Genomic DNA, 72089 nt, shown 5'->3' on the forward strand with positions numbered 1-72089 from the left:
ATGCTGTGGTGTACCGAGAGGTTGTAACAATGGAAAATTGTATTGAAATGCAGGAGGATCTGCAGCGAATTGACGCATGGTGCAGGGAATGGCAATTGAATCTCAATGTAGACAAGTGTAATTTGCTGCGAATATACAGAAAGATAGATCCTTTATCATTTAGCTACAAAATAGCAGGTCAGCAACTGGAAGCAGTTAATACCATAAATTATCTGGGAGTACGCATTAGGAGTGATTTAAAATGGAATGATCATATAATGTTGATCGTCGGTAAAGCAGATGCCAGACTGAGATTCATTGGAAGAATCCTAAGGAAATGCAATCCGAAAACAAAGGAAGTAGGTTACAGTACGCTTGTTCGCCCACTGCTTGAATACTGCTCAGCAGTGTGGGATCCGTACCAGATAGGGTTGATAGAAGAGATAGAGAAGATCCAACGGAGAGCAGCGCGCTTCGTTACAGGATCATTTAGTAATCGCGAAAGCGTTACGGAGATGATAGATAAACTCCAGTGGAAGACTCTGCAGGAGAGACGCTCAGTAGCTCTGTACGGGCTTTTATTGAAGTTTCGAGAACATACCTTCACCGAAGAGTCAAGCAGTATATTGCTCCCTCCTACGTATATCTCGCGAAGAGACCATGAGGATAAAACCAGAGAGATTAGAGCCCACACAGAGGCATACCGACAGTCCTTCTTTCCACGAACAATACGAGACTGGAATAGAAGGGAGAACCGATAGAGGTACTGAAGGTACCCTCCGCCACACACCGTCAGGTGGCTTGCGGAGTATGGACGTAGATGTAGATGTAGATGTAGAAGGCCATAGAAAGCATAGCAGCAAGCAAGCATGCCATCTTTTGTACACCAGTTCAGAGAGTCAGAGAGAGCTTTTGATTTAAGATGTTTTGGCTCGTGGCTCTCATGAATTGGTAAATAGTGAACTAATACCAAGTTTGAGGTGTGTTGCCTTTGGGACCATGTGTGTCACATTTATGCTCTGCGGGAATTTGAGAAGATTCAAAACAATGAGTGTTTTTGCTGGGAGTATTGACAGTGTTCAAACTCCTACAACTCAGATCCTCCTGGGGTAAGGTGTCATCAGCCACGGGCTGGCCTTTCACTGGCTGACATATTCTTTCGTGGCTGCGGACATTGGCCACATTTATGGTGGCAATTTTCTCCGTCGGCGCTGCATTGCAGCACAGTGAGTATGTTGGATGTATTTGATGATTTGTTGGCCATTTTTGCGGAGTTTAACTGTCAGTGCAGTATGGCGATCTGTACAAAATAGTTTTGGTGCTGAAAGTCTCGTCTGCAGAAAGGAAAAGCTGGATAGGGCTTCCACACTGGCAGCATCAGTAATTTGGCGGGTAAATTCAGTAAGAGCCAATCAGAATGTTCCATTCGTTCGCAAGACATCCTTTGTGCTGGGACGTAGGAGCATCTACATAACAGCGGGAACATTCACCATTTCGGCGATGTATGTTGAAAGCCAGACGTCGCGATTTCCAGGAAGGGTAACATGTGACGCACGGGGTGCCTAGTTAGGGGTATCAGGAAGAATGCAGCCGGTGTTATTTTGGGATATTTTCGTAAACAGGTGCTGTTAGGACACGAATTTCCATGTAGACAAGCTGGGACACCACGAAAGATCCTACAAAAGCGACAGTTAACTATTTCTGCAGCACTTTACGAATTCTGTGACGGGACTGATATGTAATGGGTGGGCTGTCCCGTTAGGATCGCTAGGAACAATGCACCCTATGCTAGTCTGGGAAGCATTGGACCAGATTTCTATAGCGCGACCTGTGACGTCAGTATACACAGGTAGAGGGGTGTTGCAACAGCAACGGTACCTAGATGAACATGTATTTCGACAGGTATGTCTCAGGTGTCATGGGGGAGCCGAAATGACACCTGCACATGGTTCGCCAACTGACGCCCGTGTCTTCAGTCCACGAGGGGCGCTGCTGCATCCCGACTCCTGGGAGTGTGTGCAGTAGTGCCCTGTGTGGTCCAGTGTACAGGGGGTGGTGGGTGGTGCGTGCTTCACGATCGAAAGATTTTTAACTGTGTGTAATTACGTGTGATGTGTGTTTCATGACGGTATTCCTTGCGCAATCGGAAAAAAAGAAATGTGATAAATATAATTACTTCTCATAAGACCTGCATCTTTCCAAATGGAGAGAATGATGAGAAAGAGAAATCCAAGCCTCAAAAAACTAATTTTTTATTAAAGAACAATATACCCTGAATTTCCCCTTTGTGAGACACTTCCTCTCCACCTCAGAGCCGCCAATTTCCAGGTAAAGGTCAGGGGGCAGGGGGGGGCGGGGAGCAGGCAGGGGCGAGGGGGCGGAGATGGGGTGGCAGTGGTAGTGATGGATTTCCTGAAAAGTTCTTTAAATAAATAAATAAACTATATTTCATACACTGCCTTGAATCCCCTAAATTGTTTAAATAAACGATATTCCACACATAGTTTAAACAATATTCCATAGCAGCAATCGATTTCTGGACAAATTCTTTAAGTAAATAGATAAGCTATATTCTATACACTACCATAAATAACTAAACAATATTCTATACATTGTCTAAATTGTTTAAGCAATATTCCATACACTACAGTCGAATTCCCTTAATATGACCGATCAACTGAGTCTTTTTCCCGCCAATATCAAGGAGGGAGAGTGTGAGGGGAGGGGGTTTACCAGAGGGGAAGAGGTTAATTAATTGATGAATTTAATTCAGTGATCAATCAAAGTGATAAGAGTGAGAGGGGCTATCCAATAACTCAGACCTTATAGTGTACCTGTAGCAGCGAGAGGGGTGGTTTCCTGAGGGGGAAGGGGAGTGTGGGGGTTGGGGTGACAATAGGTTAAGTGCCTGTCAATCAAAAGGAAGGATCCTTTTAGCAGAACAATAAGTTAAGGTCTTGTCAATCAAAGGAGAACAATAGGGTAAGTACCTGTCAATCAAAGGAGAATAATAGGTTAAGTAGCTGTCAACGAAAGGAAAACAAAACGTCTGCCTCTGAGTGCATACCTGCCCCTAATGTAGGCAATCTGTACTAACAAAATGCACCAGAACATAGCTTCACGTTTGCTGTGAACCAATTACAAGCCTATTCCACTATCCTTCTAGCTGTAGGTGGTATAGATGTGTTTGGGCCATTTATCCATGTACTTGCACTCGTATTATCAGCAAGTATCGCAGTTCTCAAGAGTGTCCCTGTACCTTTGGTACGTGTTTGCTGTATGTGGAGAAGAGGAGCAACTAGACTCCATGTCCCACAGTTTGGACAAAGTTGTAGCAATCTGGGGAAGATCAGTGCAGAACGTTAGTGTGTTAATCAACCCTCTATCAGGGCAATGTTGACTTATAGCACTACACCACTCATGCGTATCTCTGCACATCCCTCTGCTAAAAATTAGGCATTGCGGACTTGATTTGTCACAACCTAATTGCACAATCGAATTCGCCATCCCAAAACGCCTAGCCCTGCTGTCCCAAAGAACACCACATCTAGTGGTCCTTTGCTTCTCTGCTTCGCGAACATCTCTTTGTCACCTCCCCTCCCATACTCCTGCTGGTTATGTGATAACAAGTGCCCAGTAAATAGTCGATAGTGTGAGGCCCCTAATCATGCACTTCTGTCACTAATAAAATAGTTCACACCACTCTTGCACACTACAAAATTTTAGTATCGATATATTGCATGTTCAGTACCTTACGTCATGACTCACACGCGATATGGCAGCACCCAGTTTCATAAAAGGATTTGAAGTTCTTTACTGGTTTTGGGGAATTGGTGCCGTTCTTCAGAAGGTTACAGTTGTCCCATTACTGGTAAAGAAATTGAATGTCTTTTATGCAACTGGTTGCTTATTATTTCGTTATGTACAGCTACAGTTGCTGAGTGTGGATATAATACTAAACTTTGTTTTTTATGGCAGTATATATGCGTAAGCTCACTGCTTCGCCCATAGGCGAGTCTTGTAAAAGGACTCATTCAGGACGTAGGTCTGCCGGCACCCGCCAGAGCGCTGGAGAGCCGTACAGCGTGCTGTTGTGCCGACAACTCATGCGGCGTAAGCGTACACTGGGCAACCAGAACATTATGACCATCGACCTACTAACGATACAAACCGGGATAGGCTTGGCGGGGAATGACTGCTAGTCAGACACACGCACGGTGCATGTAGAATCACTGAGTGTGCTGTCCGTGTGTAGAGTGGGGAAGACGCACGATCTGTCTGAGTTTCACCGAGGGTAGAATGTGATGACATGGAGGCTAGGTACGAACATTTCGGAAACTACAAGACTTGAGCAAGTTCGAGAAGTGCCGTGATGAGTGTTTTGACCACGTGGCGAAACTAAGTTGAAACCACGTCGAGATGTCATGGGTTTGAGAAGCCACCTCTCATTACAGATCTCGGTTGTCGTAGGTTGGGGAGAGTGATAAAAGAGGACTGGTAGGGAACTGTAGCGGAATTAACATTAGACTTTAAAGCTGGGCTGAGTACAAGTGTGTCTGAACAGACAGTGCAATGAACATTCCTATCAATGGGCCTCAGCAACCAACGATCCACGTGTGTGCCAACGTTAGCACCACGACATCAGCAACTACAATTGAATTGGGCACGTGACTATCGGCACTAGACGTTGTCCCAGTAGCAGAGCGTTTCGTGATTTGATGAGTCTCGATACCTTCTTCATCGTACCGATGGGAGGGAGAGAATCTCCTTGACACCTTTTTCCCTGCGGCCCCATTATGCTATGGGAACATTCACATGGGCATACATGGGCCGAGTGGAGCTCATGCAAGGCACAAAAGTAGAAGGGGCGTTCAATAAGTAATGCAACACTTTATTCGTCCGCCTATTTAAGTTAAAAAAATGCGGAATTTGTTGTGTTAGATGGTAAAATACTCCCGCTTCAGCCCCTATAACTCCACAAAGTTTCGATACGTGGCGGCGCTATATATAGCCTTCAAAATTGTGTCTGTAACGGAAGTGCGTTCCAAGCAGAGAGCCGTCATTGAGTTTCTTTTGACGGAGAACCAGAGTATCTCAGATATTCATAGTTGCTTGCAGGATGTCTACGGAGACTGGCAGGGAACAGAAGCACAGTGAGTCGTTGTGCGAGGCGTCTGCCATCATCGCAACAAGGTTGGGCAAACCTCTTCCTCATCCACCCTACAGTCCAGATCTCGCACCTGCCGTCTTCTGTCTGTTTGGTCCAACGAAGAATGCACTCAGCGGTGAGCAGCACGTGGATGACGGGGAGGTTATTAATGCAGCAAGACGTTGTCTCTAAATGGTTCAAATGGCTCTGAGCACTATGGGACTTAAATTCTAAGGTCATCAGTCCCCTAGAACTTAGAACTACTTAAACCTAACTAACCTAAGGACATCACACACATCCATGCCCGGGGCAGGATTCGAACCTGCGACCGTAGCGGTCGCGCGGTTCCAGACTGTAGCGCCTAGAACCGCACGGCCACCCTGAATGGCTGACGTTGTCTCTGATGTGAACCAGTTGAGTGATACCATGTGGGCACATAGGATCTGCTAATAGGGTGGCGTAAGGCCTCGCATTGAACGGAGATTACTTTGAAAAATACGGTTTTGTATTCAGAAGAGTGGAGAATATCACGGTGTACTGGAATCCTGAGTAAAACCAAACGGAAAAGGAAAAATGTTTTCATCACTTATTGAATGCTTCTCGTATTCGAACGGAAAAAAATGCGTGCTAGTGGCAGCTGCCTGTGTTCCACACATCGCTGAACAACGTCTGTGTAGTGTCAGGCGGCTTGGTCTCGGTTGAGCGAGCGATGTGAACGCCGTTAGGGCTTCGGTAAATCGGCAGCGCACTGAACTTCACCTGCCGGAAGGCAAGCACCTGTTTCCTCGGCAATTGCCTCACCGCATGGCGTAGCGGAGAAGCGGATACCAGACTATATTATTGACAGTGATTCAAAAGTGTGGATGCGTTACTTCAGTGAAAATTTCTAGGAGGTGTTTACACGTCAGCTACTGTCTTAACTCCAGCTAAAGCATAGTTAGATACTAACTTTCAGATAAGGTAAATGGATGCCCGTGATTATTTAAAGTCTAAAATTGATCGAGAAACGTACAAAGATTGGAAATATCGAAGCTATTTTGAAACATTTTTAAAAAAAATTGGAACACTTCAGGCGAAGCGTTTTTAACGGATGTGGCGTAATTAACCATCAACGACAGTTCACAGCGCTTTTATTCTCGCAGTTCATGTATAAACGGAAACTACTTATTTCAGAAGCTGGTTTCGCACCTTCACCTGCCCACGTTAGGCAAAATTTTCCGCCTGACTCATGTAGCACTATCACCGTCAGAGGGTGGTACGGGACTACAAGTCCCACCGCCACACCTCCAAAGTGAATTGCAGTGACGCAGTCACTGCCCTGTGGAAATCCACTGCCTCACCAACACAGCCAGACCGCAATAGAGCGGTGATGCTGTATTGTAACATATCACCCCGGACTACAAGTCCTTTTAAAAAAAAAAAAAAAAAAAATATTGTTTTCTAGTTGACGAAAGTAATTGTGCAGACATTCGGTAGCAGAAGTGTATGATAATGCTGATAGGTACGAATTCTGAGATTTGATGTATACAGTGGAGAAATGTAATGAGACAGAAACTTTGATAGTGAATGGCGGGAAACGAGTGAGACAGGACTATGTGTGCAGTTAGCAAGCACTGGAGCATGTTGTAGTGGAAAATCGTGTAAAAGTTCTGTAGCAGAAGCGTTTACAAAGTTCACTGGTACAAATCCAGAAATTTGGAACAGTAGCGAAACCGATGAAGCAAATTGTCGTTTTCAACTGACACAGGAATGAGACAGTAAAGCTGATAGTCGAATGGCAGGAAAGGAGTTACACAGGATTATTTGTACACTGAGCAAGCAGTAAAGTAAGTCAAAGGGTAATTTGGAGAAGGAATTTGAAAAAGGAAGACAAGATTAACAAGAATAAAAGCAAAGCATGGGCAATGAATGTGGTCGAATTACTTCAGGTGATGCTGAGGGTATTCGATACGAAAATGAGACTCTAAAAGTAGTGGATGAGTTTTGCAACTCTGGCAGTAAAATAACGTATGATGGCTGAAGTACATGCAACACAAAATGTTGATTAGAAACGGCAAGAAAAGCGTTTTGAAGAAACATTTGTCGACACGAAACATAAATAAGGTTTTTTTTTTCAATATTTAAAGTACGCAGACAACTGGTTGCATAAACTCCATGTAACAACTTTGACCAGTGTCGACACCAGTAAGCCTATTTTCTCCAGAATGTAGTCACCTATAGCGGATAAACATATTAAATATAAACATCTAAAATACTCAATACTTGACCTCACTGAAAAGGAGAACGTGCAATAAAACTAGCACTTACATAAATTAAATGACGTTAAAATGGTAAACATATATGATGAGCTGAGGAGCTCAAGTCAGACAGCAGAATATATGAAATAAAGCTCTCCACGGGAACAGCATAATTTGTTACAACAGGTATAGCTCGTTAAAAGAGCAGACGTTAGACTGAACGTTTGACGACCAGTTACGACACCAGGTAAACAAGGTCTAGAGCGCGCCACTCACTGGACTATAGAAGCCTCATAAAAGTTCAACTGTATGAAACTGTTTCGCTAATAAGTCAGTGTCACACATATTTAGATGTTTTAAACAAAGTAATTGTATATGGTATAAAAAACAGGATGTATAAAAGATACAAAAGGAATAAGATAATTTTTATAAAAGTGACTATGACAATAAGTTGCAAGATGAGTAAAATGATTGATTACAAATACGTACTGAAAATAAAGAATGTGCTGCAGCAGGCTTCGTTATCAAGATATTACAACAAGCAAAAAGGAGGAAATATGCCTTACATAAACCCTTCAAAACAGCATGTAGTGTACAGTGCCTTCTGGCTTACAATCAGTAAGCAAGTACAGAATCCATAAAGGAAAGCGAGAAACAACGTTTCCGAAATGGAGGTGAATGGAAACATGAACAAGGACAGAGCAGCGTGCAGAGCTGAATCAAACAAGTCTTCAGATTCAAGACCACATCAGCACCTTACTGATAACCTCCAGTATGTACAAACGCAATAAACAGTTTGTATGTTAAGAAATCGACTTTACTTGGTATACGTTGAATGAATACACATTCACATGCAATAGGCTCCATATTTCTTGTCTGGGATATATCGACCCAGAATTAAATCCTCTATTCTGATCAAGGTTTTTGGGAGGCTTCCCTTGATTTTAAGGCAAATGACGCAGCTTGAAATTCAGTCCCAAATGTTCGCAATCTGGATTCGTTCTGTCCCACAAGCACCTGGCATGTTATTTGGCTGAAAACTCCCTGAATCTATAACTGATCATTACTAGAGAATGAAAAGTACACTACCTGATGAAAAAAGTGTCTGGACACCAATATGTTACGCGGAATTGACCACTAGATAGACGTGAGGAGTAGTGTGTTGTCAGTATAAAATCAGTAGCAATAGAATAACTCGTTCAGGAGGACTGTCTCCGAACTGTTTAATATATGCAGTACAAAGTGCTGTAAAATGTGTTCATATCCTTGCACGTTTTGCGTCTCTGAGGTGAATTAGGCGACCGCTACCTAATCACGAGAAACACCCTCTTACAGTAACGCTATGTCCTATCACATCGTCAGACAAGACCTGCCCGCTCGTACTGGCCTTCAACCAACTGTTTCCATCTATCCGTTCTTTCCTCTACGTTTAAAAGCGGAATTCACATTACACTCTTAATGTTATTACTACCGTTGCTTTTAATTTCACCAAAGGTCGTGTTCACTTTTCTGTACGCTGAATCATACCTGTTCGCTCTTCCCCTCTCTTTGACGAGGCCGTTGGCAGAACGAGATTGACTCCACTTGCCGGAAATCATTGGCCGAAATTGCTGAAGATTTTTATTCAAAATTTAAGTAGTGAGCGGGTTTGAACCCAGGACCCACAACGTTTTCATTACTTGTCAGAGATGCAGCCTCTAGTCGACAGATTCCCGATCCCTTGTAAACTAACGAAATAGAAATGTCTGAAACCGGATGTCATCCCGTGCATATTTTCGGTAGTAAATGGACGTCAGAAAATGCAATTTGGTAACACATGCCTGCAGGTATCTTTATCCACTACTCAGTAGCAATGCTGGCCAGTTACTTAACGAAAACTAAAAACCCTTATTTTTAAAAGAAGGGGAGTTTATTTCATTTAAAAGCAAAGTTCTTTTCGAAGTAAAGATATATTTAACATGACGGAACCGTCACAAACTTGATAGAATAGATATTTATAATTTTTTATTTTGAATCTTACTCAATGAACGAATGTCAATGAAAGAAAAACTTTTATTTCATTCAGCAAGAAGATTTCACTTAAATATTATAATTTATTTATTTCTTTAAATATTCTTCTTACAATATAATGTACTGTGAAGAAAACAATTTCATTAAGAAGCAGTTATTTTGTTTCGGCAAACATACATAGATAGTTATCTAGCGATCACAGGCCCTGCAGACCACGCGCTGCTTCCACAAACTGCCCCCATTCCTTCCTGTTTTGTTCCGGTTCCTCCAGGGGTCTTCAAGACATGCCTGGCCAGTAAATGTTATTTTCTACACTTAAAAAAACGATTGTTTTATATATATATATATATATATATATATATATATATATGGATCATTTAAAGAACAGTGTATGCTATGGCATTATTAGGAAGATCAAAATCAGAAAATAAAACAGTTACACCTAGATCTGGAATCGAACTCTCGAACTTCCAGAAGCTCGGGTTGGACAAGGACGGTGAAGGAAGCCGGCACTGACCGTCTTTAAGTAAATCGGTCCGGCATACACTTTAATTGGTTTGTGTAATAACGGAAAACTTTAACTAGAATGGCCGGACGGCGATTCGAACCCGGTCGTCATGGATACGAGTCCACGGCCTGTCTATACCATTTTACCGCCTCGCTCGGAAAAAGTACTTACAAGGCATTTCCTGTGAGGCTCTGTAGAAATATTCACTGAGAAATTTAGTGCTTATGTCCTGGCTAAATGTGCAGTATTCAGTCTAAAACAAGCTGTTTGTTTCACAGTCAGGTAAAACACATACAGAGCGGACTAGAAAATACAAGTGCTTCATTGGGCTGTTGTTGCTACACTGTCGAGTCACATTAGTGTGGCCACTTGTCAAAAGCTTGAGTAACCATCTGCTGCAGGTCAGACTGCTGCGACACTTGAAGGAACAGAGTCAATGAGGTTCTGGAAGGTACCTACACGGATGTGAAGCCATGCCGACTTCAGTGCCGTGGGGAGCTGCGCTAGGTTTCTTGTATAAAGGAGTTGTTTGTGTTGTTGCCTCGGATGATAATTACACGAAATATTTGTCAAGATTTGTAAGCGGTGGGTCCTTGAGGTACAGCAATACGCAAACACCTAGAAGTAAGTTTAAACAGTTTTATTAACAGAAGGCTGATTATAAAACACGCCCGCTATGCGCACCCATCATCACTGTGTCTGACATCCTAACAGCGCTAATTACGGTCGCATCGAAAGGCTCCATGATGAAATAAGAAAAAGAGACATATTCGCGGCCGATGCCGTGCTAGTTATCCCGTGCGCTGTGGACGGCGGCCAGTCGCTGCTTACTGTACTGACCGAGCAAATAGTCAGCAGTCCAGATAGGTCGGCTTGGGGAGCGCGTGTTACGTACCGTACGGCTGCGTGCAACCCGTAGACCCTTACAATTGGTTGAGGATCCATGGCGCGAGCAACCAGATCGATAGGCTTTGAATCCGATGAGTTTGGTGGCCAGGGAAGTACAGTAAACTCATCCCTGTACTCTTCGAACCACGCACGTACACTGTGAGCAGTATCAGAAGTTGCACTGTCCTGCTGGTAGATGCCATCATGCCGAGGAAAAACGAACTTAATGTAGCGCTGAGCTATTAATTAGCTTCTTTAAAAAATGCTTTCGTTACATCAGTATCACAAAAGGTGTCAGTGACTGAAATGGAGGCAAAACAAACTCCTTCAGATATATGATTACGTCATTAGTCGCTTCCACTGAACACAGCAGAGAAAATGGGAACTTATTTGTGATGAGCTTCGAGCCTTGGTCAGCACAAACGGATACTAATTGCGGAGAGCGTCCTCTAGAGATCTGGGAGAGTTGCAAGCAACTCTTATCTTCAGTGTGTTTTAGTAAGGCAGCAATTTTTGTGTTACGATTTCCGAAGGTTTTTTTCAAAGGCTGGCAGTGTCACTGAAAGAAGAAATATTCTGTGTGGCAGTCTCTAGTTAAAGTTCCTTTTGGTGATGGACTGATTACAAAATACTAACATCAGTCACATTTAACATATAGTAAATAACGACAAATACACAAAAATGGTGCAATGCTCTCTTTCGCAACGGAGAGAAATGCCCATTTGTGTAAACAAAAAAATATTTTTCTCAGTTTTAAAAGTGTGTCACACGATTCTCAGGACATTTGAAAATTATTTAAGTACGATCCTGTACTACAACAGAAAATTTTTTTCAGTATTTGAATTGAAACTACTTTTTAACATCAATCATTTGAGCCAAAACTGAAGTAAGATACTAGGTACTACATTAAAACATAATTTTTCTGATTCCCAAATATTATTTTCCATTTGCAGTAGCTATTTTCTTTCTGATATCAGTATTAATATAGCATAAGTGTACTTAACCAGCTGTAGAAATTCTCTTGCTAACGTTCATACTGAACTTTTTTTTAAGAAAAGTGAAAAAAAAATTTCGTTATTAAACTTTCCTGTAAATAAACATGGCAGATCTCACATACAAGAAACAAAAATTATAAGTTCCTGTTCCAATCCTTGTGTTTAATTAAAAGTCACTATTTTTTAAATTTAAAAAAACCTATAGGTCGCAAATATCGATACATGTCTGCATAGAGGTCACTGACCTGATCTATCCTAAAGTTAATTTATCGATACTGAAGACAATTTTACCATCTCTATATCGTGTTTTACATAAATTGATATTTCACGTTTAAGGTCCAAAGTTTCGAAGTTGCCACGACAAGTGTCTACAAGCAGCCAGCAGAGGTCTCTGCTCTCCACGGCGAAAGAAAATTTATCTCCCACACAAAATTCTGAAATTTATGTGCAGTGTGTCTGAGGATGTCGAAATCCTGTTGTTGGCTTTAACAAGGCTGAGAGTTATGGTAATTTTCTTTAGAACGAATAAAATTTTCACATCCGGAAACAGCTACAGACTTCTCACGTCATATCTCGTAAACGTTTGCACGTACCGAAGCACTTTTTTAGTTGATTAGAAAACTAACTGACTCGTCAAAAGGTCTTTCCAAAGTTACGTATTAGACTGAATTTCATATGTTTGAGCTTCGGTAGAGGGCGTTTTCTTTTTGTTAATTTGTTGGCATACAATACGTAACAAATATGAACTTTAGTTTCATCCCCTACAAAAATCAGGTAAAAGACTGAATAACCAATGCTGTACAGGTCTCCATAGTGTCTTTCCTAAGCTTTTCCGTCTGTTTCGAAGGAAATCGTAAGATAGGGCGCTAAACTAAATGTTGATGAATGTTATGCTGCAACGCTCACTGAAACTTTTCAGGAGCAACGTAGCGTTAAGTGACAACACGGTGAGAGCCGACGATGCCAGTATAGTTCCCATGGATGAATTGGCGGAGGAAAGCAGTCCAGCCTACTAACACTCAAATGCTAACTTGTTTAAAACGGGCTACAGTTACTCTCCGCGACCGGCAAGCGCCTACTAGTCAGACTTCCCCGCAAACAGATGTGTAGGATGAGTAGTTGACTCACAGTCCCCCCTTTCACTTGCGAACCACGTCGTTAATGATCGGTCACCAGTCTTCCTGAGGTTTACATACATTTTTGTACAGTGAACCAAGCGAATAATAGACAGTTATGAAACCAGTTCACTAAAAATGATCACAAAACTCATATAATAGGGTTTAAATGTTATGTCTGGTTTCTTCTGAACTAGAAGTATTATAGGCAACACTAAAACTGACTGGCTGTTGAATGACAGTATTAACGTAAGGTCTCTGTTTGCACATGATCAGTGAACAATTGGTGCTTCACACATTACAGTACCCGATACATTTTGGATTGTAAGAATGTCCGTTAACTCTGATCGTCATTCAAACCAGACCTGATGTTCACCTTAGCGTTATACGAAGCAGTAAAAGTAGCGAACATCGAGAAAATATATGAAGAAGAACCTAAGGCAGTCAGTAACCTCCTAAAATTTGGAAGTCAGTACTAAAAAAATACTATGTGATTGTATCATATGTATTATGTTCTAAAAGGAACGCATCGATAACTCATCCTGCAAGTTGCACAACGCTTCGCTTGCCAGACTCATTCTAAAAACAAACTCTAGGCTGTAGCTAACCCATTTTTCGGGAATATCCATTCTTACAAGAGTCCTAGTCTATGATATAGCAGAGACGCTCTGCAAAATTTGGAAATTATGGGTGGGTACAATGACAGAAACTGTAAGAAAATTGTCTGCCAAAGATGATGGTCTGAAGTCGAATGCTGGTCCTGAACATAATCTTTCATCTGCCAGGGATATCTACAATAGTGGATAACTGCTGCAGGCTAAATGATTAACTGTTTAACCGGTTACTGCCTAAATTTCGCACAGTGGCGCTTTCTTCACCCTTCTTCCCCTCGCCTCCATATCAGGAGATGTGATAATATCGAACACGTATTGCAATTACTAAATAAATAATTACGAATTTAAAGGACGTGAGTTAAATATTTCTGTATATTCAACCACATGCGGGTTAAAAATGGTGTTTTTTGCCCTAGGGCAAGTGATGGGTGTGTCTTTAGCACCTCCATATCAACGAATCTCCAAATGTTAAAATTAGTGATGTCAGGAACAAGTGTGATTACACTTCATACTTTGCCTGTTTTCTGAAAAAATCTTTTTACGAAATTTACTTGTAGTTGCATTATTACTTTCTAACATCGACTTTTTAAATTAAATTCTGAATACATTTTTATTATTATTATTCTGGATTTACAATGTGAGTACATTTTTCCAGCACCTATTCTAGATTACAGTAAGTCACTAATTATTGTTCTCCACTCTTCTCTATTTGTCCATAAATCTTCAGGAATGTTGTTCTTCCTCATTGCTGACTGAACTCCCTGTATCCATGTATCAGGTGGTCGTCCCCTTTTTCTTCTTCGAATTGGTACCCAGTCGATTATGCATTTTGGTAGCCTTTCCTGTTCCATTCGTCTGATGTGTCCATACCATTTAAGTTGTTTGTGCTCGATGAAATCAATAATTGAATTTTTACATTTCGTCTTGTCTCTAATTACTTCATTTCTTATTCTTTCTCGTCTTGATATTCTTGCTGAACGTCTCCAGAAATCCATTTCTGTGGTTAATAATTTTGATTTCAGTTGCCATTTTGTTGTCCACACTTCTGAACCATATGTAATAATGCTCCTAACTATTGTTTTAAAAATCCTTATTTTGTTGTCAGTTGTTATGTGTTTGTCCCAGAGAATTCCATTCAGTAAAGAGATTGTCGTCTTTCCAGAATTTATTCTTGATCTAATTTCTTTGTCCTGTTTCCCATCATTTGTAATTTTCACACCTAAATATTTATATTCCTCAGTAGCTGTTATTGTTCCCATCCCTTCTTCTAATATTAAGTCTCCATTCACTCCACCAATTACCATGTACTTTGTTTTATTCATGTTTACATTTAGACCTGATTTTTTATATTCTTGAATCAATTTTCTGGTCATATACTCTATGTCCTCATAGTCTTGGGCTATAATCAGTTGGTCATCTGCAAATTGTAACGAGTATATTGTTCTATCATTTGAATGAATCTATCAAATGAATACATTTCATTTCCAAATATATAAGGCCTATAGTAAGTTTTAGTTGGTTTCTTCCTAAAGAAAACCAATTTTGTGATCATATGGAGACCTATTAGATATACATTAACTGACCAACTTACGTTACCAATTACGGTGAAAAAATGGTAAGGTGACGATTTGATGAGGAATCTAGCGCAGTGGAGTATTTCTTTTAGCCCTCATATAGGCAGATGCACACAGAACGGAAAGATACAGCAAAGGTTCTATTACAGGACACTACCTTGGAAGGGTGACTATATCCTGCGTTCAGAAATAGTGCTAGCCATATATTTTTATTGCCCCAATTCCGAGTTGGAAAATGAAATATTGTTGCTTGGGCTGTGAAAGATAGCCTCCACTACAAGTGGACTCTGGAGAAGCTAGTTAAAGGTAGCAGTTCACAGTGTAGATAGCTTTACACATTCACCAGAGGCCTCTCCCGACCCACCAGGCTGGAGAGAACGAAGACGACGGTCGAGGAAGGGAGTAGCCGTTTCTCGTTGGCCATCTCCACTGTTGCCATCTAATGGCTCCATGTTCAGGTCGGGTGAGGTCTGAACAAATCTGGAGCCTGTCGCACTGGCAACAAGTGACAAACTGCTTTTGCGTTCGCGTGTCTTACACATCATGCTTTACGTATTAGTTGACAGCCAACTGACTAGGACAAACGACATTGAACTCTGTGTGCGAGTGGGCTAACTCCGGCAAAATTCTAAGATTTCATCTTTCTTCCTGACGAAACTTCGTCCAAAACCATGTGACAGTAACTCAGCGAAGGAGTACGCTAACGAAAACGTAAGAACTCTCTCATTTAGATTTGCAGTGGCATGAAACTCCTGTCAACGACCTTTGTGCCAGTAACTGACAACTCACAACCTATTGTGATGGCTGTGCACCATACTTAAAAGGCAAAATGAGAAGTTTTAATTACATTTAGGAGACATTTCGTTAGTCATGTCAAATAAATGAGTGTATTCAAGGCGTTTCAAAAAGATATTCCGCATTTCAAAAGACTGTCTCTTCTACATAATGAAGATAGAAACTTATGGTCGATTTTAATTTCCGCATTGTAACGTCCCTTCCGTTATATTCTGGTTACTTGCCGACTTTCTTGTTCTAAACCTCGATATGGTTCGAATCAGGAAATTGTTTTAATTATCTTTCACGAGATTTCCGATTAATAATCACCATCCATTTTTTCACTATTATATACCACTGCTGATGTTGATTAGCAATACAACTAAACCCTAAACCATTCCGCGGGAGCACCTTTCTTAGTATCGACCGAGGAATCTCCTCGAAGTCAAATTTTCGCGACCGGCCCGTACATACTCTACGACCGCTCATCAACGATTCTGCCAACCGAATGCTTCTAACCGCGGCGCTAAAAACTGGGCAAAACACAGCCATTGTTGTGCCCAGGTACGCAGCTCTAATAATTATTCTGACAACTCGCCGATGCTACTGCTTGCTGTGCTCGTATCGATATTCTGACGAGCTTTGGAAACAGTAATATTACAGCATCGAAACTAAAAGTTTACCTTTGTGCAGTTTCTAAATTTCTGTTTCATGTGGTTGCCAGTAAGGGCTCCTCGCTAGCTTACTCGTTTTCACTCTTCAGCGGAGTGTGGGGCGATATGAAACTTCCTGTCATATAAAAACTGTGTACCGGGCTGATAATCGAAATCGGGACGTTTGCCTATAATGGGCAAGTGCTCTAACGACTTTTTCCCATTTTGATCGTTATTGTTCTGGGAATTTAATCTAGCGGACGTTGCATTACATCCCTTCAAGTTCACCGTTGAATACTTCACTCAGTTTTTATTTATTTATTTACTTTTTTTTATTACAGAGGATAGACAGCCCTCTCATCGAAGACGCTGAGCTACCGTGCCGGCAACCGACTGAGACACCAAGAACGACTCACGACCCGTCCTCACAGCATTACTTTGCCAGTACATCATTTCCTATCTTCCAAACTTCACAGAAGTTCTTCTCCGGAACTTGCAAGACTAGCACCGCTGAAAGAAAGGATAGTATGGAGACAGGGCTTAGCCACAGTCTGTGGAATCTTTCCAGAATGAAATTTTCACTCTGCAACGGAGTGTGCGATGATAATAAACTTCCTTACAGGTTAAAACCTTGTGCCGGACCGAGACTCGACTTCGGGATCTTTGTCATTCGCGGACAAGTGCTCTACCGCATATCAGCGCACGCTCCGCTGCAGAGTAAAAATTTCGTTCCGGAAACATCCCCCACGCTGTGGCTAAACCATGACTGCGCAATATCCTTTCTTCCAGGAGTGCTAGTCTTGCAAGTTCGGCAGGGGACCTTCTGTGAAGTTTGGAATGTAGGAGATAATTTACGGCGGAAGTAAAGCTGTTAGGACGGGTCCTGAGTCGTGCTTGGGTAGCTCAGTCAGCAAAGCACTTGCCCGCGAAAGGTAAATGTCCCGAGTTCGAGTCATGGTCCAGTACACAGTTCCAATCTGCCAGGAGCTTTCAGCTTACTCGTTCATTGCTCAATGTGCGTGAAGTGGAGATGTCGACAACGCATCAACAAAAGACGTTTCATGATCTCCGCTTCAACAAGAGTAATCCGGTGAACCATGATTTTCGTCGAGAGTACGGCATTGCAAAGACGTATTAGCTATAAGGAGCGTACGGAGCTCGCATTGCGCCGTTGGTCTGCAAGGTGGTCAAATCTCAGGGTTTGTGGTTACACATACACATACATGTTGTGTATCTCACCCTATTCAGTTTGTTTACGTACACCTGCCTGTTGTACGTAAACAAGCAAAACAGGATGACATACACAGTGAACTCAAAATAGTTAGATTCGTATTAGTGTTATGTCTATGTTGGTTGGTTGTTTTGGGGAAGGGGACCAGACAGCGAGGTCATCAGTCTCATCGGATTAGGGAAGGACGGGGAAGGAAGTCGGCCGTGCCCTTTGAAAGGAACCATCCCGGCATTTGCCTGGAGCGATTTAGGGAAACCACGGAAAACCTAAATCAGGATGGCTGGACGCGGGATTGAACCGTCGTCCTCCCGAATGCGAGTCCAGTGTCTAACCACTGCGCCACCTCGCTCGGTGTTATGTCTATATTAGTGACAGAAGACTGATAGTGCATCACAACAACAAGGGCAAATAGAATCAAAAGTGGAAAGAAAAACACAAAAACATGCTTATGTTTCGTAAATAGAGCGATAGTGCGACCTCCGTGTGACCAGATGAGAGGAAACTCCGATGCTAACTAAAAAGGCGAAGAACTATACGCTGATAATGCCTTAAAGTAAAAAACGGCGAAACTCTTCTGGGAGAATAAAATATAGTACAGCAAGAAAAGACGTTTTTTATTTGCAAAACAAATATTTTTGCGCTCTCTGCCGAGGGTAGCCACGCAAGCAAACTCGTAACTCTAGGCATGATCGCAAAAATGTGGGGTGAATTTGACTTTCGTCTGGATGTTTTTCGTGCGTCTGGTGAAGGGAACTTGCAAAATTTGTGAAACGTAAATAAAACACTGATACTAAAAGTAGTTGATTATATGCCTATCCATACGAAAAATATACCCTTGTAAAAGCGGATGATTGCTTTGAAACTAAAAACTTCTCTGTCCTATGCGTAAGTTAAAATTTACGCCAAGTCAGTGTCTTCATTCACTTATAAGATATAGTCTTCTGAAATGGAATCAGTCATTTCTGAAGCACATCATATAATAGCAATTTCTACAACATTCGTCCCTTCTTTGTAACATTTCTTTTTCGCCAGATATAAGTACTAGGAGATGCGACTGTCATTTCGGTCTTTCTGCCTATGCGTAACAACAGTAAGCTGCGGACGGTGTCTATAAGCCAAAAAGGTACTCCTGCATCACTTTCAGCTTTTCAGCATCACAGAATCAGCTTTGTGAGTGCCCAAGGCTAGCCATAGATCAAGTAAATGGATGAGTACCGCGAACAGTATTCTCTGTACCTGCCGCAACTAACCTATGTCGGATAAAATTACTATTGAAAGATAGAAAAATAAAGAAGAAATAAAAAGAGCATCCTCATGATCATCAAGCTTGTTTTATAAAAATAAGATGGTATCATTCTTTAGAAAGAAATAGTTCCCCACATATGATTTCCAGTATCTCATAATTTGTGGGAACCCTGGTACGTTCTTTGTAGAATAAAATTTCCCAGTGGCTGCAGCAAAGAGATGATTTAGAAACTGATTGATAAGAGACCCTACTTAACGCGGCCTGTCATTTTTGTTGACTCAAATGTACATATAATTTACTTTTAAATTTGGAAGTACGTCACGTTGGCCAAGTTGGTCCCCTGATAGTACAGCCATTCATAACAGTTCTTACTCTGTTTTGTGACATTGGAACTTAATACCAAAAATTCGTCTTTTCCTGTGGCTTCTTTAGTTTTGTTTGGCAGACATACAGTGTGTAAACTTTTAGATGGCAGACCTCTCCCTAGTCCTGATTCGGCGGAAGTCGGTAAACGTCGGGAGGCTTCGCTAGGCACGCAGTTTCGACTGCTGCCAACATTACGTAGCTGACCGTGTTGTACAAGGTAGCCATTGTCGTCTGCTTCGCTATTGTTTTGCGCTGTACTGTTTTGCGTGTTTTTATTGTGCAGTTGTGCTAAACATTATCAAAATGAGTGAAGAGGCAGTTGCTGGCCCATCTCGGGAGTCGCCAACAACCCCTACCGGTAGGCCCACGGTTAGAAGGACAGTATTATGTAGCGATGCTCGCAAAATTATATTGCGTGTGATTGAATGCTGCGAAAGGGAAAGGGAGCAGAAAAAATTGCTTCACCCCATTTACAAATCTTCAGTGAGAGCTGCTACATACACAGGACAAAGCAATCGTAGCATTGGAAGATTCAAACAGTTTTCCAAGAATCATCCTGGCGTCTCACCACAAACGCCTGGCAAGAAAAGGTGAGTTTCCATTTCAGATATTTTGTTCGCGATCACTTTGAAGGAATCACCAAAATTTCATCGCGGATGAATGGTTTGGGAACGAACAGAGGGCAGACATACATACATTCATTTTCATATATAGAGATTGACAATTACGTTATACTATATGACCTGTTTAAGGATATTTAAATTTTATAATTAATAGTTTAACATTGCGGGGAATGAAATAAAATGAAAAAAAATTTGCGAGTAGTGGGAATCGAACGCGTGACAAGCCTTTACCTAATCAATTGCGCTACGTGTAAAACGGTGACCTAACTGTAGAAACAGTGCCCATTACTGTTTTCGGGCGTTCGGAGAACAACTCACTAAAGTTTCATTGCAATCGGATGAATGGTTTGTGAGCGCATAGTCCGCAGCTCGTGGTCGTGCGGTAGCGTTCTCGCTTCCCGCGCCCGGGTTCCCGGGTTCGATTCCCGGCGGGGTCAGGGATTTTCTCTACCTCGTGATGACTGGGTGTTGTGTGACGTCCTTAGGTTAGTTAGGCTTAAGTAGTTCTAAGTTCTAGGGGACTAATGACCGCAGCTGTTAAGTCCCATAGTGCTCAGAGCCATTTGTAAGCGCATAGTAGACAAACATATATACATTCATTTATATATATATAGATTTTAATGTACATGACGATTTCAGTTTCGTTTACGAACAGCATTTAAAGCGAGTTTTACTTCCAAGCCTTTCGTCTGCTTTCGTGTAAGCATGACGCGTAATTTGTAGTGCCAGCACTGCAACTGGTAGGCGTGCCTTGTGCCCCCCAACGCTCCTCTCCTCTCCCCTCCCCTCGCCAGCCAATGCTTGCTTCCTCCTCTTCCCGCACCCCCCTCATAAAACTGGGGCAGCAGCAGAGATAAGAATAGACAAGTGTGAGCTTTTAATTCGTACCGAAATACGTTAACACAAAAAAAGTCCTTACTGAAAGTCACTAAGCGAATCGGATCAATTTAAGTCGTAGCTAGGCGCAACACGGCAAATTGAAAGCTTCGTCCTTACCTAGTTTTATGTTCACACAGTGCTGCAAATTCGTCGATTTTCGGACCTCCTGGAGGTAAGGCTGCAATATTTCTAGAGGATACTGAAGGTTTTTTTTCCGTACCATTTACGACGTCGTCTTGTCGGCTGCGATCCGTGCACCTGTAACGCGATAACGGAAACTATAGGGCTCATTTCTGCGTGAGCTAGTTATTTCTTGTGTGGTTGAACGCTGACGAGTGACAGCGTGGGAAGGTAGGGATAGAAAGGGGAGGTGCCGCCACGCTCGGCTGAGCCAGGCGCTGCCTAATAACGCCGGCCACCTGCCGCAGGCACTCAGGAAATCTGCGCACCCTACGTACAGCCCAGGGCTTAGCACCTGCCGGAAGGAGCCAAACCCTGACCATCTGTTGTTTACTGTCTAACAAGCGAGGCATGCTCCCCCGTCGTGATGCATACGTGGACATAGTCAGACATACACTGAGGTGATAAAGGTCATGGGGTAGCGATAGACGCATATTATAGCGGTTGTATCGCGTAAACAATGTATAAAAGGCCAGTGCATTGGCGGAACTGTAATATGTATTCAGCTGATTCATGTGCATATGTTTCCAACGTCATTATGTCGGCGCTAAGGGAATTAACAGACTTCGAACATGGCATAGCACTTGGAACTATAAGCCTGGGACATTCCATTTCGTAAATAGCAAGCGAATTCAGAATTTCGAGATCGCCAGTGTCAAGAGTTTGCCTTTCACCACGGACAATGCAGTGGACGACGGCCTTCACATAACGACCGAGAGCAGTGGTGTTTGAGCGGTCGGTGCTAGCAGACAAGCAACACTCCGTGAAATAATCGAAATCAATGTGGGATGTACGACTAACGTATCCGGACGCCGGCCGGTGTGGCCGAGCGGTTCTAGGCGCTTAGGTCTGGAACCGCGCGACCACTACGGTTGCAGGTTCGAATCCTGACTCAGGCATGGGTGTGTGTGATGTCCTTAGGTTAGCTAGGTTTAAGTAGTTGTAAGTTCTAGGGGCCTGATGACCTCAGATGTTAACTCACATAGCGATCAGAGCCAATTTTTAACGTATCCGTTAGGACAGCGGGACTAAATTTGGCGTTAATCGGCAATGGCAGCAGACGACTGACGGTAATGCCTATGCCAACACCGCATAGCTTGAAGCGCCCCTTTTTGGCACGTCACCATATATTTTGGGCCTAGACGACTGGAAAACTGTGACCTGGTCAGATGACTCCGGATTTCAGCTGATATGAGCTGATGGTAGGGTTCGAGAGTGATGCAGGTCTCACGAAAAAAATGGTTCAAATGGCTCTGAGCACTATGGGACTTAACATCTGTGGTCATCAGTCCCCTAGAACTTAGAACTACTTAAACCTAACTAACCTAAGGACATCACACACATCCACGCCCGAGGCAGGATTCGAACCTGCGACCGTAGCGGTCGCGCAGTTCCGGACTGAGCGCCTAGAACCGCTAGACCACCGCGGCCGGCGGTCTCACGAAGCCATGGACTCAAGTTGTTAACAAGGCACAGGGCATGCTGGTGGTGGCTATGTAATGTTGTGAGCTGTATTTAGGTGGAATGGACTGGGTCCTCTGGTCCCATTGAACCAATCACTGAATGAAAATTTATTTGTTCCGCTACTTGGAGACCATTTGCAGCCGCTCATGACCTTCATGTTCCGAAAGAACGATGGAATTTTCATGGATGACAATGCGCCATGCCACCCAGCCACAGTTGTTCGCGATTGATTTGAAGGGCATTCAGCATAACTGGAGCGAATGATTTAGTCTCCCAGATCGCTAGATATGAATCCCATCGAACATTTATGGCATATCATTGAGAGGACAGTTCGTCCACAAACTCCTGCGCCGGCAACACTTTCACAATTATGGATGGCTATAGACGCTGCATGGCTCAATACTTCTGCAGAGGACTTCCAACGACTTGTTCAGACCATGCCACGTCGAGTTGATGCACTACTCTGGGAAAAAGGAGATCTGAAACGATATTGGAGGTATCCGATGACCTTTCTCACCTCAGAGTAAATTGGATGGCGTGTGACATCTAATATTCAATGTTGCGACGTTGTTGCGACATGTACGATACATGGCGTGCGTCAGGTACTGCTATCATTTCAAAACCTCCCAACTTGGAAACTATTATAGACAGATAATCTTGTTTTGTTCTAAAACATCTAGCAATTCTCAAAGTTTCATTTCCATTGTTCTTTACAGCTGATTTGATATGGACGACAGATGAGGAAAAGGCGCAGTGTGTCCTCTGGTATGCAGAACCCAAATCTATGACGAAAGTACTGCGGAATTATCGAAGGCAGTGCGGGAGGACACCACCGGCAATAACAACAAGCATAAAAACTTTAAAGAAACAGGCAGTGTCACAGATCTTCCTCGAAGTGGACGGTCTCCTATATGTCACGCACGTGTTGACAGAGTGCATGCTGAATTTCAGCACATCTCCCAGAAGTCAATTCACCGTGTATCTCGCGAACTGCAGGAAGCAAGATCAACTGTCCACTATTTGCTACACAACGGGTCACGCCTACAAAGTACAAATGATCCAAACATTGCACCCAAACTTCCGTCTTCTGCGGTACGCATTCGCATGTCCCGTGCTGGCCTCCTTAGATGCTGACAGTAACTACGCGAAAAAGCGTTTCTTTCCAAATAAAGCAGCCTTCTTCATTTCTGGACACACACTATGTGATGAAAAGTATCCGGACACCTGGCTTAAAATGACTTAAAAGCTCATATCGCCTTCCATCAGTAACGCTGTAATTCAATATGGTGTTGGCCCACAACCTTGATGACAACTTCCACTCTCTCAGGCATACGTTCAGTCAGGTGCTGGAAGGTTTCTCGGGGAATGACAGCCCATTCTTCGCGAAGTGCTGCACTGAGGAGAGGTATCAATACCGGCCGGTGAGGCCTGGCACAAAGTCGGCGTTCCAACATATGCCAAAGGTGTGCTATAGTATTCAAGTCAGGACTCTGTGCAGGCCAGTCCATTACAGAGACGTTATTGTCGTGTAACCACTACGCCACATGCCGTGCATTATGAACAGGTGCTCGATCGTGTTGAAATATGCAATCGCCATCCCCGAATTGCTCTTCAACAGTAGGAAGCAAGAAGGTGCTTAAAACATAACTGTAGGCCTGTGCTGTGATAGTTCCACGCAAAACAACAAGGGATGCAAGCCCCCTCAATGAAAAACACGACCACACCATAATATCACCGCCTCCGTACTTCACTGTTGGCACTGCATACGATGGCAGATGACGTTCACCAGGCATTCGCCATACCCACACACTGCCATCGGATCGTCACATTGTGTACCGTGATTCGTCACTCAACACAAAGTTTTTTCACTGTCCAGTTGTCCAATGTTTACGCTCCTTACACCGAGCGAGGCGTCGTTTGATATTTACCGGCATGATGTGTGGCTTATGAGCAGCCGCTCGACCATGAAATCCAAGTTTTTTCACCTCCCGACTAACTGTCATAGTAATTGCAGTGGATCGTAATGCAATATGGAATTCCTGTGTGATGGTCTAGACAGATGTCTGCCTGTTACACATTACGACGCTCTTCAACCGTCGGCGGTCTCTGTCAGTCAACAGACGAGGTCGGCCTGTACGCTTTTGTGCTGTACGTGTCCCTTCACGTTTCCACTTCACTATCACAACAAAAACAGTGGATTTAGGGATGTTTAGGAGTGTGGAAATCTCTCTTACAGATTTATGACACTCATCACCTGATCACGTTCGAAGTCCGCGAGTTCTGCGGAGCGCCCCATTCTGCTCTCTCACGATGTCTCATGACAACTGAGGTCGCTGATATGGAGAACCTGACAGTATGCTGCAGCACGATGCACCTAATATGAAAAACGTATGTTTTGGGGGTGTCCGGATACTTTTAATAACGTAGTGTGTGAATCGCCACAGCATTAGGATTTGTGGCTTCGAAAACCCACACAATACACTTGAACAAAACCCTGATAGCCTGAAGCTTAATATTTGGTGTGACTTACTGTGCGGCAGGGTGATAAGGCCGCATTGCTTCGCAAAGAAAATCAGAACAGGGAACGTTTACCTGGACACGTTCTAGCAGTTCCTGGTGCCTAGCCGAATATTAGAGACACGGTGTACTTGATCGTTGCCATGGTAGGTGAGTGTTGATATCGTGAGTGTTATGAATAAATTATTTGTTTTGTTTTTCTGTCAATCACTGTCAAAAAGATTCAGCAAGACATAACAACAACAAAAAAATAAAAATAAGAGACAATACATCATTTTTACATTGCCCCCCTCCACCCCACCCCTGGCCCACACCCTTCGAACCCCATTACTACCAAAAAGAAAAAAAAAGAGTGTATCAAGCTGATATCAAACGTAGTTTGTAAATTATCAGGCAGTTAATTTGGCATTATTTCAGTAAACTTTGCTTTTTATACGTCCAATTAACTCGCCTTAAGATGAGCAAAATGTGCCTGAAACGCGTATAGCAATACATGAAATTAAGAAATAAATAAATAATGTAGTATGTAGCAGCACAAAACGAGTAATTTAAATAATGTGCTGCAGGCAGTCGTCATATGGCTCCCCTGAAAAAGACGATCGAAGATAGCGTTCAAGTCCGCTCGTCGTCTTCAGGAACTACAAGAAAACCTGAAATGTAGACATGGTAAATTTCTCTGTTGTGTCTTTCAGCATGTCAAAAACTTGCTCTTAAATTGATTGAAGGTTAGAGTTACCTTGACTTTTCGAGGCTGTTGAAATTTTCCCTTCTGGCAAAGAGCTTCTTCCAAAGTAATACATCATATCTGAAACTTATTGAACTCACGGAAATAGTTTTTTTGTTAATTAGCTACCAAAGTACCTCGTTCGACGAGGTGTTTTTCCAAAGTAACGCATCGCAGAGTTTAAGGTCCGTGTGTTATAATATACCTCAATTTTTCATAGAATAAAAATGTTTTGCGATGTAATAAAAAGGGAATGTAGGGAGGTGATAGTAAGGAACAGGAATTCGCAGCTACTGAAATTTATCGAGAGATTCTGCTCCTTCTCCACACTGAACTTGGTCACACTCCTGGTAATGATTTGGCAAATTATTTGTTCTAACATTTTGATCGAATGCTCTTCCTGCCACCCATGTCGTCAGGAAACGTAAGAGAGGAAGAGCGCCTTCCGACTGTGAATCGTGTAAACATTGTTCGGCGTTATTGCAATTTAGCTTTGTGCGTTTCGCGTTTCATGAATCAGAGATTGTGGCTCACCACAGTATTTGTCTAAACGAGCATGGAAAACCTACTTCAAAACCACATTCCATTGTCCGGTGTACCAGAGGAAAGGTTGATACACCGGGGCTGGGATTCTATCCGTGTCTTAAGGCTCTTTTACACAGAAACGAATTCTCTCTGTTGTAAATGATGGGTGCGCGCGAGAAAATGGCATTCGGTCGTGATCGGTTCTAATTCGCTTCTGTTCGCTTGTGTTGTGTTTCGTCTGAAATCTTATCTGCTTTTGTTGACATGATTTGCGTGAGCCATAGTGTGGTCCCCAAAGATGCAATATTGCTGCTAGAAGAATGCAGATATGCGTGCTTCGAGGAACCAGTACAAAATATGGATTAAGAGTGAACTGTAAAAATACAAAGGCAGTGAGATGTAGTAGGTATGAGAACAGCGAGAAATTTAATATCAAAATGGGGCTCACGAAGCAGACGAAGTCAAGGAATTCACCAACTTTGTACACAAAATAAGCCATCACGGACGAAACAAGGAGGACATTAAAAGCGGAGTAGCACAAGCAAAGTGGGCATCGCTGGCCGAGAGAAGTCTAGCAGTGGCAAATATTGGCTTTAACTTGAAGAAGAAATTCCTGAGAACAATTTGGGCTCAGCATTGTGTCGTAGTGAAAAGAATGAACATATGGAAAACACTGACAAGAAGAAAGGACAGGATGACAGGAGTCGAGGAATAGCCTCCATGTTACTTGAGGACAAAAACTGCCAGAGAAGACGGAAATTTGAATGCATCCAACAAATAATTGAAGACATAGTGTGAAGTGCTACTCTGAGATAAAGAGTTTAGCGCGGGAGAGGAATTCGTGACAGGGCGCATCAAACCAAGCAACCAGTCAGAAGACTGAGGACTGAAAAAAAGTAGCAAGCTCCAATGTTACGATAGACACCATTTGGCTCAATACTGTACATTAAGTTCTTTTCTCTCACATTATGGTGAAAGGCCATGCCAAGTTTTATAAAGTGGGCTATTGTTATTATCAGCCAAGGCAAACGGTGTTAAGGACATGCTCAGTATTCATAAAATGGCCGCAGACTTTCCGCGCAATTATATGTCGCAAGTTAAACACATAAACATGATTCGCACAAAAAAATTGTTGTTACGTTTCTAAGGAAAAAAAATCGGAAAGAAAATTTTGGAAGAAAGTACACCGAAGGCAACATCATGCATTTAAACTACCTTACATTTTCCTTTGTTAAAAGTCGCTTTAACTAAACCGAAAAACAATCTTGCTCTTGTCGCAGTTATTTTTGGTATAATCACATCTGGTTGGGCGCAGAAAGCAGTCTCGCACGGACGCGCGGTTTAAACAGCGACAGGTGCTTCATGTTTCCTGTACGGTAACTTTAAAGGCATCCGTCTGCAGCCCGGACACTTAAACCGTCGTGTGCAGGGGAAGTAACAGGTGCTTCAGGAAGGAAGGGCCTTTAAATGCAAGGTCACCTCTACAACGGACAACTCTGCAGTTCAGAGTCACAATCACTTAGCAGTGCAATGGGTGCGAAATCTCGTTACATGTACGTTAATACGAAACACATCAGCAGAAAAACTCTATTTTTTATTATTTAAGACTTTCTGTATTACTCTGTTTACAAGCACATGTCCATAGACAGTTGCGTGAATCATCTGAGAACGAATAATTCATTTCTCAGCGTAGTGTACGCCGTTATGAAACTCACTGAGCGGTTAAAATTTCATACCAGAGGGGGATTTAAACTTAGCCCCTCGCTTTACACGGGCAATACTCCTTACGACTGGTCTTCGAGGCTTGGTTCACAAGCTGGCCCAAAGCTCGTTTGTCACAACCTCTCGCCTAGTTCCAAAACTTAACACAGAGTGGATACATGATTCTGTTCCGTTACTAGATATCTTGCTACCTGAATCTCATAATGGAGAGTGTCAGTTGCAACATTGTCATCGAAAGATTTTTGAGGTTTTTTTTTTTTTTTTAAATATGATACACAAGTAAATTTGGATCTATTTGCTACCTGTGGATAAATTTTATCTTATTTAGACACTGTTTCTATTAAAAAAAACTAACTTTAGTTCCGAATTCGTAACATGTGTAATCTGTCGGATTAAAAGCTGTGACAAAAATTTTCTCTAATTTTAAGAAGTATTCGGTAAGGGTTCAGTAGAAACAAAATTTTATTTGGACCACCACCACTATTTTGTACAGTTCGTGGTTTTTGGATCGTAAAAATCTTTCTCAATAGCACCGTGGTAAAAGTATGTTTCTCCCCGTAATTGTGCTTTACCAGATACGACAATGAAGTCAATAAAATTTACCTTACTCATTGTTTCTTGAACACAGGGAAGCACTACGTACAGCCGCACAGGTAATGGAGATAAGAGTAAACCAGCATTACCACAGCAGTTTAGCAGAGCGCGCGTTGTCTACAAGTGTGATAGGGACAATGAGGTTTGTCCAAATTTTTCATCTGTCAACATCCCTCGGAGGGCCACTTTTAATTTACACCGTGCTAGAACTATCACTTTACGCCAAGAAGGTTTGTCAACAGGAGAAATTGACCGTCGAAGTGGCGCACACCAGAGAAATGACATTTGAATATTCGACGGCCGCCACGAAACACAAAACATTGAAAAGCTCTCTCATGGCGCTTGCTGTGATCAATAGCACCAATTGTAAACTACTGTCTACAAATTACGGCCCTCAGTTCGCTGAGGAGAGTGCGACAGAACTGCGTACGAGGTGCCTGGTACGATCGATTTAAAGAGGGACAGGCACTTCATGTGGCTTTAAAGCCATCCCTCAGCAACTTACCTCGAAGGCAACTCTGAGTGCTATACGCATAGGCATTTGTACGAATTTCCAGAACTTAGTGCAAGAAGAACGTTGGTAAGGGAATACCTGCATAGAAACTTGGCGTCAGGTTCTCTTCACTAACGACTGCTGAATGAGGTGGAGACAGTGGATAGGAGGGTGTTGTACAGTGAAAGCTTTTAAAAACGTCGAGGACTTGTCTGTTGACATGTCTGATGTTGAAAAGGGGGGTCGATATGACAGACATACTGGATCCAGTGATAGACTCAGAGATTCGCAGAGCTTTAAAAGACATGCGATCAATTAAGACAGAAGGGATAGAATTTGGAATTTCTAAAATCATTGTGGGGAGTGGCAATCGACTGACTATTCAAGTCGGTGTGTAGAATCTATGAGACTGAAGGCATACCAATGGACTTTCGGGAAAATATTATCCACACAATCTCGAAGACAGCAAGGGCACATAAATGTGATAATTACAGCTCAATGCGCATAACAGGTCAATCATGCTAATTTCTGACAGGAATTATATACAGAAGAGCGGAAAAAAATTTAGGTTCTGATAAACGACGATCAGTTCGGCTGTAGGAAGTTTAAAGGCACCAGAGAGGCAGTTCTGACGTTATACTTGATAATGGAAGCAAAAAACAAGAAAAATCAAAACACATTCATAGGATTAACCGACTCAGGAAAGCGTCCGACAATATTAAATGGTAAAATGCGATCGGAGTTCGGAGAAAATCGGAATAAGTTGTATGGAAAGACGGATAATCTACTATACGCACGAGAACCAAGATAGGAAACGAGAATAAAGGACCAAGAACGAAGTGCTCATATTAAAACCTATGTAAGATAGGGGTGCATTCTTTCGACCTTACTATTCAGACTACACATCGAAGAAGCAATAACAGAAATAAAAGAAAGGATCAAGAGTGGAATTAAAATTCAGTATAAGATTGGTATATAAGAGTGGAATTCGTGATGGAAGCATCAAAACAATTACAAGGCGACCGACTTTAAAAAGTAAGCCTCAGCACCAAAAGGATATTTTCTTCTATAATCGTTTAGACTGGAGCTATAGTGGCATCGTCAAATGTTAAACACACCTTGTTTGTTTGCAAGCTTGCTAGCAAATCGATGGCACGTGTTAGGGACTGCGATTTAGCGAGTTTACTCCATCACAGTATAACAATCAGAAATAATCCTTTTGAAACGGGACACTATATTGCCAGTTCGGAGATAACACAAAATAGTGGAAGCTACATTATACGGCAAAGAAATAACCAATTAACTACAAAGATAACCACAATCATAATTACTTCCACATGCTTCGATCATCAGGAACATGTTTACAGTTTGCGCCAACTATCAAGGTTAAAATTATGTGGAGGGTAGAGGATAAATTGAAAATTTCGATGATAAAAAGCCATTGGTCTGAGTTGAGTATTTAAGGTGATATGAGGTCGCCTGCGATTTACACTTGCTAGGGATCAATGGTCGGAAATGAATGTTTTAGGGCGTAAAAGATCTTGGTTGAGTAATACACTTGTTTATAAACTGCTTAGATTTCATTACAAGCAAATGTTAACCGAATATACATTGATACCGTTACCTCGTACAACATTAACTATCGTCCACGACGCGCCCCAGCTGAGTTTCACCAACGTTTGAAGTTCATGATTTGTTGTCACAAATGAAACATTATTCGATGCAGTAACTTACAGATATGCATTTATTGTGTAGTACAGCAGGATGTAGTGTACGGAAAGAGAAACGAATGCACAGAGAAAAGTTTCGCAACGGGCGCCTTCATAATTGAAATGGATTTATTGAAGTGGACAAAAGTTTACGATACACTGGGCTATTCAAGCAACAGAGAGCTGAACAAATTTCTCGACATAGATTTGTTCTCACGGAAGACCTCGAGGAGACAGGGTTCCATCTTGTTGGACAAAATGTTCAAATGTCTGTAAATTCGTAAGGAACCAAACTGCTGAGGGCATCGGCCCCTAGACTTACACACTACTTAAACTAACTCATACTAAGAACAACACACACACCCATGCCCGAGGGAGGACTCGAACCTCCGGAGGGAGGGACCGCCCAATCCGTGCATGGCTCCTCAAACCGCGCGGCCACTCCGCGCGGCATCTTGTTGGACAAGTTTCCTCAAAACAAACTTTCATCATCTTGTCCGTGAAAAGAGGTCTTCGAAGAATAAAGTGTGAACAGTGCGGGTGCTACAAGAAATACAGGCCTGTCATCATAATGAAAGTATTGTGGGCAAAATATATAGAACTTATAACATACATGTATAACGTATCATTTGCAGGCCGCCCATCTACTAGCCCTGTTCGCTTTAGTACTCCCATCTGCGGCAGGGGGAAGGGGCTTTTTGTTCGTCCTGAAGATGGTGGGCTGGTTTTCCTCTAATCATCCCATATAGGTGGCGGTAGGAGCATGAAAGCAGTGCCTTACCACCATGATCCACGTACTCCTTCCCGCGGAGTGCATTCTTCATTGGGCCAAACAGGTAGAAGTCAGGAGGTACGAGATCCGGGCAATAGGGTGGATGACGAAGAACAGTCCAGTGAAGTCTTGTGAGCCCCTCTCGGGTGCCCAGACTTGTGTGAGGCTTTGCGTTGTGCTGGAGAAGGAAAAGTTCGTTTGAACCAACTCCAATGAGAGTGTCCGCACGTTCCAAAATTGCAGAAGTCAGAGCTGTGTGCAACAGGCGCGCGGGAGATCGGACAGGTTTCCGCGACTTTGTTGCGATGTTGACTGACGCCTCGCCCAACGACTCAGCGTGATTTTGTTCACTGTCAGGTCCCCGCCGATATTCTGCAAGAGCCTATGAATACCTGCAGTGTTCTGGGCTTTCGTCAAAAGAAGTTCAATGACAGCTCTCTGCTTGGAGTTCACCTCCGTTTCAGACGCCATTTAGGAGGCTGCGTATAGCACCACCACATGTCGGAACTTCATCAAACTATTGGAGCTGAAGAGAGACTATTCGGAGGTGCCCCAGAACAAATTCAGAATTTTTCAACCGAAACTGGTCGAAAAAAAAAGTGTTGCCTTGCTTACTGGACGTCCCTCGTGCAACACTCGTTAACAATCAGATAAGTTTAGAAGCTCAAAGGTAATGGTGGGAAACAATAAAAAATAGAAACGGGATCGAAACAATAGGGAAAACTACACTGAAGCACCAAAGAAACTGGTATAGGCATGCGTATTCAAATACAGATATGTAAACATGCAGAATACGGCGCTGAGGTCGACAACGCCTACATAAGACAAATGTCTGGCGCCAGGGGCGAATCTAGAAATCTAAAAGTCGGTCAAGCGGGGGTGGGGGGTGGGGTTAATGGCGGGGATAGGGGTGGGAGGGAGGTTGGGGGAATGGAATATCGGTTAACAAAAGGAGAGTTGGGGTCCTCCACCGACAAATTGGTAAAATATCGTGTGGCTGAAAGTAGTTTTTGGTAACTGTTTTGGAATTCAGGGTAAAAACGTGTCTACACAATATGTGTGCTCGGGAAAATAATACGACTTGACCCGGATTTCCGGCGATTTCGAAGTTTTTGTCTGGGGTCAACAATTTAACTGTTGGTAGGCATACCCAGAATATTTAGTTTTCTTGATTACTGCAAATGGTACTCGTACATTAATATACATCCAATGTATATTAATAAATAATAAGACGCCCATTTTAAGTTAAATGATATTTATTGGTTTAGATAGTAAGCTATATGCCTCTCTTATTCTTTTGTTGAAATGTGTTCGAAATACTTTGCTACCTATATTGCTACACAATTACAAAAAAAAATTATTGAATCTGTTAAAGTAATATATTCACTGATTTCTGAAGTAATTTCATCCAGTGTAACATGATACTATAGCCCCATAGCCCCAAACCCCCTTGCCACCGCCCCTGTCTGGAGCAGTTGTTAGACCGGTTACTGCTGCTACAATGGAAGGTTATCAAGATTTGAGTTAGTCTTAACGTGGTATTATAGTCCGCGCACGGGCGAAGGGACACAGCATCTCCGAGGTAGCAATGAAGTGGGGATTTTCTCGTATGGCCATTTCATGAGTGTACCGTGATTACCAGGAATCCGGTAAAACCTCAAATCACCTACATCACTGCGGCCGGAAAAAGATCCTGCAAGATCGGGACCGACGACGACTGAAGAGAATTGTTCAACGTGAGAGAAGTGCAACCGTTCCCCAAATTGCTGCAGATTTCAGTGCTGGATCATGAAGTCACAGCGTGCGAACCATTCAACGAAACATCATCGATATGGGCTTTCGGAACCGAAGGCCCACTTGTATACCCTTGATGACTGCCCGACACAAAACTTTACACATCACCTTGGCCCGTCAACACCGACACCGGACTATTGATAACTGGAAACATGATGCCTGGTCGGGCGACACTCGTTTCAAATTGCATCGAGCGCATGGACGTGTACGGGTATAGAGACAACCTCATGAATACTTGGTTCCTGCATGTCGGCACAGGACTGTTCAAGCTGGTGGAGGCTCTGCAATGGTGTGGGCTTTTGCAGTGGCAAGGGACTCCTAATGTGTCTAGATACGACTTTGACAGGTAACACGTACGTAAGCATTCTGTCTGATCACCTGCATCCATTCGTGTCGATTGTGTATTCCGACGGACTTGTTCAATTCCAGCAGGACAATGTGACACCTCACACGTCCAGAATTACTACAGAGTGGCTCTAGGAACTCTTCTGAGTTTAAACACTTCCGCTGGCCACCAAACTCTCCAAACATATACGTTATTGAGCATATCTGGTTTGCCTTGCAATGTGCCGTTCAGAAGAGATCTCCATCCCATTGTACTCTTACAGATTTGTGGACAGCCCTGCAGAATTCATGGTTTCAGGTCCCTCCAGGAATACTTCAGTCATTAGTCGAGTCCATGACATGTCATGTTGTGGCACTTCTGCGTGCTCGCGGGGGCCCTACACTATATTAGGCAGGTGTACCAGTTTCTTTGGCTCTTCAGTGTAGTATTATCATATACTTTGTTAACCTGAATAAGCAAAAATTTGTCACATACCTTAGTGCAAGGAAGAAATGATCTTCGACTCCAGGAAGCTATACTAACTTATGCTCAGATAGTGGCTACACCAATAATGAAGTTTCATGCAAAGAGTTAAAAGTAGAAACAAGAAAGTAAAATTAGGTTTGACACAAGTAGAACAGTGCGACTGAGAAATGTAGTTATTGAGATAACGAGTCCCAATTTCAGTGTACCCGAATGACAGTTAATGTGTTAGAGCGTTGGTAGAACTTAAGGGAAAGACGTCCCCATCGACTCTTCCCCACCGTCCGGCAACTGCCCATTAGAGCCTCATCCGTTACCAGTGAGTGCGCGGCTTCCTGCCTCCCACCAGCTGTCACATCCGTTCAACCACGCGCAAGTGAAGCCAACACTGAGAATTATTATGCACTTGTCAACCGCCGTTCTGTTCGTCAACAACACACAGTTTTCAGCGACGCCTTTGAAAGTAACGACCTTCTCCTTTGCGCAACCGTTGCAAGAGATTTTCTGTTATTCTCACTCCTGTAGCGACGTCAGCCACCCTTAATCGACGACCACGAGAAAGACAGTCCGTGTCAAGGGTGTAGGTCTGAGCTCGCTGGCTCACCTCAGATGACAAACTGCGTTTCTGCGTGTGTTAAATCTTAATTGGATGTTTACGAAAAAACGGGAATTGTACGTCTGCTGGAATCCGCTATTATGAACTGTTATTGTTTACGAGTCCTACAAAGATCGGAAGTACGTGGCTCACATAATTTGTTATGGCTATGCATCGTGCAATAAAATTAAAATCATGTCAAAACGATTATCAATTACATGTGGCACTTCGTCTTGTATGAAATGAGAACTAGTAAGCAGAAGATACTAAATGCTTTATACGAGCTGTTATACTGTTTATGTCAAGTACGTATCTTAAAACGCAGTGTACTGCACAATTGTGTATTTTGTTGTAGTTCTAATAAGCAGTAATACTCCATAAAAGCAGATTCCAGTAGAATATGCAATTCTCATTAGTAAGTAAACACACAGTTACGAGTTAACAGGTTTAGAAACGCATTTTTTCTGCTGAGGTGTGCGAGAGAACGAGCTCAGTCCCACCCTCGTGACGTACACGTACCGGCCTGTCTTTCTCGTGGGCCTTGCCCCGAAGTCATCAGTGAATGTTGGGGAATTCGCAGGAACCCCTATCGACATCTCAGGTAACGTGCTATAGGAGGTGTTCTGCCGCTGTCTTCCTCGGTCCCGTTAAGAAGCCGGTGCCTATTCAGTGAGTCTGACGTGTAGTGTCGTATCTGTAAGGTTATACATAAGCAGAAAGAACGGTTGCTGAGCCGCGTTTAACATTTTCATCTGACAGTGTAACCGTCATAAATTCCATGAGGCGCTGCCGAGATGTTTCGAATGTATCGCTTTGGAAAGGGGAGGGGGTTATTGGTGGATACCGAAATCAATAATCTACGTCTACGTGATTACTCCGCTATTCACAATAAAGGGCCTGGCAGAGGGTTCAATGAACCACCTTCAAGCTCTCTCTCCACCGTTCCACTCTCGAAAGGCGTGCGGGAAAAACGAGCGCTTAAATTTTTCTGTGCGAGCACTGATTTCTCATATTTCATCGTGATGATCATTTCTCCCTATGTAGGTGGGTGCCAACAGAATGTTTTCGCAATCGGAGGAGAAAACTGGTGATTGAAATTTCATGAGAAGATCCCGTCGCAACGAAAATCACCTTTGTTTTAATTATTGTCACTCCAATTCACGTATCATATCTATGGCACTAGCTCCCCTATTTCGCGATAATACAAAACGAGCTGCCCTTCTTCGTACGTTTTCGATGTCATCTGTCAGTCCTACCACCTGATGCCGATCTCACACCGCACAGAAATACTCAAGATGAGGACGGACAAGCGTTGTGTAAGCAGTCTCTTAAATAGACCTGTTGCACCTTCTAAGTGTTTTGCCAATGAATCGCAGTCTTTGGTTTGCTCTAACCACAACATTATCTATGTGATTGTTACAGTTTAGGTTATTTGTAATTGTAATACCTAAATATTTAGTTGAATTTACAGCCTTCAGATTTGTGTGACTTATCGTGTAATCGATATTTAGCAGGTTTCTTTTGGTACTCGCATGAATAACTTCACACTTTTCTTTATTCAGCGTCAATTGCCACTTTTCGCACCATACAGATATCCTATCTAAATCATTTTTCAATTCGTTTTGGTCATCTGACGACTTCACAATACGGTAAATGACAGTATCATCTGCAAACAATCTAATAGGGCTACTTAGATTGTCTCCTATGTTGTTAATATAGATCAGGAACAATAGGGGGCCTATAACACTTCCTTGGGGAACGCTGGATATTACTTCTGTTTTACTAGATGACTTTCCGTTCCTGTGACATTTCTGTTTGACGGGAGCACCTCTGCTCAGACGTTTTTAACCATGATGTAAGTGCATTATGTTGGCACATAATTTATGGAAATAATCCTATCAACTGTATTTTATTTCAAGCCGTGTCATTATATTTTTTATTTTTCTACGTAATTTATTATTATGATGAAGATTGCCCTAGTGCAATCGAAACCATGGTCAATGGACAAAAAATTTTTGTAACCGATGTGACTATATGTGCAGCTCGTAATCAAAACTTTATGCCACTTTTTTAGTAGGGGGACTCGAAACGGATACCTCCAGGTCGATCGTTACTGTGCTAGCGATCGTAGCGAATGTAGGTGAAGAAGCGAGTAGAAATTTGTGATTAAAATTGTAATAATATTCGTTTCCTAGAAGTTTCAATAGCCAGACTTTATTGACTACCAGAAATAATATAGCACTTAATCCGTGATTCATTGGCTTGCGAAAAGTATAAAGTTGATTAGAGCTTTTCTGTTATGTTTTCTTTATTACAAAGAATTAACCGACCATAAAATCTCGCTGAGTTTCGTTCTCCTCGCACAGCTTAAGGAGTAGAGCGCCATACTTCGGGGGAGATGAGTGAAAGTCCCTTTACACTGTTGCGAATGCTAGCGAAAAGTGAATGCATATTCGCAGTGTTCACTACCATTCGCTTTTATCTATGAACAAGTGTTTACACTAAATGGAACGGAAGGGAACACGAAGCGACGAACGTACCCTAATACCGATAGATTTTTGTTTATTTGCGCTTGTGATCGGAACACAGGATACAACACTACATTGAGCCACGCTGCAAAATTGATAGCCAGAGAGGATGCAAAGGAATTGATAACATTAGCTGCTTGAGAGAATTGATTTAAATCAGTCAGGAAAGTTGAAAGTTAGTTCAAAACTTTGCCCGTATGTCGGTTGACGCTTTTCGTTGGTTACTCGTGACAACTGAGGAGGAAATTTAAAAGTAGAAAGCTAATTACCGACCACCAACATAACTTGAACAAATGCTACCATTCACATTCGTTTTATTAACAACTGGAGACGTTTACGTCAGCTAGTGTCTCTCATCTCAATAGCTACTATATCTGAGATAGGTGGTTATGTCTGCAGCAGATCTGCGAAGCACTATAAGAATTTTATTAAAATGTGTATAATGAAGATATTGTCAATAAATAAGTTTAATTAAATGTGAAATATACAAACGAATTGTCAGACAGTCTATTTGGTAAAATCTGCTGTACAGTTTGTTAGAGGACTCATGACATGATCTCTGCTAAACCATATTTGTTCATCATCAAATGTCTCTAACATAACACTGATACATCAGCCATGTATTTACAAATGCCGCGAACGTAAGCAACGCTATTAATCAGGTCTTCCATATATTTTTAAAATTTATTCCAACCTATTGTAGCGCGGTGGTACAACAATCTCACAGTTCTAGGTTGCACAGCGCTCTTTATTGGTTCATCAGTGTAATGGATACATATTTCTTTTTCTTTACTTTCAAGGAAATTTATTGTACTTCTTCCTTATTAATAAAAGGAATTAGAAACATTGTATTTATTCTCCACGTTTCCGGGTGATGCAAGCATCTAATAAATTTATCGTCTTTCTGACGTCCAGAGTAAGACCGTTGAGTAGTTCGACAATTTTTTACCGGCCACATTTCTTTTCCTTCGACGGTTGTGCAGTGGGTTTGTACTCATTGGACTGTTCATTCCATCCAACAGATCCTGAGAGTCTTCTTAACACTTATTGAGAAGGACAATGTCATCAGCGAATCTGATCACTTATATCGTTTCATCCAGAATTTTAATCTTATTCTTGAACCTTTCTTTTATCTCTGTCATTGCTTCTTCGATGTATGGATTGAACAGCAAGGGTGGAGAGCTGCGTACCTGTGTTAGACACTTTTTAATCCAAGCATTTCTTTCTTGGTCTTCCAATCTTATAGTTACCTCTTGGTTCTTGTGCACATTCTATATTACCCGTCTTTCTCTACAGATCACTCCTATTTTTCTCAGAATTTCGAACATCTTGCACCATTTTACATTCTCGAACGCTTTTTCTAGGTCAACGTATCCAATGAACGTGTCTTGATTTTTCTTTAGTGTTGCTTCCACTACCAATTGAAACGTCACCACTGGCTTTCTGGTGCCTTTACCTTTCCTAAGGCCAAAATAACTGTCATTCAACAGATCATCATTTTACTATTCCATTCTTATGTATATTATTCTTGACAGCTTGGATGCAGGAGCTGTTAGACCGATGGTGCGACAGTTTTCGCACTTATCGGCCCTCACTATCTTCGCAATTGTGTGGATGATACTTTTTCGAAAGTCTGATGGCACCTAGACAGTTTCACAGATTGTATACATCAACTTGAATAGTCGTTTGGTTGTCATTCCCCTCAATGATGTTACAAATTCCACTGGAATGTTATCTATGCCTCCTCCTGCTTGTTACTAGCGGTTGGAAAACAGGTAAGCATGTGCTCAGTTGTTGTTGAAGGTTCAGTCCAGAAGCAGGGGATAAAGACAGTATCAGCTCAGTTTGTTAGTGTGGGCTGCCTACTTCAGGGGGAAGAATACGTTCAGGAACAAACCTATACTTCTCCTTTGATTGACAGGTCCGTAACCTATTCTGCTAAGAGGATTAGACCACCCCAGGTATAATCCGTCCTTTTAACCTATTATTCAGTTAAGTGGTTTTCCAAGAAACAACAGTACGTCATAGACTTCTTCTGTCCCTAAATGTTACCTCTCATGAGACAGTGTTGTGGTGCCATGTTTCAGCAGGACACATCTCCTAACACGGCATATGTCTCAGTTATCTGCGCTATGTTTAGGTACTCCCATGACCAGCAAAATACCCAGACCTGTCCCCCTACAGGACATGTGTGGGACCCTGTTCGGAGATCGTCCTTGAGCCAATGTCAAGATATCACCGGCCAGTACTGGGCTGGCTGGCCTCAGCAGAGGATAGAACGGCTTTACGACACCCTTCCCAACTTAATCAATGCAAACGTCGACGCCATAGTGGCTGCAACATCATACTGATAAGTGGGCCCCTACAGTCAAGTTCCTTGTAAATGTGACTCCATTTTGTAATCACTGAAACAACATCACATACCCCCTCCGTCTGTGAAGTTTCGTTTCCTCCTCCCCTTCTAAGAGCTTCACCTTTTTGGTCAGGCAGTGTATTTGATTTTGCTTGTAGTCTTATGGCATATCACCTGTCTCATATATTTGCATACCATGTGGAATAGTTCTCCGAAGGACTTCAGTAATTCTGAGGGAATGTCATCTGCTACAGGTACCTTGTTTAAACATGGATTTTTCAGTGACAGTATTATATTCTCTCGTCTCATCTACTTGCCCTTCCATTTCTGTAATACTGTCTTCGAGTTTTGGATAGCGTGTTCATTAGAAAGACGGTACTGTTGTAAGAATTCCGGAATGAGTCTGTCATTTCCGTCGGTCATTAAACTGCCGTCATAATGTGGATTAGGAAAAGAACACTCAAATGAGAACAGTTTACGTAATGGAGCTAGTCGTTCTGTAGAAATCAAGAGAGATTCGTTGGCATTCGATGGATATGTAGTTGCTAGTATCCGCACAGCACTGACCGTACCTCAGACTGTAAACTGTTCCTAATTTGTGTTGCCATCATTTTGGCACACATGTTGCCTAACCCTGTTTGGCCCGCCGGCCGTGGTGGCCCAGCGGTTCTAGGCGCTTCAGTCCGGAATCGCGCGACTGCTACGGTCGCAGGTTCGAATCCTACCTCGGGCATGGATGTGTGTGATAGTTCTTAGATTAGTTCTTAGATAAGTCCCATAGTGCTCAGAGCCATTTGAACCTGTTTGGTCCTATGACAAGACTATATAGTTGCTGCGTCGAAGCAAGACACCTCGCAACAGCAACTGCTTTCGGTGGTTAGGGGCTCTCTTCCTGCCATACATTTGTGTCTGACAATAACAACATTTGGTGAACACAAAACCAACATACCCTTAACTTATGAAGAAAAGGAAACAAAAAACATATAACTGTGCTTCAGTCACAGGATTTTACTTCATCCACGCGCGTTTCTACGGTTAAACCATCAAGTGGAAAGTACCTCTTAGACAGCTGTTTTTCGTGGCAAGCTGAAAGTGTCGTATCAATCGATCCCTTCTCTTATCAAGTTGTGCCACAAATTTTTTGTCTCCTCAGTTCTGCTCAGTACATCCTCATTAGTTTTGTCATAGCTGGCTCTCCCAAGGCAATCAGTAGTTCTGAACGAATATCGTCTATCCCTGGGGCCTTGTTTCGATTTAGATCTGTCAGACCTCTGTCAAATTCTTCTCGCAATATCATATCTCTCATCTCATCTTCATCTACGTCCACTTTCCTTACTATAACATTGCTTTGAAGTTCATCTCTCTTGTATGGACCCCGCATAGACGCCTTCCACCTTTCAGCTTTCCATTTTTTGCTTAGGACTGGTTTACCATCTGCGCACTTGCTATTCATAGAGCTGCTTCTCCTTTCCCCAAAGGCCTTTTTAATTTTTCTGTAGGGGCTACCTATCCTTTCCCTAGAAAAACACGCTTGTAAATCATTACATTTGTCCTGTAGCGATTCCTGATTAGCAATTTTCCACTTCCTGTCAATCTCCTTTTTTTTCACCTTTCACCTGCTGCATTTGGTACATTTTTTAAATTTTTTCCTTTCATCAATAAATTCAATATCTCATTTGTTAGCTAAGGATTTTTACTACGGCTTGTCTTTTTACCTATGTGATCTTCTAGCCGGCCGGGGTGGCCGAGCAGTTCTAAGCGCTACAGTCTGGAACCGCGTGACCGCTACGGTCGCAGGTTCGAATCCTGCCTCTGGCATGGATGTGTGTGATGTCCTTAGGTTACTTAGGTTTAAGTTCTAGGGAACTGATGACCTCAGAAGTTAAGTCCCATAGTGCTCAGAGTCATTTTGATCCTCTGCTGCCTTCACTATTTTAGCTCTTGAAGCTACCCATTCGTTCCTTTTCCGTGTTCTACTCAACCGTTGCTTATTCATCTCTCTGAAATTCTCAACAACCTCTGGTTCTTTCGACTTATGTAGATCCTATCTCCTTAATTTCCGACGTTTTCCTATTTTTTAAAGTTTTAATCTACAGTTCATAACCAATAAATTGATAAATAGTGGTCCGAGTCCACATCTGACCTTACAAACGTCTTACAGCTTAAAGTCTGATTCCTAAATCTCTGTCTAACCATCATATAATCAGTGTGAAACCTTCCGATGCCTCCAGATCTGTTTCACGTATACAACCTTCTTTTATGGTTCTTAAACCAAGTGTCGGCTGTGATTAAATTATACTCCAGCAAAATTCTACCAGGCGGCTTCCTCTTTCATTCCTTTATCCCAGTCCATATTCACTTACTATTTTTTCCTTTTCTTCCTTTCATTACTATCGAAGTCCTGTCCCCTATCACAATTAAATTTTTGTCTCCTACAACTATGGGAATAATTTCTTTCATCTCATCATACATTTATTCAATCTCTTCATCATCGGAGCTAGTTGGCATGTAAACTTATACTGCTGTGGTAAGCGTGGGCTTCATGACTATCTTCGATACGATAATGCGTTCACTATGCTGTTCATAGCAGCTTGCCCGCATTCCTATTTTCTTAATCATTATTAAACCAACTCCTGCATTGCCCCTATCTGACTTTCCATTTATAACCCTTATTCACCTGATCAGAAGTCCGGTTCCTCCTGTCACCGAACTTCACTAATTCCCACTATATCTAAGTTCAACCTACCCATTTCCGTTTTTAAATTCTATCCTAGACGCCCGATTAAGGAATTTGACATTCTACGCTCCGATCGATAGAACGCCATTTCTCCTGATAACAGCATCCTCCAGAGTAGTCCCCGCCCGGAGATCCGAATGCAGGACTATTTTACCTCCGGTATATTTTACCCCAAGAGGACGCCACCATTATTTAAACCTTCAGAAGAGATGTATGCCATGGGGAAAAATTACGGCTTGTTTGCAGCCGTTCGCAGTACCAGCACAGCAAGGCATTTTGGTTGATGTTACAAGGCCGGATCAGTCAATCATCCAGACTGTTGCCCCTGCAGCTACTGAAAAGACTGCTGCCCGACTTCAGGAACCATACGTTGGTCTGGCCCCTCAACAGATACGCCTCTGTTCTGGTTGCACCTACGATATGGTTGTCTGTGTCGCTGAGGTACGTATGCCGCCCCACAGTCGACAAGGTCCCTGGTTCATACTGAGGTGCATGCGTATGCTTCCTAAATGGCGGTAAATGGAATTTTATGCAGTTCCTCGATGAGATGGTATTAGGTTTTTGATAGTGAGTACATAGAACCAGGGCCGCTGAGAGCCAGGACTGGATCCGCTGCAGGATACGTGATTGGGCCTCATCTCCAAATACAACAGCCCAGTTTTTGGGCTACTTTATAGAAATTTTGATGTGATTTGAACGTAACATAATTCGGGGAATATTGCAGATACACAAATGATGCTGATTGTGGTGAAATATAAAATAAATGTGATTTCTTATTAAACACTAAACAAATGTTCACAAATGCAGCTTATGCTATGGCACTACACGTTGCGTGTATACTGTCGAGAGAAAACTGATAGTTGTTCTTGGTGCAAGAGGCTGAAGCTGAGCGCGCGGTAGTGCACACGTTTGTGTCATCGAGCCACTATTAACAGCGTTAAGTTTGGTTGCATGTTGTCCTTTGCTGCAGAAGCTGTAAACATCCGAGGAAATTACACAGACTGTGATATGTCATTGGACTGTATTTTATTGTATTCAGAAATCAGACGTCCTCGAATAAATCGCGCGAAGAGCAGAAAGTTTATATACAAGTACACCAAATTAGGTATCACTAATTTTCTGATGTCGAAGAGGACATGAATAAAAATATTATTTATCAGTAATAGGCCTACAATGTCTGCGAATGCTTCGTTTTCTATACAAAAGCCATCACTCAGATTTTAGATGGGTATGTTTCAGCTGTAATTGTTACCATGGAAACAATGAACTACTGATGTTAGTTTATAATAAGTCACAGAATAGCCTCTGTGAAACATGTAAATCTGTTTTCCTACGGAAGTGCGGAAAGCTAGGCTTCCTAATTGCAGGACTGACACTGACAATCATATTTCCTGCTTCCGGTACGTAATTTTTTCCGAGCACATTCCCTGCATCCACATTTCTGATTTCCACGTATATTTACAATCAGAATTAGACTGCATAGTGGTATTTACGAATTTAAATAACATTTGCAAATATATCTGCAATTTTCAGTATAATTAATTATAACTATTGAGCAGAAAAAAAAATTGTAGCACACTTGCGTAAGGTGCCGTTGCTAAAATTGTGGTTTCAATTTTACACTCGTTTTGCAATAAAGTCCTTCCAGCAAATTTATTACAATATAAAAGGTTCCTTCATCCCAATACAAGTTCGGAACGCTGCAAGGCTGGATATCGGTTCTTTTTATAAATATATTTCTGAATTCAGGAAACTAGAAATAGTTATTGTGATACACCATGTAGAATATACTATTAAAATCAAAATCATTTAGAACATCGTAAAACAAAAAAAGAAACAGTCTTAAATCACGTTTCCATTTTCCCCTACGGTTTGAAAAGTAGTGTTGAAGATAGTTATTAGGAACCCAAGACGACCATAGCTGGGTAACTGGATAATGGCTCGACCAAGGCTTGCACGGCTGAAGAGGAAACTGATACCCCTGACGAACTCACAAGTTCGACTTCAGATCCCACACAATAATGAATAACTGTCAAATGTATGTATGCTCCATTTAATTTTATTTTTTAAATTGGTTTAACTTACTTTCACTTCACTTTAAAACAAAAGCTCATTATTTAACTGATTTGAACAACGACGAATGGCTGGAGCCAGTGACGTTGCGATATGTAGTGTTCCGTCCCCCCCCCCTCCCCCCCCCCCCGCCATACCCATCCCCCTCCACCCATTCTTCCCCTGCATGCCCATACATTTCAGTAAACAGACATCAGTGAGCTCGTATGTAAGCCGCAATGAGTTGTGCAACGAGCGGATATTATAACCAAGTTGCCTGTAATACTGTCAATGACGCTTTGCGATGCGTTTGAATCACAGCATCAAAGCCTAGATGCCTTGCCAAATTATATTCTTTTGCCAGGGTCCCCAAATCTGTGAGACGTCGTTGATACATAGTTGATCTGCCAATGAGACAATTTTTAACACGAGCCAGAGTGCCGAATGACAGTTCTGCTTCAGCTATAGTGACTGTAAGAGTGTAAAAGAAAGTTCGGAAATGGGACTAGAATTTTAAGCTCGTGCACCTTGTGCAAGAGGTCTGATAGTCCCAGATTAATGTACTCAAAGTTTTAAGAATAAATTGTTTTCAAATACTGGATTTCTTCTTCTAAATCCGTTGTGACATCATTATTGTATCCATTGATAAGTAACTTACATGCCTCGGTGCACCGATAGTCAGTCACCTTTCAGTATTTCCATAAAAACCCACATGTTTCATCTAAAATCTTCAGTGTTCCACATCATGTTATCAAGTTAGACGCTGAACTATCAATAATGACATAAAAAACATGTATCTTGAATAATGGAAAATCCAGAATGGAATGTAACAATACCAGAGAAGGAAAGCTGCTACTCACCATATAGCGGAGATGCTGAGTCGCGAAAGGCACAACAAAAAGATTCACACAATTATAGCTTTCGGCCATTAAAGCCTTTATCAGCAGTAGACACACATACACGCGCGCACATACACACTCTCACGCAAACGCAACTAGCACACACGTCTGCAGTCTCAGAGAGCTGAAACCACATGTGTGTATGTGTGTCTACTGCTGACAAAGGCTTTAATGGCCGAAAGCTATAATTGTGTGCGTCTTTTTGTTGTGCCTATCACGACTCAGCATCTCCGCTACATGGTGAGTAGCAACTTTCCTTCTCTGGTATTGTTACATTTATCTTGAATAAATCTTCTGAATTGACGTCTACCACTTCATGTATGATTTCATAATGAAATGATTTTAGTGCACTCCTCCACAAATTCAGGATCGACATTAATTGCACTGCTAGAAAGAAAGGTGTTCCAATTTTCGAGAAACTACTTTAAGTGAAGTAATAATTGTTTTACCTGAACATCGATGGTGGTATTTCGAGCTTGTAGTCATTTGCTTTTGTACTAGCTTGGCACCAAAAACTTCAGCCAGACTGATGCCATGATTGAACACTTTAGAGATCTCACATAACGCAAGACACCCTGAAGCACAGACAGTGCTTCAGCTGAAAAATTTAACTTACTGAGAGTTGCAATAACAATGGCAATCTAATGCGAGTGAGCTGTAATTGGCTTTGCAGCGACAACCCGAGCACTCCAAGGCGTATCAGAGATGGAATTTAAGAACTTCCAACACACTGTTTGAGAATTTCTCACAGTTGTGGACTTAAACTGAACAGACTGTAAAGAAGTTCAATCACTTTGCAAAAAGTACCTACTTCACAACTCACAGCTACATATTCTCCGCGTGAGGCTATGACAAGCCGACAGAGAAAATTTTGTAAGAGAATTCCACCGAAGAAAATTTGTATGACCTCCTTTGTAAGACCCTCTCATTTTAATTCCATTATCATAACCTTGTTCGGTGCATTCACTGAGAGAAATTGAGTGTTTCACAAGTATTGATCGAATTAAATGTCAAATAGCAACTCCTGTTTCCCGATTACGATCTATAAATTGCAAAAACCATTTATTCATTTCACATTTAGCCGGCCGTAGTGACCGAGCGATTCTAGGCGCTTCAGTCTGGAATCAAGCGACCGCTACGGTCGCAGGGTCGAATCCTGCTTCGGGCATGGATGTGTGTGATGTCCTTAGGTTAGTTAGGTTTAAGCAGTTCTACGTTCTAGGGGACTGATGACCTCAGATGTTAAAGTCCCATAGTGCTCAGACCCATTTGAACCATTTCATATTTATCAATTTCCCTATAAAAGTAAATATAACGCAGGATGAATGTCTGCTCAACATGGTTTGAATCACGAGTTGCAGCAACAATAATTTTCTCTCTGTTACAAGATGTTATGCCTGACGTGATGGGCATTTCACGAGTTGCAGCAACAATAATTTTCTCTCTGTTACAAGATGTTATGCCTGACGTGATGGGCATGACTAGAAATAAATTCATTCTGAGTATCACTTAACAGACAATGCACTTTTAAACTATTTCCAGCTTCTTGTCCGGTTCTGACCTTGCTAACGTGTTTTGCAAGAACTGGATCATAATGACACAAAAGCTATAATATTCGGAGGAAATTTAATTATTTGAATCTCCGAAGTCAGAAGCCAAGACTTTTTGATCAAGAAATGTAACATCAAGTAATATGATAGTTCACACGTAAGTTGGCTACTCTACGGACGAACAAAAGAAGAATATTACCTTTTTATTTCCGAGCATCAGCATGGCGAACATACCTACACTCCTGGAAATGGAAAAAAGAACACATTGACACCGGTGTGTCAGACCCACCTTACTTGCTCCGGACACTGCGAGAGGGCTGTACAAGCAATGATCACACGCAAGGCACAGCGGACACACCAGGAACCGCGCTGTTGGCCGTCGAATGGCGCTAGCTGCGCAGCATTTGTGCACCGCCGCCGTCAGTGTCAGCCAGTTTGCCGTGGCATACGGAGCTCCATCGCAGTCTTTAACACTGGTAGCATGCCGCGACAGCGTGGACGTGAACCGTATGTGCAGTTGACGGACTTTGAGCGAGGGCGTATAGTGGGCATGCGGGAGGCCAGGTGGACGTACCGCCGAATTGCTCAACACGTGGGGCGTGAGGTCTCCACAGTACATCGATGTTGTCGCCAGTGGTCGGCGGAAGGTGCACGTGCCCGTCGACCTGGGACCGGACCGCAGCGACGCACGGATGCACGCCAAGACCGTAGGATCCTACGCAGTGCCGTAGGGGACCGCACCGCCACTTCCCAGCAAATTAGGGACACTGTTGCTCCTGGGGTATCGGCGAGGACCATTCGCAACCGTCTCCATGAAGCTGGGCTACGGTCCCGCACACCGTTAGGCCGTCTTCCGCTCACGCCCCAACATCGTGCAGCCCGCCTCCAGTGGTGTCGCGACAGGCGTGAATGGAGGGACGAATGGAGGCGTGTCGTCTTCAGCGATGAGAGTCGCTTCTGCCTTGGTGCCAATGATGGTCGTATGCGTGTTTGGCACCGTGCAGGTGAGCGCCACAATCAGGACTGCATACGACCGAGGCACACAGGGCCAACACCCGGCATCATGGTGTGGGGAGCGATCTCCTACACTGGCCGTACACCACTGGTGATCGTCGAGGGGACACTGAATAGTGCACGGTACATCCAAACCGTCATCGAACCCATCGTTCTACCATTCCTAGACCGGCAAGGGAACTTGCTGTTCCAACAGGACAATGCACGTCCGCATGTATCCCGTGCCACCCAACGTGCTCTAGAAGGTGTAAGTCAACTAGCCTGGCCAGCAAGATCTCCGGATCTGTCCCCCACTGAGCATGTTTGGGACTGGATGAAGCGTCGTCTCACGCGGTCCGCACGTCCAGCACGAACGCTGGTCCAACTGAGGCGCCAGGTGGAAATGGCATGGCAAGCCGTTCCACAGGACTACATCCAGCATCTCTGCGATCGTCTCCATGGGAGAATAGCAGCCTGCATTGCTGCGAAAGGTGGATATACACTGTACTAGTGCCGACATTGTGCATGCTCTGTTGCCTGTGTCTATGTGCCTGTGGTTCTGTCAGTGTGATCATGTGATGTATCTGACCCCAGGAATGTGTCAATAAAGTTTCCCCTTCCTGGGACAATGAATTCACGGTGTTCTTATTTCAATTTCCAGGAGTGTATTTCGTGCCATTTCATTTCTTCACTTTTACGATTTTTTTCAGGGCAACTATATTCAAATACACATATTTTATTTTGTTTTTACACTTAAATGCGAAATATTTTCTGTATATTTCGTGTAAAATCACCTAGTGATGGAATCAGAAGTGCTTTATTTTGAATGTTGTTGGTAATAGTACCAAATTATAACAACGTTTCAGAGCTATTTCCGTGTACATCTGTTGGAGAAATGTTTTGGTAAGATTTCCAGGCATATTTAAAGATATCACAAAGTGATTTTAGCGCATGATGTCTAAAGAAAAAACCTGTGCAGTCAGAGTTAAACGCGAAATAGAATTTTATGCAGCTGGTCCGTAAGAATAAGTGAAGAACTGAAGTGTAAAGAAAGAACTAAATTGGCTACGTTGATTCTGGGGTAAAGGTTTTCTTATTTTTTACATGACACAAAATTTATTTCATAATAGCAGCATCCGAACTCTTAAGGTACTTGAGCCCCTTATGAGGCTTGGGCCCCAGAGACTTTTCCTCAACCTGCCCCCCCCCCCTCTTCCCTCTTGCTGAGACGGCATAGAACCCCCTCAAAGCTGGATATGAGTAGCCAATCCCTTCCAGAACCTTCAGCATTCATTAAAATTCCGGATTCTATACATTCTTCATTATCAAAGAAGTTCTACTAGAGGAAATAGCCTAGAAGTAGACTCAAGAAACAACATTAGACATTGACGCACCAAAACGTTACGGCAAAATGCTTAACAGAGTATTGCTCCACCTTTGGATCCCAATACAGCAGCGACTCGGCGTGACATGGTTTCGACAAGTCGTTGGTAGGTTATCAGAGGTATTTGGCACAATATGTCTCAGCACAGGTCACGCAGTAGCAATCAGATACGATCCGATGTTTTCTGGTTGCGATGCTGTTGCCTGAAAGCTTCCCAAACACGTAGCGTCGGTTCAGATTAGGCGAACCTGCTATCGTATTTCTCAAACACTGGAGCACGATTCTGGTCTTGTGACAAGGGCAGTTGTCTTGCTGGAAAACGTCGTCGCCGCCGTGAAGAATATCAAGCGTGAAGAACTGCAGTTGGTTTCTAATAATGTTCACGTATTCCACAGCTATATCGCCCCTTCAGTTAATACCACACGTCCCATGGAGACACAAGTGAATAACTTCCCAAGCATTATTCGGCCCCCACTGGCCTGCATGGGTGTTTCAAGCAGACGTTCGCCTGGATAACCGTGTATCCGGACACGAACATCGTGGTGGTGTAGCAAGAAACTTGATTCATCGGACCAGACGAAACGATTTCACTGATTTACGAACCAATCTCGATGATTCCGTGCCCACTGCAACGGTAATTGACGATGTCGCTGGATCAATATGGGAGGACGTAACGGTTGTCTCTTGCAGGGCTCCATGTTCAACAATATTCGCTGAATAATGTGCCCAAACCACTTGTGACTGCAAGTGTTGATCTGCCCAAGGTCTCACCGTCTTTCAGCTACTGTCTATAAATATTCAAAATATTACCACGCGACCAGACTACCAGCGTCACCTTTTCCGAGATGATTGTCCCAAGGTGATAGTCGTTGTCGGAGTCGCTAATGTCAATGGACGTCACGTGTCCGAAATGCCATCAAGTAGCATTCCGTATCACCACTGGCAATGGTCATAATGTTTTAGGTTCAAATGGTTCAAAAGGCTCTGAGCACTATGGGACTTAACAGCTTAGGTCATCAGTCCCCTAGAACTTAGAACTACTTAAACCTAACTAACCTAAGGACATCACACACATCCATGCCCGAGGCAGGATTCGAACCTGCGACCGTAGCGGTCACGCGGTTCCAGACTGAAGCGCCTAGAACCGCTCGGCCACCCCGACCGGCTAATGTTTTGGGTTACCCGTGTTAAGTCACCATAGGAAAGAATAACAGAACCACAGGTTTTGTGTTTTTTGCAGAAGCGTAATCTCTACTGTTTGATTCGAGTGTCTTACAGGGGATTTGGAAATGAACAGCGGTACCCTGAACGTTTAGTTTACGCAATGCAGAGTACCATCGGCACTGTGTTCTCCAGACGCATATGTAGCTTCTTACTTCCTTGCGGCTAGGGATAACAGTTTCCCGTAACACCCTCTTGTCCCAATCGGTAAGGATATCTTTTCATCCCCTATTGTGATTTGCAGTCGTAATTTTCTCTGGATTTCTTTAAGACGCAAGAACACTAAACACAACAGCTCCAAATACATGGTAAATTGAACCTGAACAAACCGGAAACAGCTGTTATGTGATGATTTATTAGCCAGCGGTTTCGCTGCGTTAAAGCAGCATCTTCAGGTTGTTAGTAGTGTCACATAGGTAACGGCACTGAGACGCCCGCAGAGTTCGATGGCACGCAGCGAAACCGTTTGGCAATAAATCACCGCATAACAGCGTTTACGGCTTATTCAAGTTCCGTTTACCGTGAATTTCAATGGCAGTGGTTTCGGATATTCTAAGGTGTAGGCTCTAAATACCTATAGCAAATTTTGACAGAAGATCAGTACGCATTATAAATGGCTGCTTAATCAACAATCAAGTTCTTTGTTGCATTCCAAGAGATATGAATAGACCGAGAATACGCCCTTTTGGAAGAAGGGTGGACGACGTTAAAAAAAATTCAGGAGCGACGTATAGACGTAAAGCTAAAGTCATTAGTGCCTGTATCTAGTAATGAAAGTCAAATGACGGCTGGAAAATCTTGCCTGTGTGGCAGATTTGGCATCTCTAGTTCATTTTCACTCTGTTACTAAAATGTTTTTACCATTATTTTATCCGTGACAGCTTGAGAACACCTTGGCTGTTTTTGGATATATCACCGAGGACGAAATTTGCAACCATCCACACTTTTCGAATATGTAATTTATTTCACCATATCTAATGTGATGTGCAGACATGTATCAATCAACAGACTTTTACGCTGTAATGTGTAAAGCAAAACTTGTCTCAAGAAAAAACTGAGAAAACTGTGCAAGGCATCAACACTGCAGTCTTATCTTTGGCATAGGCTCGAAATCGGTCAAAATGAAATAAATTATGAATTCAGAAAGTGCAAATTGTTACAGTATGCTTCCTTAGCCACATATGTACAACTTTGAGCCTGCTGTGTCCAGAGTTTGTTTTCTGAGTTGAGATGTTCTTCCTAATCTTTTACCATGAGTGCCCACGTTCCTTATCCTGAATCACTAAGACTCGAGTAGGTTACAGACCGTTCTTTAAGTATTCTAAAATCGTTTATTGCTTAGGAGATTTTCCAAGACTACTGCGAACATATTGTCTTATTTACGGAATTTTAGTTTTTTACTTACTTTGTGTTTCATTTTGAACAGTAAACCTGTATACTTAGGATTCCACACTTTCAAAAACTGTTTTCTGAGCACTCATTCTAGGAAGAATCATTTCCTTTATGCTGTGGTGGTTAGTGTAATTTGTAATATCCACTGTGTTCAGCTCTTCTAAGCTACCTGAAAAATTCTGTTGATTCTGGTTCACAGAATTTCGGAACATCAAAGTCGTCAGCACATTCTGTTCATTTTAACCACGACAAGTAAAACATCTCTTAATTCCGACTAGTGGCCTGAATACCTTTGTTTTCGTGATTTTGAAAAGAGAGGTTACAGTTTACCTCCATGTATCATAAGATTATGTTAAACACCTCGCATTCTTGCCAGTGATCTCGAGTTATTTCCACAGACTTGGTATCCTAAGACTGCATAAGGATGGATGATATTCCATGATAGAGCACAAATCATGTTATTCCTCAGACATGTTATGTTGTTTAAAACAAATTCGGCCAATACCATAACGTATATGTCTCGGCGAGCTGTCTCTATTGGTTTCATCCCCATCATCCTCTTCATTCCAGAGAATTTAATACAACTGGAACTACCCAGGAGTAGTAACTCTGTGTAGGACAGAGAAATAAAACTGTACCAAGATCTTATCGCTAGTTTCTCAGCATTAGGACTGTATTTTACAAGAGTTCATAGAAGTCCTTATATCTCGAAATCTCATTGACAGAGATGCCGCCGACCAATTACGATGGTTTGCTGGTAGTAAATTGCACCTGAAACTGCTTACAGTACGACAGAACGAACATTTCTTCCACAACGAAGATCCTAACCGACTAAATGATCATTGAGTATCATGATAGATTTATTGATTCGAGGCTAACTGATCGTACCGCTCTTTCACGCGACTTTAAACATTGACATTAAGATTAAAAAGGAATCACGATTGTAAGTGTGCACAACTGCCCATGAATTACATAATTTCGAATCAACTTGAGTGAGATTCGACAGGAAATAGAGGAGCTCACTGATATGCTTAATGTGTCTCTTCAGCATTTTCGATGACATCAGGGTAGCCTCAACAAAGCGTGGGACAGTGTTTTCCGCTGTAAGTTGTGGGAGGCCTGCATGCCAGCGTCGACCGTTGCACAGGTGTCCACCGGTTTAAAGATCCATCCGACTACACCTGTTACTTCCAGAGTCGCTCGTTGCACAGTTGACCACCGGTTTAAAGACCCAACGAACAACACCTGTTACTTCCGCCGCTGGGAGTGCTTTAAATGACCTGATAGCAAGTTGCTGCAGAAAGGGACGATCCCAACCTGTCTGTACTCCTTGTTTCTTACTTTGTGTATGTTGTGTCTAGGAAGACAAACAATCAAACAACTCGCATTTATAAGTTTCATTACAGCAGACCAATACAATTCTTAACTGTGACTCATGTGTCGGAAGCAAAGGGCGACATACGAAATAATCAGTCTTTGCGGCGACTGCTGATCTCTGACAGATGTCTTTCCTAAAGTGCTATCGAAGTGCTCGACGTTGACGCTGCTATCCAAATGCCTAATCTTGAAGCTGCTATTGAAATGGAGTCGGTCAGTGTGCGATAGGCTGATCTCTTCTCATATCCTTCTCTTCCCTGTCGTTCCCGACTGACGTGCCAGCGCTGACTGTACGCCGTAACAGCGTGACCACAGCAGATTTAAATTTATCCCGTGTCACTCTGAAACTCATAAATATGGTTGCCTCTTAGTCGGTGTAGGGATGCTACCTCCATTGCTGCATGATGATCAGCTTTTTTAACGAAGATGGTAATTCTAATCTTGCCCGCATCTCGTGGTCGTGCGGTAGCGTTCTCGCTTCCCACGCCCGGGTTCCCGGGTTCGAATCCCGGCGGGGTCAGGGATTTTCTCTGCTTCGTGATGGCTGGGTGTTGTGTGATGTCCTTAGGTTAGTTAGGTTTAAGTAGTTCTAAGTTCTAGGGGACTGATGACCATAGATGTTAAGTCCCATAGTGCTCAGAGCCAATTCTAATCTTACAAAGGAATATTTAACAATTCACCAGCCTCCGTGGCCGTGGTCGGTAACTCAAGCCTGTGCGGTTGCTCTCGACTCAGAGGGAAGCCTTTCGTTGCCTGTTGGTGGCAAGATTTCACTGCTTGTATTTGGCCGGCAAGGGAAGGACTAATACTGACTTAAAGTTCCTGATGGCTAGTCATTGCGCCAGCGCGCTGTATTAAATTCCAAACCTGTCCGCAGTGTCTCGTGAAGTGAGGGCGTGTGGCACTGTTGTTGGAGACCCGCCCTTCGGATGACAACATTAAGCTCCATGGCCCCTTGTGTTATTTGAGGGGAATAGGCCGTGCTGGCAGCGAGTTTCACCGTCTCTGCACTTCATCCGTAAAAACACAAACGTAACACTACAGTGTGCAAGCACTCATCAAATTCATCTACACGGCACAGATACAAACCTGACACTTCATAACAGTTGGAGGAAGGCAATGACAAACAACCTCCCCTTTTCATGAGGGACGATGCAGCATCCCTGCATCTATCCACGTACACTCATTCCCTGAGTATAGGACTGCTCTGACTGTTTTCGTAACACCAGCCGTGAGATTTTATACAAGGATGTATCTGAAAGGGAGGAAAAACCCATGAATCTATCTGTTGATTTAGTTTCTACTACATACCATTTTCTAGTGTTTAAAAGGCATTTTGTAGAACGCCGAAATCCGCTCATAAATGGTGAGGCAAATATAATTAGGAATTTTACCGAGTAAGGGAAAATTACGCACGTCGTACCTTCACATATCTTAATAATCACATTTTTATAAACTTCAGAGTTCTTTTAAGTAACTCAGCATGCTTCGTTTGATAATACCTCAAACGTTAATGTTAGTGCTTGTATGTGCAGATCAGTAGGGATGATGGTTTGAGAAAGACGTAATCTCGCACAAGAAGGGAAATGAATGGGGACAGAAATATGAAGTATAAAACAACGCGCTCGGGGATTCACATCAAATTAGTCAACCACGAGTTAACTACAAAGCGATCTGAAAGTCTACCGACAGCTGCTGTACGCGATGAGCGCTAGCTAAAAACGTAGTCCTGAGGGTAGTCAGGAGGAGTCAAAGCAAACACTAGAAAGAGTACAAACTGAATACGATTGTAGGAGCTCAGAAGTACTACCATTACTGCGGAGATATTACCCAGGATTTTCTTGTATGCACAGAGGGCAAAAATGGAACGATTGAACTAGAGTCATAGTGATGAAGCTGCCCAGAAGCCACTGATTACAAAAATGTATACACGCCATTGGACAGTATAATAGTGGATAAGGGTCCTGTGGATAAGAACAGATGTTTGTTATCTGATGCATGTTAGTGGGGCAATACTCCAGCGAAAATTGTCTTAGTGTGTTCAGAACAGTTAAATTCTATCGAGGTGGTGTCTTGACCGGAGCTGCTTGTTCCCAAATTTGACCTCGCTTCGCTAGTTTTGATCAATGACAAAAGTTTCCGATGTTTTTGAAAATAAGGCAGTATCAAGCTTTTCATTATATGAAATCAGTTTTTAATCAGATATTTTGTATATCAACATGATATTGCTCCTGTAATGAAGGCAAGAGAGTTTCAATATGCCTAGAAGAAGAAACAATCCGTCATTGTAACACAAACCACAATCTGCAGACAGCTTCAGAAACATCGGTATGCCTTCTCTCGCCTTGCATAAAAAGTAACTAATTTACTTAACCTTTGCGTAAATAGGGCCCTCAATCTTAGCTAAATCTGTAGCATTTGTTACTAGGTAGAATTACTGGGAAACCATGAAAATAATGCCACGAATCTCGCATTTTTGTCCCACTGCTGGCCACGTACATTCGAAGCACTTACTACTGGCTACCACAAAACGGGCGCACTCACGCATCAGACTGCATGCCGGAATCTACCGCTGTACAGGTGCCCTTCTGTTTAAAAACCTCACGGATAGCACCTGTTACTTCCGCTATCCGGGTGGTTTAACCGTCCAACAGGCGGATTGGGGACCTTGAACGCAACGTACGGCAAATGCAGCGCACCTGTTGGTATTTAATACCCTTCTATTTGACTACTGTTTCTTTAACTGTCGCAAAAAGAGGTTGATGTTATTACTTATTTGATATCCACACATCGAGTAAGGTGTAAGAACGGAACGAAAACTATTCCATAGACAGCTTAACCCAGATTGGAAAAGGAATACCTGCAAATCAAAATTAACAAACTATAATATAAGGAATGTTGCTGCTACCAACTGGATAACAGCAAACATTTTCAATTGTTTCTTGCATTTTGGCTTTGTTATATTAGGATTTGAAGTTTGCAGATCTACTAATCTACTCACAACCCCTACAAGGGTAACAGTTCGAAGCGTTGACCAGCCATTAGAACTTATATTAGTCTTAGTTTGAACACAGTGTGCCAGAAACCATAATTTTGATCACTTCCCTTTCTGTTCCCCTAAAACGCTTAAGGCAAATGGCTGCTGGTTGCATTGAAAAGGAAATGGCCGATATACTACTCCAACCTTATCAAAGTGGAGTTTATTCTGGCCCGATAGATAAACCTTGATGTTACTTCCTTTTTCTTCAGTTCTTTTGTGACTTGAATCATTCTATTCGCCTCTGTGTATCCACTGTACCTTAGGTCCTAAATTGCAGTAAGTAGCACATAGTACCTTTTCCAATCTTTGTCATTCCTTGTTTCTGCTCGGCACACATTCGATTTTCATCTGACGTCGTGTTCAAGAACTAAAATTCTATAATTTTATAGTAGTTCTTCATTTTTACTTCCTTCATATCAGTAACAGATCAATCCAATGTTACTTACTAACAAGCAGAGAGTTGAAATAGGAACTATCTCAACAAAATAGAGAAACATTTTAGATCTTACCGCAATATGAAAAGCGGGCTTAACGATTTGTACGCCTATCGAGGTAAGCAGTCTGCAGGTAGGATGTAGAATGGCAAAGACAGAATCAAGAAGAGGCAGCTCAACCGCACCCGCCCCCCTCCCCCCCTCTCCCACGATTTCCTGATTTACGATTGTCTTTCCTTTCGATTCAGGAATACAATGAGAAAAAAAGGCTGAAATTTAACGTCTCGTCTACGACGAGATCGTTAGAGAAGGGACACAAGTTCATACCAGACATGTAAGCAGCAGGAAAGCGGCAATGTCCTTTTCAAAGGAATCATCGATGAGCTCTCATCAAATGATACAGAGAAAACTGTGGAAAACTTAACTCTTGACAGAATTTGAGCCCCTTCTCCCTAAATTTGTGTCCAGTACCTTGGCAAGTGTGCCACCTTCAGTGTTCCTTCTTTTTGCACTAACCTTCTGGGGTCTTTTCAATAATAAATTACATTTTGTTAAAATTGACATCTGATCATTATCTACTTCTAATGCTGGATAGCTACGGTAAACTTATATTTCATTTCTACGGTTTCTCTGACTGGCATGAAATCAATTTTACTTCCATTATTATCGCATGGAGCTTCCAGTGTGTCCCTTGTTCTGCCGCGCAGTTAGAAGGTTTTGTTTGTTTTCACCAAGTCATGTTCACCACACAACTCTCATCCTAATCCAAATCTCACTGCTGTCATCCTTTCAAGATCACTCCCTACTTCAGCGATGAAATCTCCTACTGCGATTATATTACTCATACCACTTCTTGTTTCTATTAGTTCTATGTTTTCAAGCATTTCTTCAACGTCTGATACATCGTGTGTAGAAGGTGGAAAATAATTACTATGTCGCCGTGTTTAGCTGAAGTTCTTATTTTTAATAATTTGTCATTAAATGCTAGGTGTTCAAAACAGTACTTTCCTATATTTTTATAGGATGACAGCTATTTCATTTCTAACTTGTTTTTGTCTAGCCATAGACGAATAATAATTAGATAATTCCATGCTGGAAAGGAATCTCATACTTCCGCACGTTTGATTCCACTGCCCCAATATATACCGTACATATATTTCAAAAAGGGTCGGCGACATGCTGCAACCCTCTTAAAGATCTTTCAGTGTTTGGGATGGCTCACTCAGCTTACTCCCTACTACTGCCTACAACTGCTAGTATGTTCACCGAATTAGGGTAGTTTCCTGCGTTTCTATGCCTATATGCTCCATTCTTCCCATAGTGCTTTGATCGGTACAGAACCACACGCTTTTTCTAAATCCCCAAATAGTAGGTGTACTTCCTGAACACTAGAAAATGAATTCTCATTTGTCTAAAAATCCATAAAAGACTGTCCAACCCCCCTGGTTCTCCCACATCTCTCCGTAAATCTCATTCTCCAACAAGTTTTCAGTACACTGCTAAAAGGTCTGCTGAAAGTTTCAGTAACACTAAAACCCCTTTAATTGCTTGGGTGTTCCGTATTTCCGTTTTTATAGACTGCAGATATATGTGATATACACAATTCTCTCGGTATTTCCTTCCCCCACCTCCAACCCCCTCCCCAACCTGCCTGAAAAATTTACATCACCATTTGAGGGGGCCCATATTTTCACAATTCTGTCACAACACCCTCCCGATCTTCTCGTCTTTTCTCTTCTTGCCTTTTCCAGCATCTTTTTTACTTATTCCTCTAGTATAAGTTCCGTGTTGTCTAAAGTGCTTTCCACATCCCCCCCGTCCGGCATCCAGATTTAGGGTTTTCCGTGATTTCTGTAAATCGCTCATGCAAATGCCGGGATGGTTCTTTTGAACAAGGCACGGTCGATTTCCTGCCCCATCCTTTCGCGGTCGGAGCTTGTGCTCTGTCTCCAATTACCTTGCTGTCAACGGGACATTAAATCCTGATCTTCCTTCCTTCCTTTTCCTAATGTACTGCTTCTATTGTTGACTTCTATCAACTGGTCTTTTGTTTTTTCTACCAGAAGTTGTTCGAAGTGCTTTCTCCACTGTCCAATAGATAAAGGCTGTATTGTGGGTGCGGGATTGCTAGCCATTTTCATCTTCCTCGTCATCTCCGATGACTCCGCCGATCTCCTATATCAAAACGAATGCTCTGTTTCTGCACATACCCTTTCCCATGCCTTTTACTTACACTTCCTTGCTAATTTATTCGACCTCTTGTCTGTATCTTGTATCTGTTCCAGTCCTCTGCCCTCCCAGAGATTAATCATGAGCGATATAGTTTCTTCTTTTCCTCAGACACTCTAAGGTGACAACGGTTTTGCACCTTACATGAGCCCATTTAACGACTGACAGCGGCTCAATCGCTTTGTAGATAAATAGTTGTTGTTTGTTGGAATAATACTCTAAATTACGGTGTAGGAAATCTATGTGGAAACGCATCGGCACGCTGGCTAGGTAATACAGCGAGAATGCCGCGATTTTGTAATTACAAGATTTTGCAAGCGAGACAGAGCTCGGTTACCTCACCAGCTAGCCGCCGAAGAACACAGCCTAACGACATGAATGGTGAACTGGGGCAGTTCTGACATCTGTTTAGAGCGGCCACAGCGGCCGCCAGCCTCTGAGGGACGCACGGCTGTAGGTGTCCAAGTGTTTACCAAAGCAGAGCAGTGGATAGCTGGACGGGCTTTCCTGTGCGTGGTCTCGCCTATGTCCCACTAATTTGACGCCTTCGAGTAGCTCAAGTTGGGCAGGCCAGGAGTTCCGAATAACAAAAACTTTCAATGCAGGGGTCTATGTTCGCTACGACGGGGAATCTTGCCGGGAAAATCTCGAGTGGTCCCTTAGGACAAAATTTCCAGTAAACGTGTTATTGCCCACAGCTGTGGTTCTTCCCAGCCGGCGTGGGCGGAGTTTACTTGTGAACTTTTGTAGGAAGAATTGTTGAAAATAGTTCTGTTCCCAGGCTGTACATTGGTCGGCACTGGCAAACTGGGTATTTTGAGAGCTTCTAGTGATGTGATTCGCTCGGTAAAAGTTGAGGTGGGAAAACCGAGGTGAAGAGCGATCTTGCACGGCTCTCGGTAGAGGTCTTCCGTTCTGGTCTCTCGTACTTAGAGGACGTTAGCCAAGTCGTCTCAGAACGAAAGACCAAGAGGGGAGTTCCGAATAAGCCGTAGCCGCCGGAGACCGCCGCTACAACAGGAATATTACGGTGAGATTGCTCCCGCTTCGGCCTGTGTTAGGAGTAACGTTAAATAGTTGGATCAATTGCAATTGCTGTTTCCACAGAGGTTTCACGGTACTTTGGGGTTTAGTGGCTCTTCGTATTTTACGTTTGTGTCGATGTCAGTCGGTCAGCCAGTTTATAAGAGATCCCGTTTTGTACCGATTTTGTCACAGTTCACTGCCAGTGTCAGTTGGGAGGGTGATTTGTTTTGTGACGGTGTTCGTAGCGACAAACACTTGGCTGTGGAAATGGCTTACGAAGTCACCGCCACACTTTTAATAGCGGGCCGACCGGTCCGCTGGAACAGTGAACAGAAAGATGAAAGCCCAAACACTCATATTAAATAAAAGTCGGTACTTCTCTTTTATTTACGAAGATACACAAACACAGTAGTGAACTCCGTATCTACAGAAATCTGTCTAGTTCGAGTCGGAGCGGCTAGGTCAGCGTCGGCTGACGACAAACAACAACTCTGCTGCGATGAACACACCACTGACTAGCAAGTACATAATTCGGTGGCGAGAATACAACTGAGCGGCGAATACAGAACTGTCCTAGCGCTCGCGACTCCAGCGCTTAAGAAGCCAGAAGCCAGCGGTGGCGCGCGCAGACTTACGGCGATTTCCTGTATCGCTGGCGCTGCTTATACGGACGGCGTCCGTACTTTGATGCTGCCAACCTTTTGGCAGCGGGCTCGGTTGGCATTACTGGCTAGGATATAATACTCCTCCCCCCCAAATCGCCGCACCGTCGTTGAATAATGACGTGGCGAGCGTCGACGGCGGGGGAGGGGTCTGGCCGCAGGCGTAGCAGAAGAGACCGGGGCGGAGACTGTTGTCGATGGCAGTCCCCGGTCCGCACCCCAGCATTGGCTGCGAGGGGCCTCGGGAAACACCGACTGAAAACCGAGGTCAGGGTGCACGCCTGTGACCACGGGCGCAGCTTCTGGTACTGGACGCGACGGGGCGTCGGGACCCACGAAGAGAGGCAGCGTCTCCTGACGCTGCGTCGACGGCTGCTGAGAGGGCGCCGGACAAGGCGCTGCGGTGTCAGACTCCTTGGGGGTGCCCAAGGAAAGCGGCTGCAGGACAGGCTGCACAGCCACCGCTTGGGAAGGCGGCCCGGCTGAGGGGTCGACGTCCATCAGCTCCGAAGGCGGTGGCAACTGAAGAGGGACCGCAGGCGCCGGAGCGACCACCCGGGGCGCTCCCGGCTGAAGCTGCGCGGGAGGCATCAACGGGACGGGCTGTCGGCGTGGTAGCGGCGACGGCTGCTGCTGCTGCCCTGGGGGCGGCAGCGAAGTCGGAAGGCGCGGCTGGAACCCGCCGCGGACCAAATCTGTGGACAAAGAACGAGCGGCAGAATCCGGGCGGCCAGCGCGGCGCAACTGGTTCTGATGCCTCCTGTGCACCCCAGTAGCACCTTGAACAGTATAAAAACCGCGACCCTGGACACGTATCACGGTACCACGTTCCCAACGACGGCGACCGTGATAAACTCTGAAAAAAACGGCGTCGTTGCGCTGAAAACGCGTGCGATGCTCAGAAGCGGCGGGTCGATCCGGGGGGTGCAACAACCGTAGTAGGGTGCGATGACGACGGCCGTGGAGAAGCTCCGCAGGCGAAGGGCCGTCGCGTGGCGTTGTCCGGTACGACGACAGGAACGTGATGAGGGCCTGCTGACGAGAGTGCGTAGCACGAAGGCGGTCCATATGATCCTTGAATGTGCGTACAAAACGTTCCGCTGCACCATTCGATTGAGGGTGGAACGGCGGAGTAAGAACATGGCGAATGCCATTGGCAGAACAAAAACTTTCAAATTCAGCAGAGGTAAATTGTGGACCATTGTCAGACACTAAAACTTCTGGAAGACCCTCAATACAAAAAATTGAAGTCAACGCCTGTATAGTTTGTGCAGACGTTGTAGACTGCATGGGCACAACAAACGGAAAATTACTAAATGCATCTATCACGATGAGCCAACGAGAATTCCAATATGGACCAGCGAAATCAATATGTACTCGCTGCCAGGGACCGGCAGGGCGTGCCCACTCAAAATAGCGTTGAGGCGGAGCAGCTTGGTGTTCGGCACACGTCGAACAATCTGTAGACATCTGCGTAATCTGCTGATCAATGCCGATCCATGTACAATGACGGCGGGCAAGCTGCTTGGTGCGGACCACTCCTCAATGACCTTGATGCAACAAGGCGAGGACCTTGGATTGGAGCACTTGGGGAACCACGACACGAAGCTGGTCATTTTCGGTGCGTAACAGCAAAACTCCGTGCGAAACAGACAACAGATGACGTTGCGGATAATAGCGACGAACCACCGGATCCGATATGTGCTTTGCCTTGGACGGCCAACCACGTTGAACAAAACGTAATAGTAAACTCAGATGAGGATCCGTAGCTGTCTCACGTGCCACCTGACGATAATCAATCGGAAAATCCCGGAGGGATTGATGCTCATCGGCGTCAATCTGATGGCAAGAGTCGTCAGAGGAATCGAAGACATCATCCGCAGCAATCGGCAATCTAGAAAGCGCGTCAGCGTTTGCATGCTGAGCTGTAGGGCGATACAGTATCTCATACTGGTATTGTGATAACAAAAGAGCCCAACGTTGTAGTCTCTGAGCTGTCCGCTGAGGAACTGGTTTAGACGGATGAAACAGTGACGTCAGGGGCTTGTGATCTGTTACTAAATAGAATGGTCTACCATAGAGGTAGTGATGGAATTTTGTGACACCGAACACAATAGCCAACGCTTCCTTGTCCAATTGGCTATAATTACACTGAGCTTTGTTTAGCAATTTAGATGCGAACGCAATAGGACGTTCGGTGGTACCGACTCGGTGAGACAACACAGCACCGAGGCCGAAAGAAGAGGCATCACAAGCTAACACCAGAGGCTTGTTAGGGTCGTAATGGACCAGACAACGATCATTCAATAAAGCCTCTTTAAGCTGCTGAAAGGCTGATTGGCAATCAGCTGACCACACAAACGGAACATTCTTACGGCGGAGACGATGCAACGGTGCAGCAATCTGTGATGCATTAGGTATAAACCTAATATAATACGTCAATTTGCCAAGAACTGCTTGCAATTCATGCAGATTGCGAGGGGCGGGCAAATCACGAATAGCTGCTAAATGTGACTGGGAGGGATGAATGCCTTGAGCATTAATAACATGTCCCAGATACTCCATCTCCGTAAGGAAAAATGAACATTTATCGATGTTGCAACGTAGGCCTGCCTGAGACAACACTTTAAACAAACACTCCAAATTACGGAAATGTTCAGCAGGCGTCCGACCGGACACAACAATATCGTCTAAATAGTTGCAACACGATGGCACATTAGCCAGAAGTTGTGACAAAAAACGCTGCAAAACAGCTGGAGCTGACGCACAACCAAAAGGTAAACGCAGAAAACGGAACAACCCCAACGACGTGTTTATGACAAAATACTGCTGTGATTGCTCGTCGAGGGGTAATTGCAAATATGCTTCACGGAGATCAAATTTGGAAAAGAAACGAGCTTCCCCTAACTTATCCATCAGCTCGTCCGGTCTAGGCAAAGGAAAAGAATCAATGACAGTCTGAGGATTAACTGTCGACTTAAAATCAGCACACAAACGTAACTTGCCAGACGGTTTCTTTATAATAACTAAGGGAGAAGCCCACTGGCTCGCTGAAACGGGTTGAATAACACCGTTGTTTTGCCAACGACGAAGTTCATCTTCTACAGGTGCCCGGAGGGCGTGAGGCACTGGACGAGCACGACAAAATCGAGGCTGAGCATTATCTTTTAACGTAATATGAGCGGCAAAGTTCGCAGCACAACCCAGTTCGTCTTTAAAGATGTCACTGTATCGTTTACACAAATCGGTTATGCTGTCTTGAGGAACAACAACAGAATTAATTTGCAACACATTGTCTTGGATAGACAGGCCAAACAAGTCAAAACAGTCTAACCCGAAAATGTTTACACTGTCTGTAGCGCGGAGCACTGTGAATGAAACTGTTTTTGTATTGCCACGGAATGTGGCTGGCACGCTACATACACCTAACACAGGAATATGTTCTCCACTATAAGTAGCCAAAGAATGTTTTGCCGCTGAAAGTTTAGGGCGGCCGATAGCCGCATACGTAGCACTGTTTATGAGAGTCACAGACGCACCAGTGTCTAATTTAAAACTGAAGGTCTTATCCTGGATGCGTAGTTTCACAAATAGTTTATTACTCTGTCTCTGGATCGGTGCAGTGGAGGCGGAAGACACAAAAGCAGCGCGTTTAGCGCGTGTCTGCTGCTTACGACAACTCGTGGGTTGGGCGGGTGGAACAACAACTCCCGCTTCACTTGCAGTCTGTTCATTTCTTTTTACAGCGTTTGAATTACGCTTGGGTCGCAGAGCAGTGGGCTGGGTGGGTGGCTTATTGCGAACAAGTTTATTACCCACACGAACCGTGGAAGAGTCTTTAAACGCGACCTTCTGGGCGGGCTGGCTTTGAAGAACATGAATATCCATGGGCTGGGCAGCACTAGAATTGTTCTTGCGTTTACGCAAACAAACAGTCTGGATGTGTCCTGTCCTTCGACAAAAGTGACAAACCGCGTTTCTTAACGGGCAACGTTCACGAGGATGAGCAAGAACACACTTAGGGCAAGACTTAACTCTATCATTTTGCACACGCGGCTGACGAATGTTTTTAACATGACGCGGCCGGCTAGTGTTTACAGTCTGACTCCGCCGGTGGGGCCGCGGGCGTGACATAACTTGCGTAGCACAGGCAATTTGAGAAATACATGGCTGATCTAACTCACACTCAGCATAGTCAAAAGTATCTTGGGCTTCAATGATGTTCATCACAGTCTCTAATGACGGGTCAGGCAACTTTAAGATAGCAGCACGAATACGAGAATCTGCAATGTTTTGAGTAATAGCGTCTCGTAGCATGACATCACTGTAGGAAGCTCCACACACACAATTAAATCGGCACTGACGGGTGAGGCCCCGTAAATCTGTTAACCACTAATTATTAGATTGATGTGGCAGTTTCTTTAATCTGAAGAACTTGAATCTGGCTGCTGCCACATGAACTCGCGACTCGAAATACTCAGCAAGCTTGTTAACAACAACGTCATAGTCTAAAGCTTCTGGCTGGGATTCCGGGAACAACTTACAAAGTAGTCGATAGATTTCCACGCCTGCAGTGGAAATTAAATAAAGCTGCCGCTCAGTACCTGTGATTTTGTAGACTGACATGTGCGCCTGCAACTGCGCGAAATATTCGCTCCATTCTTCTCTGGATTCCTCAAAAGCCCTGAACGGTGGTGCTGCCTGTGCTTGTTCCGTTTGCGTTGGAGGATTAGCCGCTTGTTTGGCGATTGCTTCCACCAGACTTTGTATTTGCTGACTCTGTAACAAGATCAACTGTTGTAATTCGGCAGACATAGTGAACACAAATTAAACCAGCCCCCAAAAGGTTATCGCTATAAGTAGTAGAACAAGAACAAGTTGAACCAGCCCTGCACACGAGTTCGGAAGACCTCGTCGCCAGTTTTGTGACGGTGTTCGTAGCGACAAACACTTGGCTGTGGAAATGGCTTACGAAGTCACCGCCACACTTTTAATAGCGGGCCGACCGGTCCGCTGGAACAGTGAACAGAAAGATGAAAGCCCAAACACTCATATTAAATAAAAGTCGGTACTTATCTTTTATTTACGAAGATACACAAACACAGTAGTGAACTCCGTATCTACAGAAATCTGTCTAGTTCGAGTCGGAGCGGCTAGGTCAGCGTCGGCTGACGACAAACAACAACTCTGCTGCGATGAACACACCACTGACTAGCAAGTACATAATTCGGTGGCGAGAATACAACTGAGCGGCGAATACAGAACTGTCCTAGCGCTCGCGACTCCAGCGCTTAAGAAGCCAGAAGCCAGCGGTGGCGCGCGCAGACTTACGGCGATTTCCTGTATCGCTGGCGCTGCTTATACGGACGGCGTCCGTACTTTGATGCTGCCAACCTTTTGGCAGCGGGCTCGGTTGGCATTACTGGCTAGGATATAACAATTGGTAAGTTGTTCATTGTGTTTTATTCAGCATTGATCTGAAGGTTATAGTAAAATTATTGTGATTCAGTAGAGCCTTTACTTTCAGTAGTTGATCCTGAATTTACCCTTATGCTTATTTTTTATATTTGTGTATGTGTTTGATGTCATTGAACACCCAAAGTGTTCGTGATCGTTCATGTTTGGAAGGAAAAATAGGTGTGATTTACGTCAACACTACCACCGCAGATCAATTAGGGGTGACAGGGCCACATTTAAATCTAGCGTTATCCATTTTTGCGTACAGTTCCACATCCAATTTCTCTGTAAGTTGTTTGTCACACGCAAAATCCGACAAGCAACGGGTGGGGTGTTACAACACCAACAACTCTGTGGTCATCCATCCTGTTCATACTCTTCTCTCCATTTCCCTTCTTAAAGCCTATTATGCTGCTTCCTTTATTGGCTGTTTCGTGAAACTCCAGTCCTTCTCCATTGCATACATTCTTAGATTTAATGTTTGCTGGTACAAACTTTTCACAGTTTCTTCTTGTACTAGATGTATCCTATATTTTGCACCCTCTATAGCTGTACTTCAACATCCTTCTCCTCCTCCTGTTTTATCTTCGTCTTAATCGGAAAAGCAATTTTTGAAGTAACAAATCATCAGAGCCGTACTCTATTCCTCTTTTTACTCTTACATATTGTACCTTAATCACGTGTTTACACTATTATAAAGTCCATAATTAGTTTTCGGCTCCTGGACGTATTAGCCCAGGTGTATTTATGAATTTCCTTATGCTGGAATTGGCCATTTATAAGAGCACACTTCTGAACCGTACAGAAGTTAATCTACCTCTTGCTGTTATCGTTCTCCAGATCCCTTCCGCATGGGCATCGTTTAATCTGTTTCCTATTCGTCCATTTAATTCTACAATTATTTATCCATCGGGTTCAAATGATTCAAATGGCTCTAAGGACTGTGAGATTTAACATCTGAGGTCATCAGTCCCCTAGCCTTAGAACTACTTAAACCTAACTAACATAAGGACATCACACACATCCATACCAGAGGCAGGATTCTAACCTGCGACCGTAGCAGGACTGAAGCGCCTAGAACCGCTCGGCCACAGTAGCCGTCTGTCCATCGGGACATATGTTATCTCTCTTTTCTCCTCAGGTGGATTTTTGTTAGGGCCATATATCCCAATTAATTCCATTTTTATTCCATGAATTTTTATTGTTACACTGATTATTCTTTCATTCACTTCCTTCCTATTAATTATTCGTTATTTCAGTTTCCTTCTTATATGAATTGCTATCCCTCATTATGGTCTTTCAGTCTCTTCCACTTCACTTCGAAACAGAATACAGTTTCCAATCATTTCTTGTCCACATCCTTTCTTTTTTGTTTCTGTAATTACCAGAAAACTATTTTCAGTACTTTCCTTAGTTATATGCTCGATATTTCCTACCAATTCCTGTACATTCAGTGTTCCACAGTCAGAGACTTTGTTCTGAACCTGAATCGGTAGCTTTTTATCCACTCAGCTTTTTTATTTTCATTTGAGAAACGCGGCAAAAGCTGTTTTTAACGTGATGGGGTGCCAGCCCCACGTAGATACGTGTAGGGTCGGGATCAGGTTACCTTCCGTTAGGAACTTGGATGCACTCAACGACTGTGATATGACTTTCAAATGATAGAGCACAGCAATCAGTCGTTCTTTTCTTGCAATTCTTTCGGCAAATATAGATTTCGGCTAGTTCCATTATCAACGCACTACTTCATAGTATCAGTACATATTCTGAAAACGGCCGGGCCGTAGTGGATATACTGGTTCCCGTCAGATCGTCTAAGTTAAGCGCTGTCGGGCGTGGCCGGCACTTGGTTGAGTGACCATCCGGGCCGCCATGTTCTGTTTCCATTTTTCTGGGTGCACTCAGCCTCGTGATGCCAATTGAGGAGCTACTAGAGCGAATAGCTGCGGCTCCAGTCAAAGAAAACCATCGTAACGACCGGGAGAGCGGTGTGCGGACCACACCTTCCTCCTGTCCGCATCCTCATCTGAGGATGACACGGCGGTCGGATGGTCCCGATAGGCCACTTGTGACCTGAAGACGGAGTGCTTTTAATACATGTTCTAGTACGTCAGTCCCCTGTTGTTCTGTCACAGTTCTTTCAAGACTACTGTTGTAGCTAAATCAGTTAAAATTAACGCTCTTCGAACGACAGTTAGTTACTTCACTGTTGGAAGATTAACAGATGGAATTAACATTTTGGTGATTAAAAGTAATACAGAATTATCTGCTTCTCTGTAGTAACGCCGCTGATACAACGCATCAGTTAAGGTCAATTCCTTACAGGTGGGCGTGTAGCTTACAAATTGTTAAGGTAACTCGTCTTAATCGGCCACGTTACTACAACATAAAAAAACGAGAGTTACATACGTTACATATGTGATTACTTAAAAGCAATACTCCAATCAGTGGGCCGCAGAACAAGAAATTCGTATGAAAAATAACTACAGGCTTAGCAACAATTGTGTTATCAACGGGCACGAAAATCATAATATACATGCATTACCAATTCCTGTATACAAGAAAGGTTCATATAATACTAAAGACAAGACTTGACACATGGACTTAAAATAATGAGTTTCTGAAGAAGTAACCAAACTCTAGTTAGCTTCATGACATAAAAAACCCATTATGAAACGAGTTACTTTTATTTTAGTTCGCCAAAGTGCGGCCAGGAGTATTACAATAGAATTGGTCTCAAAGAAATCAAAACCTTTAGTACAGGTTTATCAAATGAAGACTCACCAGATTTAAGACAATTCAATTATGTGGATGAAATTCCATGAGTCAACAGTAAAATACGCTTCAGCAACCTGCAGCGCCAAGATTTAGGACCTGTTCGGCGGTAAGCTTCCATCTTTTGCAATACACTACACGTAGGGACGATTACTTTTAAATGCCACACTTCCTCACCGTCTGGTGCACTTCATTCTACATGGAGTATAAATTCTGAGTACTTTCCGCCTGTCTTCTAACATACCGGTCCAGCCCTCAGACGCCATTAACACCACGTCGCGTACCGAGTAATACATAGCTCGCGCAACCGCATCCCGCACTTAATTTCCTTAGTCGCCTCGTAGTGTACCTCGTATCCGGACGTCCGGAAATTCGCACACAAAGACGAAGTAACAAGGTCTCTGGCCGCACCCGCCACTCATTGATATACAGGAGGTAGGCAAAATAATTTGAACATCTGCACTTTCTTGGCAATGGTTTTGTTAATAAGGGGTTGGACCCCCATTTTCCAGTAATGAAGCTGCGATTCTTCTTGGAATACTGGCATATAATGATTGTATTGTCTCCAGTGGAATGTTATGCCATCCTACTATCTGAATCTCTTCCAACTCCTGTAGTGACAAGGGAGGTGGAAATCTGGTCTGCGCTCCAATGCCGCCCACAAGGGTTTGATAATGTTCAAATCCGAGGACTGTGCTTGCCAGGGAAGACGCGGCAGTTCAGTTGCATGCTCCTCATACCACGATTGTACTGTTCTGGCTGGCATGAAATATGGTGTCATTGTTGGGGAACTACATTTGAATCATGGGGTGCACCTGATCACCCTAAATGTACACATAATCGTTCGCTGTAACACGGCCTTTCAGAGTAATGATGGAACCAGCAGTATACCGTGATATGGCTGACCACACCATCACACTTCTACCTCCACGCTTAACCGCTGGAAGCAAGCAATGAGGACTGTAGGCTTCTTTTGGCATTCTCCAGATGTAAACCCGGCCCGATGTTGGAAATAACGAAAACGTTGACTCGTCGGACCATATGACATGTTTCCACTGATCAGCTGTTCAGGATTTATGCTCGCGACACCACGTTTTATGCTTCTTTTCGTTGGTTGTCGTCACTAATGGTTTCGGTATTGCGGCTCGTCCATAAATATTCGCTTTATGGAGTTCTCGGCGGACAGTGTCGATAGATACGGAGTCTCGAAGATGGCTATTGATCTCTGCAGGCCGGCCGCGGTGGCCGTGCGGTTCTAGGCCCTTCAGTCCGGAACCGCGTGACTACTACGGTCGCAGGTTCGAATCCTGCCTCAGGCATGGATGTGTGTGATGTCCTTAAGTTAGTTAGGTTTAAGTAGTTCTAAGTTCTAGGGAACTGATGACCTGAGATGTTGAGTCCCATAGTGCTCAGAGCCATTTGAACCATTTTTGATCTCTGCAGTGAGTTTAGCCGCCGTAGTTTTGTGTTGTTTTGACACAATTCGTGTTAGCGTACGACGAGCTCTGTCCTTCAGTTTTGATTTGGCCCCACTATTACGTTTACAAGATGATTTCTTTCCACGTTTTGTATAGGGTGTCATGACTGTTGAAACAGTTGCTCTTGAATCATTCAATAAGTTGGCTGTGTTGGTTACTGATGCTGTAGCTAATTGGGCCCCCATAGTCTTCCCTCTTTGGAACTCTATTAGGTCTTTCATTGCACGTCGACCTCGACCTCTGAATGCAAATACGAAGTGTGCACTACTCGTAAACAACCTGCACGTACTGAACACGCAGAGTCCAGTGTGACACGTGCCTTACCTGCGTTGTTGACCGGCAGACACAACTATCCCACTACTACCACTTTTCACATTATTTTGACTATCCCCTGTAAGCCGGTGAACGGCAGTACCTCCAGGCCTTAATCTGATACCTGTGGGAGGGAGTGAATATGGGCTTCTTTTGGACCTGACACATTTCCGTATTTCATTTTACTCAAATGGACTCTCGTTACCTTACCCATGGTTGTTCTTTTTGCCTGGAAAATGACTGAAATAAGGTCCTCCATAATTTTATAGTGATGCACAAAACGCAGCAATAATTTTCCCGAAAGCTTTTCTGTAGCGTTATCTGGGCATTTAAATTCATAACCAAAAACAAAACTCAAACCTCACAACAAGGCAGGACGCCTTCCCTGGGTGTACCACCTACAATGTACCAGCCAAATATTTTTCAATACCCTCGACCAATTACTCTGCAATTTCTCAGGCACCAAGTTAATAACGTTCCGTAAATTCTCTCTGGGTGAATTTAGCGAATATGCCAGCAGCAATTTTGCCGGAGTAGTTTTATGGACTTCGTGGGCCGCGGACTTGAAGGGAAAATTGATCCACCCCAGCGATTCGTCCCCATTTCCCTGTGATTTGCCACGGAAAATAATAAAACAGATTTTAAATTGCGATTCACCCTTTTCACAAACTAAGGATGCGGATAACAGAGGACGGCGGCAACATTCAATACTGCATTGCCAAAGAAAAACTTGCAAAAACTCCAGCACCTTTGGCGAGCCAAAGCAGGAAAAAATCCTTCCAAGTATTGAATGGTAATACCACTGATCATCTCCATGCTAGAGAACAGCCACAGAAAATGGCTAAAGGTGTCTACCACGACAAAGGTATATCTGTTCGTGCTTCTGGTCAGTGGAAGCCACCCCAATCGACAGAAAACTCATGCGTTTCTCTTCCTGATCAGAACTTAACAAAAAAATGGCTCTAAGCCTATGGGACTTTGCATCTTAGGTCTTCAGTCCTCTAGAACTTAGAACTACTTAGACCTAACGAACCTAAGGACATCACACACATCCATGCCCGAGGCAGGATTCGAACCTGCGACCGTAGCGGTCTCGCGGTTCCAGACTGAATCGCCTAGAACCGCTCGGACACACCGGCCGACAGAACTTGACAAACCTTTACGTGTGGCTAGGTCAGGCTTCGCACACGTTCTGAACATTGAGAAACGACTTGTCTCACATCGGAATTCAAATTGGTCCGCATCAGATGCTTCTAATTTTTTAAATCGCTTTTTAAGACATTAAGGATCTCCCTTAGCCCGTTGTCGACGATGTAGTACAATGTCGAATGCAGCATGCTCCAGGAGTATCTCAAAAGCCTAGGCAACAATATGCCTAACAGTAATGGCGTAAGGAGCATCTGGCTGTACAGCGACAGCAAATTCACCACAGCAGCAGCACAATCAGCAGCT

This window comes from Schistocerca piceifrons, chromosome 5 (assembly GCF_021461385.2).
Source record: "Schistocerca piceifrons isolate TAMUIC-IGC-003096 chromosome 5, iqSchPice1.1, whole genome shotgun sequence".
Lineage (NCBI taxonomy): Eukaryota > Metazoa > Arthropoda > Insecta > Orthoptera > Acrididae > Schistocerca > Schistocerca piceifrons.